Raw genomic sequence first — 72,089 nt, 5'->3', positions numbered from 1 at the left:
TGGTCAGTTCCGTTACTGTTGTGTTGAACTTGCCACTCACAAGAGTCACAATGTAATCTGCATACCCCTGCAAAGACACCACTGCTGTTCAAAGACACAATTAGGTCACAACTCGGTTCCACAGAAGAGGAGAGAGGACGCCACCATAAGGACAGCCCCTCGTAGTCCTTGCATTGATGCTCACTCATAATTTTTATAACTCTCTTTGGTTCAGTAATATATCTACCTTGATAGTCTTTGAGAACACCAAGCAGTGAGGTGGGATTTTGTGCTAATAGCTTCTGAAACCTTGCAAAACCCTGCACGCTGTCAATGTCAGTGCATATTTTTTACAGGGTAATCTCTTAGCCGTATAAACCTTATGGTTTTACAGTGCAAGAGCCTCATGGTAGGTCTCCCAAGTACCTGAATAAAGCCCTGACTCTTTAAATGAACCCACAATTTCAGAAACCCACAAACTGTCAGCAGATTTGTCAGCTGTACTGTAGTGTGAATCCGTTTCCTGGTATTACTGTTGGATTCTAGTTGTGCCCTTAGGTCTTCCTTGTATGACACCCAGTCTATTTTTCTCGGAGAGGGAAGGCTCGTCAGACACAAGCCAACCATGTATCCGATTAACTATACCCTTCGTCGTCATCGTTATAGCTGTCACCTCTCTAAACGTTTACGTGCGAAAAGCATTACCCATGTTTGCGATTACTAGAGTTCAGGACATTATATACTCCAGAAGCAACTTTCCTCTGTTATTTCTGTTGGTGTTTCCCCACGCCTTACAGTTTTTATTAAAGCATTATCGCTTTCTCTCCTACTCTCACAACTCTTTTGATTCTGTAGATCATTATTACATAATTTGACTTTTTGGTGTTTCACAGGTACTAGATGGACTAAAGGTTGGAAATGAGGCTCTGAAGAAGGTGAATGACATGTTGAATGTTGAAGATGTGGAAAAAATACTGGAAGAGACAAGAGAAGCTGTGGACAAACAAAAGGTAAATTATTCAATCGTGTTTTATTGATTAATTTGTAATCATATACCCTGCGTTATTGAATTGAATCAATTCAATAAAGATTTGAGGAATATCAAAAGTTAGGAAAATTTATACAATGTATTGAAAGCCAGAAAAGTCAAGACGAGTTCGAACCTGCTTTTTTGTCAAAAGATTACCTGTCCTTTTATCAAACTAAGTGTAGTACGATAAAGTCAAAGCTAATAATTTGTACCCAATAACAAAAATGTTCATTTCTTTATGTCTTTTATGAGGCCTTACTACATTCTTTTTAGAGCCACATTTTATTCCTTTATTTATGTTCTACAGTATTTCAATTTTATTTAAGATATTCTAATTTTCATTGTTCCGGTCAAGGTCCAGTTTCATAAAATCTGAATTAACTATAAAAAATAACTTCTTTTTCTGCTGTGAAACAGCCAATGGATTTCACCTAGGAATTCTATAATTTGTTTCTCCTCAACAATCCACTACCACTCAATTTGACAGTTATATAATTAGATTTAAATATTTCAAAATGGCAAATAAACAATTTGAAACTTAACCTAAAAACTGAACGCATATAATCTATATTAAGGTTGCTATATTAAATAATTACAAAATAGTTGAAACAAATTATATGTCTAATAGTTATAAGTTATTATTTTCGGTACCATAAATAATACCAATATTAATCCAAATGATTTGCACAAGGTATTCTCAGTGGCAAATATAAAAGTTACAAACTAAAGCATTACAAAAACTTGATGTTTTCTCTGACCTGATTTTACAAATTTCTCATGAAAGAACATAATTTACACTACAAACTAACATATAAAACATTCCCCTTTTATAATTGTGATTTCTTAGACATGATCTCTGAAGTCTGTGTCTAAAACATTGTAGTCCACATAATTGTGCTCCTGGTGAGGCAATGTGAACCTCTTCACCTATATTACACTATATATTGTATTTTGTAGTCTAGGGGTCTCTGATGTTGAAATGATGTAGAGTTCATTTTGAACTTCTTAGTCATTGACATATTTTTTGGATCTCTTCAGACGAATATGACTCCAGGTTAGAAGAGTAAATTCTGTGACAGGGTCAGATTTTAAACACTGCACTAAGAGGAAGGTGAACTGGAGCTAAACTCAACATTCACACTGTGCAAATATTGAGTGTCAAATACAGTGTACTATTTTGTAGATTTCAGACATTTCACTAAGAGGAAGGTGAACTGGAGCTAAACTCAACATTCACACTGAGCAAATATTGAATGTCAAATACAGTGTACTATTTGTTTTGAGGCCTCATGCAGACTTTTAGTTTGTATTATTTTGACATCATACTTAATGCACTGGAAGGCATGTGTTTTGTTATATTATATTCTACATTGTTGTTAAGATACCAAATTTGTGGTTAAGCAATGTTTCAGCAAAAAGTTGATACAAAAGTTTTTCAATTGTCGAAAGAAAAAGTAAATCTTTTTGCTACGTTATTTTTTATTTTGCATATTTATTAAATAAAATTTAATTTTAAAGCCTTTGGCTTGGGGGCTTGGTACTTATTGGTTAACCAATTAATTAAAACACAAATTGTCATACACTTAATAATAAATATTTTATTTCGAACATCATGTATGCACGGTTTCTAGTTCCAGATGAAATAACATTTACAACTATCATGCACCCTTTTGAACTGGCTCGTTATCATGACAGTGGCATAAAGTTAGTACAATAATGGTTTGTATTGACCAGGAAATCGATGAACTTCTCAGTGGTGTGCTCACAAGCGAAGATGAGGAAGCTGTGGAGAAAGAGTTTGACGAGATGATGGCGCTGGAGGAAGGTGCAGGAGACAATATGGAAGTGGAGAACGTCAACTTGCCTGATGTGCCAACTGACGAGTTACCAGGTAGACATCATGATTGAGTTCATCCATTCATTCATTTTATTTCTTTGTCTACAAACTATCGTAGCTATTTTTGGCTTTTGACCATTTATAGAGTCATGAGATGTACTACTATCCTGCAACTATAGTAGCAGCTATATAGTACGCTCTTTGTCATCTGTTGTGTAGAATTATTATTTTTTTCAATTAGTAATTAAACTTTTTATGACCAAACCTAAAAATTAGTTGCCATAAAATTATGTTCCACTTTTCTATCAAACTAAGAAAACTCCACCAAACCTTTTACTTTTATTGCTAATTGATAGGAAAATCAGCAGGCTAGGATCCACAGATTTGAAAGGAACGCATAGACACTTAAAAGTACATGTATTTTAATTAGCAGTAATCCTTGGGTTTCAGCTGTTATCAATTCAAACCAAATCTTTTTACTTTGATCGTTCTACATAATTTTTAAATATTTATCGTAGGCATACCAGTATGTTTAGAATAAAATGTTCTTTTTTGTTTTCAATCATAAAAACTGTATTGTAATATTTTTTTTTTTTTTTAATTTTACTTTACAAAATGCAAAAACAACTTTCAACCACTAAGTATAAATCAATTAGAATAGTCTTAAAGTAATTTCAAGATTATCTAATTAGTCCCCAAGATCATTTCGGCTGTGAAGTTTGAATGGAATAGTTGAGATTAATGAAAATCCGAGTTCATAAAGCGAATCTAAATATCTATTGTTGCTTACACATGGAATGATGGCACGAAGTTACCTCTCAATTGTTAAACAAAACAGAAGTATCTTATAATTTTTCCTAATTGTCAAAACACGTACAGTATTTATAAGTTGTATTCCATTCCCATTTTTAGATTTTGGTAGATCACAATGTTCCATTGCCTTTTAGAGATTTGTATCTATAAGCTGTTGATTTATCTAGTGGCAAACAAGTCTTTCTAGGCAGTATTATTTTCCAAATTTTGTAACATTTACTGTTGTTATCTAAATAAAACAACATTGAAATGGAAAATTCATTTTATATAGGGTACCTAAAAATACTTTGTAGACTCAAAGTTAGATTTTTGTTCATTATGTATTACCGTAATTTAAAAAACAGTACACAATTACACTTAAATATATATTTAAAACATTTGCAAAAACAAATTTCTACAATGCGATAGTCACATCTTTGTGAGTGCTGGGTGGACGGTTTGCGGCTAATGGATGAAGAAAATTTTCAAGATGGACTTTGTTCACCGATTCATCATTTCCATGTCAGACATGTGCACTTTTTACTGATTTGTATATCTAATAATTTTCAAGTGTGGACATTAAACTACTTTTCTTGCATTTGTGAATTATTTGCAGGTTTTGATTTATATTGCAGTAGTTGTGACCACATTGAATGAGATGTTCAACATAATTTGACCGTAGTGTAGCAGTATCTTTGGAAGGCGTATCTTAACCCTTAGCACGCCGTAGACGGAATAATCCACGATGTTGTTTGGTCTTATAACGCCAAAGACGAAATAATCCGCCGATCGATAAAAATATATTTTATTAGTGTTTTTGAAGTTTATAAGTTCAATAAATAAGCCACAATACAAAGTAATGTACTGGCTTGACCAAATAACCCAGTTGCAGCTGTCAGCTGGCCGCAGTAGGTAAACAGTAAATTGTATTGTTGCTGGCAGCTGTTCTCCCACTCCCGTCTGTACGCCGATGACGATACTATCCGCCATTACCGACTGTCAGTGGAGCACGCATTGTGCCTTTGAGAAGTTTTCTTGCGTTGTCATTCCTTATACAAACAGTTGTAAAAAGTTATTGTTACCATGTTTTAGGTGTTATAATAAAGTTTTTATTGTTTCTTTTCTGTTGTGTAATTATGGCTGCAAGTCATGTCCCGAGACCCCATGGCTTCATCCCGATTTTTGTTTTGAAGTTTACCCTACAACTGCCTAAATCGATTATTATCAGAACTTATAAAATTAATCAAGATCAGCATATTACACTTTATTTGTTTTCTTATCCTTGTACATAGTTTTCATATTTTTCATCACATGCATTTGATTACTCTGTAACCTAAATTTGATTTTGATTGAAATATTCCATTATTATGAAAAAATGTGATTATTTTAATGCAAATATTACATTATTGTAAATTTTTTTTTTTTTTTTTTTTTTTTTTTTTTGTTCTCTTAGGACAAGAAGCTTATAAATTGCACTTAGTCCTGTAAGGACCTTTGCGCTGCTTCCGGAGTGATAGGATATTCAGGATGGGTAAGGTTAGGGAGTAGGGGCCGCCTCCAATCGAGATCCATGAGGAAGAATTAGGGCACTACATTAACAAGAGCCTCTGAGGTAAGGGATCAAACCCCACCAACTCCAACAGCCATCTTCCACAGTAGACTAGACCTATTGAATTGCCCATGAACCCCAGAATCTCAATATTTGCGGTTAGTGATGAGCCGCTACTGGACATCCATAAGGTTGCCCAGATTGAAGTGGCACATCGGTTTTTGCTGTGCCCAGTGGTGGATTCAACTGGTAGGTATAAACCAGCCAGAAGTGATCCCTGCTGGGTATTTTTTTTTTTGTGTGTTACTATTAGTCATTAGGAATGAATAAAAATTAGCTTTAAGGAATTTTCATTTTTATTTTTTCACCTTAAATGAGCGTAATCTAAAAATTTACTAAATTTACATTGGCGTTCAAAGGGTTAAAATTCATTGTTTTAGTAAGTCTGATGACATTCAAATAAATGTTTGAGTTGTCCCTTGGAGGTTTGACTCACTATAAATGTATACCAACATCAAATTAGTAAATATATTAGCATACAATTACAACTGTGGCAAATAGTTGCTTTGGGTTGTTTTGGGACTCTCATACGAAACACTGGCATTATAAATAAGCTATGCACTCGCAGGAGGCCTGTATATACTACTACATTGTCCTCAAAGGATTAAAAATAAATGAATATTACTTTGACAATCTACTGTTGTATGTCAGTAATTTTATTTAATGAAGTATTTTTGAATTTAATGAATTATGTAACCATAATTATATTGGTTACATAATGCAATCATAACTTGTGTAATTAACATAACTTATATTATAATAAATATGAATTGTTAAATCATCAATGATTCTTGTTTTACAGAGCCAGAAAAGGAAGCAGAAAAACCGCAGAAAAAGAAAATTGCTGTTGCTGCTGAATAACTTACAGCCTGTACATAAATATTGCCTTAATGTTTCCATTGTATCAAGACTGTATTTAATACCGTACATATTACGTAAGTTATACTTATCACATGTGATGTATTTTAAGTGACATTAAATTATAATTGCTACAAGTAAAATAATTGTGTTATTTTTAATCTTACTCATGTGTTGTTATATTTCAAACTGTAAAATTGATATTGTTTTTTTAACTATGTAATGACATGCGTCAAAACTCCAACCAAAATCATTTTTGTTTGACATGCAAGCAAACATGAGCTTTCTCTTGTAATAGTTTTAAGTACAAAACGTAAAAATATAAATATGATAAAAGTACTGTTGGAGAATTAAAAACATTTGCCACCATTATACTATGTTATAAAAAGTACAATATTTTTTAGGACTGAAATGTACCCTCTTCTTTGGGTGTTAAAATCCCTAATATATTAACAACTTTATTTTTGTATCTAAAATAGTTTTTTGCAGTTTTTTACAAAGACAGTTTTGTAGAGTTTAGATATACACTTTTTGTGCATAAAAAGTAATTTTTAGTATCTTTTTTCAAGGGTTTATTTTTTATATATATATTGTCCACCAAGTCATTTTAATCATTCAAGTCCACGTCATCATCTTGTATCGAAGAGCACGTTTCTGGAGCACCATCGCTTGTTTCGTTCTCCAGCTTTGCCTCTCCCCAGATTATACCATGAACGTATTAAGGAGCCATTTATAAGTGTTTTGCAGTTTTTAAGCCTCTGTGGTTTTAATGAAATTTATTAATTTAAAGTATAAGTTTTTATGTGTTGTGATTTATTTTAAAAAAGTACAGTATTTACTAGTGAAGAATCCATAAGTTTATGTTTTTAACAAATCTTTTCAGTGATTGTTTACAATTAAGAGTGTACTTACATTCAGGCTCTGTAACATATGTTTTGTCTGAGCACATATATTGAACTTGCAGAGAGTAGATGTTTTGTATGGTGCTGCTGCTGTTATTAAGAGTTATTCCTTTTGAGAACTGTTTAATCACTATTAAATAAATTAAATAAGTAGAATTGAATAAATAAAAATAGAACTACTTTATTCAGCTATAACTGGTTATTCTGCCAACATCAAGCTAAAACTTGCCAAAACAGCTGATTGCCAATGTCATTCAGTTGGTGATTTAAACCATTGGGACAACTATCACTCTGACTCATCTGGCCATAGACCTGGTGACAACAATCAAACCCCATATGACATTGACCTTGAACATAATAAACAGGTTTCATGCTTAAACTACTTTCTGACAAGATTATCACCAGTTACATTTTTTACTAATTTGATATTTTTACTGATTAACTTTGCTTGTACATATTTATAAATTTGTAATTTTGTATATAATATCCTGTCTATATATTAATTTTATATTATTTATTTAATAAATTAATAAATAAAAACTATTTGACAGCTGTTTGGAACTTTACTTTTTTCTAGTCAAAACAGTGAATGCAATAGAAAATAAAGGAAATATTGGTTGTAAAATAAAGAATATTAATAATATAATGTTTTATAACCAAATAAATCACTAGAGCACCAATATTGCTAAAATTATTACTTAAATATCTGGTGTTTACCAAATTACCATACATAAATATGTGATGGTAGAAAAACTCCCCACAATTAATTTTATTAATTCTGACAAAACATCTTTAACAGTAAAACTCTGAAACAAGATGTCAAAATACCCCTGTGGCACATGTGGTATAGGGGCTAAGCACTCTTCAATAGCTTGTACGGGGCCTTGCAAGTATTGGTATCAGGCAAAAATGTGCTGGAATATCAGGTGGTGATTTTAAAAGGCTTCGTAAAAGCTGGCTACACCACCTGGAAATGTCAACAGTGCTGTTTGCTCCCAGTTACTAATCAGAATAATTTTGAGGACGAAGACTCCACACATGAACTAGTAAACAACCATAACTATGATAGTTCTAGCTTAAACATAACAGAAAAAAAAATGGAAGATGTCCACACGAAAATAAAAAAATTTTAAAGAGGGGGATGACCTTGAATCATCTCTTGTTTTAGCAGCAGAGGTTGGAATGTCCCTTTTGGCTGAAAATAATCAGCTAAAAAATAACTTGCAAAACATAAAGCTCATTAAATACTCAACTGACTCAGCGAATAGCTGAACATGAAAACGTTAAGGAAATTGAGTATGAAGCAAAAATTCAGGAAACTGGAACTCAGACAAGAAGCTTTAATTTCAAAGAAACTCCACTCTAATCGATACTCTAAATGAAGTTGAGCAGCAAACTGGCTAACGAAAGGCTCCAGAAAGATAAATTTATGCAACTGTTTGAGGAACATGATCAAGAAAAAGAAACAATAATTTCAAACTATGAAAAAGAAATTAAGCAGCTACGAGGAATAATAAGCAAATTAAAAAAAACTGAATTGCCAATGGATTCCAAGACATATACAGAGTCAACAACACAAACATGTGACTCCGGAATAACAGCTCAGAGTCCCTCTTCGTCTCACCTACTAGGATTAGCTGAGCTGAAAATTCGTCAAGACCTTATCGAGCAGTCTATGAAAGCATTGCAAGATAAACTCAATTTAGAAACCGAAAACACAGCCAGAATGTAAACCACCATCACCAACTGTGAAACTACCTCGCCACTTTCTCACACAACTCTAGCAAAAATAAATCATTCACTAGGAGGAACTATTTTAGCGTTTCACTTCAAATGGCCAAGAGCAAGTCTCAGCATGGTGACATGAAAAATATATACCCTGAAGCTCATAATGACTCCAGTCATCACTTCGATCTCGATAAAATAAAATCACCAATGATTAACTCCAGAGCAGACACCATTTGTCCGACAGGCTCCGTCGAGCTTCCAGCATCTGACAGCGTCCCGCCAAAGAAAGGATGCCGACTTCCAAACCACCGATAACAGCAAAGCTCCTTCAACCCCAGGAAGATCTTGAGGATTTCTTAAAATGCCTACATACATTCGAATAAGGTCGGAAATTCTGGAACAAGAGGAAGAATCTCAAATAAGGAAGTCTACATTCCCAATGGAAATGAAAATACCAGACTCCCGGTAGAACTCAATCAACCTGCAGGCTCACTCCATGCAACAAGGAACTCTTTTTTAGGAATGATTCAGAGGAAGAGGGTCAAAGAGAGGCCAGCACAAGGAAGCAGAATCTTCATAAACTCAGCTCTGAAAAAAATTATAATTTTCCACCAAAAATGTCGACCGCCTCGGAAATAAGATCGATCGCTTAGTCACTGTCTGAATCAGTTACTTCCTAACATAGTAGTCATAACCGAGCATGGCCTCGATCAGTCTAAAGATTATCACCACACATCTGGTAAACTACAACCTCGTCGCATTCTATTGTAGGGAACATCACCAAAAAGGGGGGGTCGCTATTTACATACACAAATCCTTTGGCAATAAAGTTGAGGAGATTGAAATGAAGAGGCATTGCTTGGAACTCGTTTGTGAGATGGCCAGTATAAAAATAGCTCTTAATGGAGGGAAACATCTTTACCTGCTTGGCATTATAGACCTCCTGGAAGTGTTCTGGAAGAAGCCTTGACTCGAATCTCAACTGCCTTGGAAATGTTCCCGAGCAAACAACACCCCTACATGCATGGGTTGGCGATCTGAAATGTTGACAGTCTCAACACGTCTAAAGAAAAGGAAAATCGAGCCCTTAATAACATTTCTTGCCTCCCTTCGACATGCATAGAGCCAACCTGCCACCCACAAGAGTCACCAGTACCTCTGAATCATCCATTGATGTCGTCAGCAGCAATTTAAATCCAAGAAACTTCAGTATCAAGGTTATTCATGAGCACATATCCGACCACAGTGGCCAGCTATGCACTCTCGACATACCTGCTAAAACTAAAACTGAACCAATCCTCACTCGCAGACAAGTAAGTGACCAAAACCTGTCACAATTAAAGGCCACTTCTAGCTGAGGAATCCTGGGTTAATGTCTACCAGACAGCTGATGTCAGTGAATCTTCTTTCAAACCTTGTCCGAACTCTCACATTGGCACTAGACGCATCATGTCCCTACAAAAAATCACGATCCAAACGCCCAAAGACTAAGGTCATTTCAGTATGATCCAGATGTGGATGTACTAAAGGCCAGTTTCCTCCAAGCCCAGAACAGATTTCTGCTTACTGGAAGAGAGTGTGACAAGCTGGAAGCTAATCGGAGGAAGAAATCCTACGATTTAAAACTTAAATCCTCTAGGAGAGCTGCAAGTGAAAAGGTGATCTCAGAATCTTCCAATAAAACCAAGGCTATCTGGAGCATTGTAAATTCTGAAAGAAGAGCATGTGCTGAACCGAGAGAAATCACCTGGAAGCTGAATGTTTCGAATAGAGTCGTTGAAGACCCCAAAATGGTTGCGGGACTGTTTCAATGAATATTTCACGTCAATAGCTGGAGAAACGCTTAAAGCAAACACTTCACAGAGAACTACCCTACCTATTCAGCTCCTCCAACCAGCTACGGATTATGGATTGGTCTCGTTTCATCCAACAACTACTGATGAGGTTCGATGCATTATAAGAAGTTTAAAGCCAACTCCATCAACTGGCGTGGATGACATATCCTCCAGGCTCCTGAAGTTTTGTGAAGGGGAACTCTGTCCACCATTAGCTGATATTATTAACAAATCCTTGGCTCAGGCAATCTTCCCTGGCAGCATGAAGATCGCTAAGGTTTATCCTCTTCATAAAAAAGGAAAAAACTGATGTGATGGGGAATTATAGACCAATATCATTGGTCCCCCACTTTTTCCAAGGTACTAGAAAAAGTGATTTTGGCTCGCCTCCTGAAGTATCTACACCAGAACAACCTTCTGCAAGGGGACAACACGGCTTTATACCTGGTTAGATCCACCATCACCGCAGTTGCAGATATAGTAGAGCACATCCTTGACAGCTTAGAAGCGGGGGGGAACACGGTCTGCGCAGCCTTCCTGGATCTCAGCAAGGCATTTGATTGCCTTGACCATCAGCTTATCATAGAAAACTTCGAACTTTTGGTATAGTTGAATCAGCACTCGCCTGGTTTGGATCCTACCTCTCTGACAGGCAGCAGCTAGTTGAGATCAAACATACTGTTAAGGGAACCACTAGTGTAGTGAGATCGGAGTTGTTGGGTGTATCTAGAGGAGTGCCCCAGGGGTCTGTGTTGGGCCCCTGTCCTATTTGCCACTTTTTTCAGCAGACCTCCCCAAATACATGGACACCTACAGCCACACCGTCATGTTTGCAGATGACTCGGTTTGCTCTTGACCAGCAACAGAGAACTGGAGCCTCTGGAGATCAGCAACTTTATCTCTATCAGTAAAGCCATGGAATACTGCGCCAACAATGACCTGGTTTTCAATGAAAACAAAAACTCAACAGGTATTCTTTGGCAAATTTAAAAATGACATCACCTGTCCTCCAGACATTCAGGTTACTGAGTCATCAACCAAACACCTCGGAATAATCCTGGATCAAGAACTATGTTGGGACGCCCACATCGACTACCTCTGCCAAAGGCTCAGCTCTTCCATCTTTGCCCTGAGAAGAATCAACAGTGTTGGAACAGTTGATGCAACACGGGCAGCATATCATGCACTTGTTGAATCCCAACTGAGGTACGGGATAATTTTCTGGGGAAATTGTTCAAAGGAAAACACCCAGCGAGTTTTTTTGTTCTTCAAAAGCGTGCTGTTAGAGTTCTTGGGGGGCCTTCAGAGGGAAGATAGTTGCAGGGATGTCTTCAGAAACTCTCAAAATCCTTCCATTGGCTGCCATTTACATCTGGCGAGGTTGTTGCCTTTTCGACTACCCTCAACTTACCAAGAAATTCAAATGTGCATCAACACAACACCCGAAAACCGTGAGAAATTTCAATCTCCCTGTACACCGAACCTCCAGATTTTCTAAGAAGCCGTCATATGCTGGATCCAGACTTTTTAACCTCCTTCCAGTGGACTTAAAATGCCGGGAACCCGAAGACACTCAAGAGAAGACTTCAGAAGTGGATGCTTGAGGACCCTGTGTATAGCATTGAGGAGTTTGTAGCCCGCTGTGATAGAAGGCCAACAAGCTGAAGACATCAAAACTCAAAAACTGTTTAAAGATGTGACTTGAGAATTTTAAAATAATGTATCTTGTGACACCATTTCTAAGCTCAAAGCTTATGTAATAAAGTTTCTCTCTCTCTCTCTCTCTCTCTCTCTCTCTCTCTATCTGAGGTGAGACTCGAAGGGGACATAGTAGCTTGTTCTTGTCGCTTCGGCCGTGCTGAACGCTCAAATGTCCTTCAAGACGAAAATTGCAGAGCTTAGTTTCATGCAAAGTGAGTCAACATGACAGCTCCAAGACAGTTTGTCATCAAGGATCGCATCCAAGTGCTTTGTTGAACTAAGGGTTTGAATACTAAGGTTTGTTGTCAAGTAGGATTTGAAGGGATATTTCCATGGTACAATAAACACTAGAAATATAACCATAAAATACACCAAGGTGGGTGACATGCAACAACACATTGTAGTTGTCCACATTGTGCAACTCACCATGGTGCATACACTCATAAAAGCGGACCAAGGAAGTGCTAACATCTGGTAGAAAATGCCACAACTACATGCACAATGCACGTTTGTCAAAGAAATGCTTCTGGTGCAATATTATGGCAGACAACAGAATAAAACAGGAATAATATAATTATGCGTAAAATTACAACAGTAGTACACTATTACGTTAAAATGTGTAAGGGTTTACAATAGTGTTCTAGCTTTGTTAGTTCGACTGTGAAGTGGTAGCTTGTGATTTTAGCTCCTGCACAGTGACATCGCTTGGATTAATTTTCTCCAGTCTGGATGGATTTCATGACTTTGGTCCACCAATTAGTTTATTAATGTATTAACATTTTAATGGCTGAAGAAGGGGGTAGATTTCAATCCTCAAAACACTTTTTTGTAATATATGATGATGGTGAATGTCCGAAATCTTACTATCCTTTCAAAGTGTTGTTGTTAACATATGATGATGAACACAACAAAGTGAAAATTGGTAAAAACCCCCGTTTTACTTAAAACCCAAACATGCCAGAACCCAGCATCATATCAGAAGCAGCACAAATGAATGCATTCTGGCGTGGTTTGAGCTTAACAACTTAGGCTTACACAGGATTTGATTGGAGTTATACTGGAGACGGCGAAGCATTTTATAATCTTTAATGATGTTATGGTGGACTGTAATGTTAAACAAATTTGCAAAAACCAACACGCAATAATTATCTGCTGAGGAAACTGGAGAATCTTAACACCAGTTTCTTGTTAAAACCCTACCACCAATTATTCCATTGCCATAGTAATGTTGAAATCATCTTGAGGGAACAGTTTAATGATGTGATAGTGAGTTTTTAATGCAGAAGATAGCTGTTCAGTTATAACTTTCAGAAATTTGGAAACCTCAAAGTTTACTCTCAGTATCAGCTGTATTCTTTATCTAAGAACCAGTGTGCTTCACTTTCTGAACTCGCTCAATTTGCCTCATCAGGCAGAAGTTACTGCCAATATGAAATATGCTCATGAGAACCTTCATATGCGGTAAAGGAGCAAGACAACTAGTACAGTATTTTCACCATTAACCAGGCAGCTTTAAAGGCATAGGACTCTTTTATTTAACACCAAACTTGTCTAGGATTTTTATCAGGTTATTGAGACTATATAACCAACTGTCACAGTTGGGTTCCTAGTCATGAGAGTTTTGGGTGACAAGGGTTAACGCCTTGTCAAACTTAGGCTTGGTGTCCAACATGACAGGATCTCCAGAGTTCTGTGGAACTCGTAGGTGTGAATCTTCTAGGGTTGTAGTTTATTTCCAACAATATAATAATAAAATAGGCTATTTGGTGAAAACCTCCAAAATTGTTTAACTTTGGTAAACAATATCTTCAAAGTTAATTGAATTTAATGGAAACAAGTTAGGAATGAAATAATAAAATTAATAAACACTCAAGATAAAAACTTTTATTTCACAAAAGAACACTATCTAACAGCAGCAGTGGCACGAGCAGCTTTCATCTGCCGGTAAGCTTGAATTGCATCAGTCTGCGCTGAGTCTAGCCTGCGCCGATCGGATGCTGATAGGTCCCTGCGCCGACCACTCAGTTCTCGGTTCGATCTGCCACTTGAGGCCAAGATCTGTGTCAGTAGGAGACCAGGTTTGCTTCCAGGCTAAAACAGCAGATTGGTTTTCTAAGTAGATTTTAAAACTTATTTACGATTACAAATACTTTATCTTTCATACGTTGCAAGGATATTTACTATTATTATACAGTCAAATAGTGTAACTTGACAGGGTTTACATTTTTAACTTTTAATATGGGACCAAAATTTGGTATTTTTTGGTTAGGGGCAATCTTGTAATAAGTGCAGTTTTTTAACCTATAGAGGTTTACTGTTTTTGGTTTTTCTAGGTGTGGACATTAAAAAGCTAATTTCCCTTATCCATACTTTTATTCACCTGTATAGTATAGTCACCTGTGCTAAACATTTGTTTGTTAAAAACTAAACATTTAAGAACTATGAAATTGCCAACAAATACAGTATGCCTCAGTAATAACTGCATTTTATGAACTGCATTAATTTTCCCCACTGTACCCTTTTCCCCTGCCTGCTTTATTCTTATAAAAACGGCTGACAATCAGACCTACCCTTCTCGCTGAGTCAGCAGCCACAGCCTTCCTCGGTAACGCCGTGAGCTGTGGTGGCCGGTGAACGACTTCATTGAACTCCACCTTGTCCTGGAGTTTGGAGAAATCATCTTCTCTCGTTACTTCCTTCTCGGGCAGCTCCTGCTCAGCCCTCCTCGCCTGAAGTTTCATTCGGCGTCTGGCAGTTTTACTCAACCCTTCTTGCTCGGCTACATCTGGTCATATTGAACACAATATAGTAGTATTAGAGTTTTTATTGAGTTCCAATTGAAATAAAGTGAAAATTTGTTTACAGTAGAAACAATGGTAAACTAAAATGCAAACATGTTTCCACTACATGGAACAAGATGATTGTTAACCATTTGAACAGTAAAGACGCAAGTCATGTTGCCACACTAAAAGCCACGTAACGACATCACTGTTTTTTTTTTTTTTTTTTTTTTTTTTTAATTTTGTGTTATTGATAATGGAAGGTTTAAAAGGTTACAAGGATTTCGGACATTTGCCATCGTTACACTTTTTTATAACCTGTAACGATGGCAAATGTCCGAAATCCTGTTAACATCACTGTTGCATTTTTATATTTATCTTAAAGCATTTATCTAAACTTCCTTTTTATATGACCGACACAGACATGACTCCACGAGTTTAGTAGCAAACTATTCTTGTTCAAATTACATCCACTAGGTGTCAGGAGTGTGTAATGTGTTTTGCTACTAGGCATGGTCAGTTAGCTTGAATGAAATGCTAGGATATGTCCTGCCTTGACTGTGACTGCTCAGCTGTTTTTTTGGATTTATCTTTTTTATATGATGTAGACTTATACAATGTAAATATCTATCTACTTTATTTTTCCTTTTACTTATTACCAAAATAGGGAGTTGATAAAATTGTTTGAAAAAGTGGTTAAATAAGACTTTTTAAGCAGAAAATAGTTTCTGATCTAAATTTAGATCAAATAAAAATACAATAAAAAGTTATTCAGGCCTAAAACATTTTTTTAACTAATTTTTTGGGGCTTGTTTAGATGTTTGGAAAATTACTACTCAAAAGGTTAATAGTTAATATTAATATAACAAACTATAAACAATTTAAACAAATATTTGAACATACCAAATAAACTTAAGTAAAGGCAAACTTTCTCATACAAGACAATTAACCTTACTTATTTGAAAAGTATCCTAACTCTGAAAACATAACAACTACTATACTAAATAAAAACAAACATGTTTCATGCAAATAAACCTACACCAGCAATAAATCATAATCATAGCTTGATCCATTACTATAGTTTGAACATATGAAACAAAAAATATTACATAACGCCAAACCACAAATGTAGGAACACAATGATTCCAATATTTTCTGTTTAGCAGCAAGAGAATCAACTAGGTTAAGCAGCACGTGGTGTGACATACTTCTACCTTCTTTAACCTTTTACATTCCAGTGTACTATTTTCAGAATTGTTCAACTAATTTATTGATCACTACCGTAAACCAACAACACAACTCATTCACTATCGTACAAATGATATTTCTCTTTACTCTGTTAAGGTTTCACTCACCTTTGCGGTTTTTCTTGTGTTTCCGTTTTTCTGTAGCCAGTATCTTTTTTTGGAACATTTTCTCTATCGGATCCAACTCAACTTTTTCAAACGTAACCTCCCCAGTCTTCTTATCTCTCTTCATCTTCATGTTGTGCTTCACTTCGAAATTCACCTTAAACAAATACAATTATACAATAAATTTTAAAAATCTACTTATACTGTATTTCTAGGCTATTTGAGAAATATTTTATTTCTCAATAAACTATTATGAACAGGATGGATTGTAAGGCTACCATGAGGACAATTGTAATAGGCTGATTTTGTAAACAACATCTACCTAAAATGTAATCTGAGCCAACATGATGTGAATAGTTGTTCCAGGCTAAAGCTGTGGATCACCCTCTATAAAAACTACACTTAGGCCTTACACTCCATACTATGTTTAGGTACTAATGAATCTAGAGATGTGTCTACTCTATATCTACTAGATGAGGAAGAGTACTGTGCAACCTCGTTAAGTCGGACCCCTTTGTCAGATCTCCGGGTGCCCAGATCAGATCAAGAAATTTTAAAATTAGTTTTTTGTCGTTTGCCCAGACTTCCAAGCTTGGCACAGATGTTTGTTTATCAGTAGACTGTTCTTAGAACTCAATAATTACATGTATTGCGACTTGTTGCAATTAGGATGTTGATAATAGGGAGGATATTGATGAATAAAACACAGAAAATATCACAGTTATAATAAAAGCAGAAGCAGCATCTCATTTCGGCGAATTAATGGCTTATTTCAAGCAACATGAAGAGACAACACCTGCCGAGCTTCTCATGTTGAAAAAGATGCATGACCGCACAGCATTCAAAGCTGACCCAACTCAAATTAACAAAATTCTTTCACAAAATTTTAATTGTATATATTGTATCGTACTTTATCATGATGTGTAGTTTAATTGTTTTTCCGGGTTAAACAAATAATGTATTGTTTGTACATGATGTTCTTAATTTTTTTTCAACATCCTCCGTTCAACCCTGAATTTTTGTAATGTCGGATCAGCCACGATCCCGGCTAGTCCGACTTAACGAGGTTGCACTGTAATTAACATTTCACACAATCTTGCCTCCAAAACAAATTATTAGCTGAAAAACAAACTAATAAAACTGAATTTGTTTTTTGAAACTGAGGACGTCATCCAAATTCTACTTTACTAAAACATTTTGTTCCCGTGTTTCCTTATTTGAAAATTTTTTTCCTGTTCACATTAATTAAACTTGGAAGTTAACACATTGACTGTGGCAGATGCATTACAGAGCAGAATCAGACTGAAAGAACCAATATCACTAAATATAAAGCTAGAGTGAATGTGTTAAATCTTTTCAACAAAACAATAGACTTTGCCAAATTAAATTCCCATTTATAGGACATACTTCATTGAACTCAGGTGCAGAAAACATTATACATCCACATGTACAATACCTCTACAGTAAACGGACTTCAATAATAGACAGCACTCATTCAATATTAATGTAACAAGTATATACAATAAAAGTTCAGTGGCTTGAGCTTTTTACTTTGTGTATTCTGATGTTAATTTTATTGGTTGGATATAACTTTTTAGCCACAATAAAAACCACTGTTAGACAGCAGAGGAGCATTTGCACAACGACACATTTCAGTGAAACATGTGTAAAGCTTTTTGTGCAGGTAATTGTTTAATTTTATAGTAGTGAAATCAATCTCAACAATAGTGTGTTACAGTCATCACTCAACTTGACTGACTTTGAGACATCTTGAAGGTTAAAAGATTGTGTGTGGCTCTCTATCAAATATATATCGCTATTGTATGTAATACTGACATGAGTGTTCAGAGAGAGAACACAGATATATCGCTATTGTTGTTTGTGATGTTGATGTAAATATTCAGATAGCAAACAAAAGCATATTACTATTGTAAATGATGTTGACATGAGTGCACATGTATAGAACAGCAGCTACATTATAATTTGATGTAAGACTAAAACGAAGAAAATCAACTAAAACTGTAAATGGTTTACATATTAACACTTTCGCTGCGGGTCGTAACTCTGGTTACCACAGAGTCTTTGTTCCGAAACGAGGTCAGTGTGCGGCCAGCACTCAAGCTATTTCAATGCTGTATTTCTAACTCCTCGGGAGGTACTTTTCCCGTGTTTTTATGCACTTTGTTTTTAAATTAGACTTTTTCATTATTTTAATGATTTTAAAAGTTTTTATAGTAGTAAGTGGTTGTGTAACATAATGGATCTTCCCCCGAGACCACGTGGTGTACAATAACCAAGTTCTAGGCATACAACAGAGTCAGTATTGAGTTCAGATGATGAGGATGACAACATGGACGATATGGAGTACCAGAGAGACACAGAAGTTGAGGATCCTGATAACGAGACCAATCCATCCCAATGGAGCGCTCACAACTGGATTGGAATGAAAGATATTCCCTTTACTAGACAGGAAGGATTTTTAGTTCCTTTGCCAGATGACAATTTCCAATTAGTTTTTTCACAATGCTTGTGGATAGTTTTTTAGAGGGAATTGTTAAGGCAACCAACAAGTACACACTTGAGTACACTTTTTCACATTTTTATAAACTTTCACATTCGTTTTGGTTTATATATTTAACGTATAAATATTGTTTCTTTGTATAAAACGAATAAAACATACCTTACTTAGCTACAATGTATTTATTTGGAATATTCCCACTGCCATAAAAGGACGTTCCCTAATGCGAGCAGTAACTAGAGTTACCAGCTGGCAAGGAAGACTGTCCCTAGGAGCTAACAGTAACCACAGTTATCACATTCCCAAAATGGTAGAGAGTGATAATTATTGTGAATAATGAGTAATTTTCAGATATATCATATTTCAACCAAAAGTAAGTAAAATTGTATTTTAAAAAACTTTCAGCATATATGGAACTCTATACGAGGTATGGCTATTAAATAACGGGCCTGACGCTGCAGTGGAACGAGTGCGCATGCGCCAACCAACAATGACCAACAGCTGTGTACTTTGAGACTTCCTCTTCAGAATGCAGTTAGTCTCGTTTCTGTAAACAAAATCGTTGTGTCATAACCTTCATTTATGTAAGTGTTGTTATTTTTTTTGCCGGAAAAATGGTTAGCGTAATAATAGAGCAACGAATTGTTATTAAATTTCACGTTAAACTTGGAAAAACCACTACCGAAACCTATAATTTACTAAAAGAAGTGTATGTCAGTGAATGTTTATCACGGACTCGTGTTTTTGAAAGGTTTAAGCGTTTTCAAGATGGTCGACAAGACGTGGAAGATGATTCGCGGCCAGATCATCCTTCAACATCAAAAACGGAAGACAATGTCGAAAAAGTTGCTAATTTGATTCGGTCTGACCGACTATTAAGCATTCGTGCAGTTGCTGAATCTGTAGGCATTGATAAAGAATGTGTACGGCAAATTTTACATGACAATTTGAACATGCGAAAAGTGTGTGCAAAAATGGTACCAAAAATTCTTGTGATTGATCAACAAGCATCTCGTAAAAATGTTTGTACTGACACTTTGAATGCCATTGAAAATGACCCAAATTTATTGGAAAGAATAATAACATGTGATGAATCGTGGTTTTTTACTTATGATCCGGAAACGAAGCGTCAATCCATGCATTGGAAGACCTCAACTTCACCAAGAGCCAAAAAAGCAAGAATGAGCAAGTCAAAATTTAAAGCAATGATGATTGTTTTTTTTCGACATTCGTGGGATTGTGTACCTTCACTGGGTTCCTGAAGGTCAAACAATTAATCAACATTACTATCTTGAGGTACTTAATAAACTACGTGAAAGAGTAAGAAAAAAACGACCCGAAATGTGGAAGGACAAATCATGGATTTTGCACCAAGACAATGCGCCAGCTCATTCCGCGTTATCTGTCAAGCGGTTCCTGACCAAGTACAGCATCCCAGTGTTAGAACATCCACCTTACTTGCCAGACCTAGCACCATGCGACTTTTATCTTTTCCCTAAGGTGAAATCTGCATTGAAAGGTACAAGATTTGAATCCATAGAAGCTGTTCAAGAAAAAGCGGCAAGACTCCTGAAAGAGTTGACAGAAGATGACTTTCAGCATTGTTTCCAACAATGGAAAATTCGCATGGAGCGTTGCAGGGGGGTGATATTGAAGGTGATAATAAGTAATTATGTTTAAAATGAAAATAAATTTTTTTACAATATCAGTCCCGTTATTTAATAGCCATACCTCGTATAGGGATTTTTAGCAGCGAACGTGTTAGTCATTTTCATAGAGTTGAAAAAGACAAAGTGAACATTAAGCGCTTTCTCCTAGAAAATTGATTTTAGTACACTTTTACAACATTATCAGCAACTCAAGTTACAAATATAAATATATTTAATATTAGCTACACTTTTTAGTCACATTTTTGTGACTGCCTAATCATTGTTTCATTTCCACAGCATGCACAAAAATGACATCTGCATCATAAGTTAAAATCTCTGGTATGAAAAAATGTAATAAATATCACAATTCTTTTGTACACGGATAGTCCAAAATCTAAATTGTAATATCCTTTACAAGTCAGCCTTACCTCCTTGATAAAACTGTTTGTTGCAAGTCTGACCCGGTTCAAAAAGACCTTATCTGGTTCTCCACGTTTCTGGACTAGTACAGGCAGTTCTCTGTCAGGCCTAGTCATCCCTGGAAAAGTATCATCATGCTTATGTTTAGCAATTACCAGCATAACTCCAAGGCAAAGTTCCATGCAATTCCTTCCTTTGAAGAGTCACTTCCAAACTTCACTTTCTTGGAACCATTTTACAAATACATAATATCCATTCGAGCATAGTTGGAAGATAGGTAGATTTTTATTTTATGTGTGGCTAATGTGTCAAAATATCAAACTGAAGATGCATTATTAGTTTGAAGGTTAATTTTGTGAAACATTGACTGCATGACCACCATAAGTAGTATTATTAACGAACTGGTAACACTTGAAAAAATGTATAAAATCCCATAATTTTGAAGCCCTACAAGATTGAAATTTAAATAATTGGTTTCTACAAGTGTGGACTTGGTTTGGTTGCAATCAACTAGAAATTATGTTTAAACGTATTCACTTGTAATGAATCTATGTTACTGATACTCTCAAAATGTTTTATGGTTGCTATCTTTAAATCTTACGAGATATTGAAACATTTAAGAACAAAAATGTAAATAAGCTGACAATTCTAAAACACTTTTCTGTTTTGCAGTAAAATAACTGTGATATAATCTCCTTTACTCTACCTTTTACCCCTTGAAACCCTAAGAGATAGTCTATCGAAAAATGTGAGAATGTAAAGTTGCATACCCCTTGATCTTCACCGTATTTGTAGGAGAAAGTTTACAGCTCTCTAACCACACACACACAGATCACAATTCCGAAGGAGGTGAATAAAAATTTTCAAATCAGTTTAGAATTTTTCCTTTAAATATGTTTAGCATAACTGTTAAAAATGCTACATCCCTAATGATCACCAATAATTATGTACAACAATCTTCTGGTTGCCAATCATAATCTACAGTATAGTTCATGTCATAAATTGTTAGACTATTACAATCTCAAAATATTTCCTTTCTACATCCTTCAATTTTTACTTCCTCTCGAAAACACAGTATTGACAAGCAAATAATATATATCAACATGAAATATAACCTCTTAATAGAGGTGTATTGCCAATTGTGACTGATTATCAGGAGTCACGTTCAGAAAAGGTATGAAATGATAGCACACAAAAAAAGCCAAAATCTGCAACTGACTCCTGTCAGTATCAGCCACATATTCCATCAGTGCAACATGACACTGTACATGTGATTCAAATACAGCAGTGTATGTTTTAAAATTTCTTTAAGACTTCTCAATTAATTTTTAGCATTTAAATATCTAGAAATCTCCACTAAACGTCTAAGTAGAATACCTACAATTATAAAATATGTGATTTATTTGTTCTGAAATTTTAAAAGATCTAATTCTGAAGGTCTTGATTTTAGAATATATTTTTATATGATAAACAAATAATCTTTTATCTCTAAAATACACCCTAGAATTTTGTTGAATGGATCCAGACACACTCTGTATATCATTGTATATCATTAACCCTTTTAACCCTGGCAAAAAATTTTTGGGCATACTGAAAAATACTGGGTCAAAATTCGCGTTTTTGTAGATATTTTTTTTCAAAAATCATAACGCCTTTATTTTATGACATAGGATCATAACTTTTTTTATTTTCTTACAAAATAAAAGTATTTTACGTAAAAAAAATACTTAAACGCAAAATTAAAATTAATAAAAATATTTAAAAAAACAAATAATGTCAAAAAAAATTTTTGATTTTTTTATTTTGAAGCATAAAAACTAGTTTTCATGAACACATTTCATTAGACAAAATTATATTCATAATCATCACAATGTATTTCTAAGTCAACATACAAAAATTCAGACACCTACCTTCAAAAACTTGGAAGAACGATGAATTGTTCAAAATTGTGGTAAAATCAACAATTTGTCCATTTTACAAGTCAATAGTGGTTTCTGTGTCTTTGATGCACTTTTATAGTAAATAACACAAATTGACTATTGCAATAAAAAAAGTATGTTTATAAATTATAAAATAACTAGAAAAATTAGAGTTCATATCTATTTACATATTTACATAATTTACGGTAAATATGTTGGGAATCTGTAGTAGACCAGTACATAAATAAAATAAATAAATAAATAAGGCCTTTATTCTTGAGCGGATTTCAGTTTACAATCTGTTTTACAAATCGACTCACGCCAAACTAATCATAACAGTACAATTCGTATTTTAAAACTGTGACACCCAAATATTGCGTGCTGGTAATTTACATAGAAAATTCATACTTAAACAACAGTACATCATTAAGGTACCTATACAGTTTTAACTTCCTTTTTGAAAGTTTTAACAGACAAAGTCTTTATAACTGGTGGTAAGGCATTGTACTCCTGGGGTCCAAAGTACGAGAAGGACCTTTTTGTAGCCTCCAACCGCACACGCGGCAGTTGCAGCTTGTCGTCCTGTCAAGTGTGCCGTTCTCTTAGAGTCGCTCGCGCCACTAGTTTCCGTCTCAGGTAAGAGGGTTCACCAGTTACCAAAACCTTATGCACCAATGCCACAGTTTGGAGCCTACAAATATCTTGAACAGAGTGTAAATTTGCTCTTTTGCGATAAGGTGAGATGTGGTCAAATTTTTTTAGATTATAAACAAACCTCAGCGCACTGTTCTGTATCCGTGCAAGGATGACATTTGCCTCTTGAGTTAAGCAGCTACCAAACACTGGAAGGGCGTAATATATTGATGGAAATACCAGAGAATTTACAATATGCAGCTTTGAAAGCATTGGAATTAACGCTCTGTATCTATTCAAAACTCTCAATTTACACATTGCACGTTGAGAAATCAATTCAACATGTTTAAGAAAGTTTAGCTGATTGTCAATTATAACTCCCAGGACTTTAACAAAAACACGATCCTCCAAACAAATACCCTCAACAGAAACAGAGAGAATACTCCTGTTCATGGTCTCTTTAATGGATGGTGAGCAAAAATGCACCACAGAACACTTATTTGCATTCAACTTTAGGCCATGTCCCTCCGACCACTCTTTAACCCTACGCAGATCAGCATTGAAACACTGCACCGCTTCATGGACACCTGGAGGGGGATATGTTAGAAGCACCTGAGAGTCATCCGCATAGGAGTAGAGTGAACACGAGGACAATGCAAGTTCAAGATCAGCAGTATATAAAATGAACATAACAGGCCCTAAACATGACCCTTGAGGAACCCCTGTATCCTTCGACAGCGAGGAAGAGCAGTTTTCTTTTACCTTCGTCACCTGACTCCGTCCGCTCAAATATGAGCCAAACCATTTTATAGCGATTTCATTAAACCTATAGAAATTTAATTTGGCAAGAAACAGTTCATAATTCACTGAGTCGAACGCTTCAGAGAAATCAAGCGTCGCCAAAATACTTCCAAAACCTTTATCTTTCGCTACATGCAGCTCATCCATAATGTTTATCAAGGCGGAGGTAGTGCTGAAAGACTTCCTAAAACCAGACTGATGTACAGGAAGAATATTTTCAGCCTCAATGAAAGCTGTCAACTGATTCACCACTACCTTCTCAAGGATTTTTGACATGGCCGGAAGGATCGATATCGGCCTAAATTGGGAAATCACACTTGGATTGTTTATTTTGGGTATGGGCGTGACAAGACTTTGCTTCCAGCATGATGGAAAACACCCAGAAGCAAGGGACAGGTTAACCAAATGCGTAATAGCTCCCAAGCAATATGGGCTCATGGCTTTCACTAGCCTGATAGATATTCCATCAGTCCCCACAGCCACTGACGTAATGTTATTCATTATGCATTTGATCTCACCCTCAGTAACTGGCACAAAATTGAAACCATGCGCTAGATCCTCACAAACATTGTTTCTGTAGAAATTCAGTTTCTCGAGGCTAATCCCGCTTCCACCACCCATGCCTGCAAAGTACCTGTTGAGGTCATCAGCTGAGAATCTTATATCGTCACTATTACGGTCATTTTCCAGCACTCCACCGGACCGTAAAACACCCCAGAATGATTTAGAGTCCTTACAATTCAGCTTGTCGTGAAAGTAATTTCGTTTTGCTCTTCTGATGGCGCAGTTCAATTTACATCTTTATTGTGGGTTTAGGATTGAGTCCCATGTTCAAGAGAACAGTAATAAACGCTTTCTTTCTGGTAAAGTGACGATTTTCCACATTCTTGCACTTGAATTTGGAGCTAATGTGTCATAATGTTTACTAATGTACCCCCTAGCATATCTGTTTGTTTCATTTACAAATGTGGTAAGAAGATTTACTGTAAAAAATAATGAGAAATAATCAATGGGTTTTGAATTATGAGGAGGGCAATGCTTTGGCCCAGGTGTCTCAAAGAATAGAATATTATTATGATCATAGCCTGGGTCATTTTTTACATCACAAACAGTCCAATCATCATTGGCATCATTATTTACAGGGTGTAAATTATCATCATTTACATTTTCTTGAATAGCAGGTAGGTCTAGGTTGTCTGAATTAGCGATTATATGTTCAATTGTATCACTAACATTGTCATGAGTCATATTTACTGGTTAATCATTATTTTTCTCCTCAAAGTAGTACTAATTTGGATAATACGTGTGAACCCCAGCTGTGCTGTTTCAGTGTTGTGTCCTTTATTTTAATTTAAAATGTAGTTTTTTTTACCCAATTAGTGGTTAAAACTATATAAAACAGTTCTTAAAACATTTTTGTTCATAATTTACATAAAAATGTTTAGATTTTTTTCGTAATCTTTTTTTTCCAGTACTTTTCCTACAACTAACCTTACCCGTTAACTTTAATTGTTTTCAGTGTTTGTTTACTATTAGTAGTTTTTCAAGTGAGAAGGTAATGGACAACTTAAAATTTGCCCCTTCAAACAACTCAAACTGTTTGGATTTTGATACCATAACTAATGATCACAATTATTGTTCTAATAAGCAAACAATGAACATTATTTCAGGAAAAACTATTTCTAATGACGATGTCAATAATCAAAACGAGTGGCAAATCGAAACAACTAGAAACAAAAGACATTTGTCAACAGCCAACGTTTCAGATGTTAAGAAACCTTGTAGACCTACAGAGTACGTTGCAAAAACTGCTAGACCTATTGAATTGCACAACAGATTTGAAATGCTGAGTAACGCCAACCTAGGCTCTGAAGAAGAAACGATGAATGACGACAAATGTAGGACGAAGGTGAGGCCTCCACCTATATTTGTCCCCAACATTGTCAACATAAGTAAAATGATGGTAAACATTGAACAAGTAATTAAAAAAGAGTCATATTCATTTAAATGCATAGCTAGAGATAAAGTAAAAATTAACACTGATACTATTGAAGCCTACCGCGCATTAGTCAAACATTTAACTAACATGAAAGTAAACTTCCATACATACCAAATAAAGGGTGACAGAGCTTATAGAGTAGTGCTTAAGAATATGCACTTCTCTACGGAACCCCAGGAAATTAAAACAGCTATAGAAGCTTATAACCACAAAGTTAGGAATGTGTCGAACCTTAGAAGTAGCAAATCTAAAGATCCACTGTCAATTTTTTTTGTAGACTTAGAGCCAGCATCAAACAACAAAGACATTTTTAAAATTGAATTCCTACTAAATGCCAAAATTGTACTTGAGCCCCCTTACAAACGTAATGATGTGGTGCAGTGCAAAAAGTGTCAAAGATATGGGCACACAAAGGCTTACTGCTGGTACCAAAACCGCTGTGTAAAATGCGGCTCAGATCATGATACTAGCAGCTGTAATAAATCTGTAAATGTTCCTCCCAAATGTGTATTATGTGGTGGTGAGCACCCAGCCAACTATAAAGGTTGCTCTATTTACAAAGATATTAAGAAAAAGGCTTTTCCACCTCTAAGACCAGCGTTAAAAAAAGACACTCCTCCTCCAGTGCAAGATCGAGAAGTAGATAGACCTATATCTGTTCGTACTCAAAATTCAACAGGTAATCAGTCTCAACCAGTATCACCAACCTTATCTTATGCTAGAGTGGCATCAGGTCAATCAAATATAGAAGCAAATCACAATCTGAATCAAATAATTGATGGATTTTTAAATAAGTTCGAAATGATGATGTCTCAACAAGCCCAGCAAATAGGTACATTAATTAACCTATTGACAACTGTCATATCAAAACTAAAATGAATAGATTTTATAGGATTGGACTCTGGAATGCCAATGGCTTGGCCCGACATGGCCAAGATATTCAACTTTTTATTTCAATACACAAAATAGATATTATTTTAATTTCTGAGACCCACTTTACAAACTTAAATTTTTTCAAAATCCCAAATTTTACTTTTTATTCTACAAACCACCCTGACAATACGGCGCATGGAGGTAGCGCTGTGCTAATCAGAAAACAAATAAAACATTATGAATTACCTAGATTTCAAGAAGATCATATTCAAGCTACAAGCATAGTGGTTGAGGACTGGATGGGACCACTTACATTTTCTGGTGTTTACTGCCCCCCGAGGCACAATATTACCAAACTTCAATTCAACGAATTTTTCGAAACTTTAGGGCCTCGTTTTGTAGCAGGTGGTGACTTTAATGCCAAACATGTCATGTGGGGTTCAAGGTTGATTAACCCTAGAGGTAGAAATTTGTTAAATTGCATGAATGACAATCACTTGAGTTACGTATCTACAGGGGAACCAACCTATTGGCCTTCAGATCCCAACAAAATTCCAGATCTTCTTGATTTCTTTGTTACGGGAGGTATTTCTCCTAACTATATGGAGGCTGTTTCATCTCTTGATTTGTCGTCCGATCACTCTCCGGTCATCCTATCAATAAGTTCATCATTTGTATTGAAAGAAAAGGCAGCGTCCTTATCGAATAAAGGCACAAACTGGGTGAAGTTTCGTGAAACGTTAAATGACAGTTTAAGTCTTAATATATCACTTAAAACAAGAGAGGAAATAGACAACGCTGTGGAAATTTTTAATTATACTGTTCAGAAATCTGCTTGGAGTGCAACGCCTGAACTTAATAATACAACGTGTGGCAATATCAATTACCCAATATATATTAAGCAGCACATTGCTCAAAAACGTCGCTTACGAAGAATATGGCAAAATTCTAGAAATGTAAGAGATAAAACAATGTTTAACAGAGCATCAAGACAGTTAAAGATTTTGCTTAAAAACTTAAAAAACATATGGTTTCAAGAATTCACTTCAAATCTCTCCCCAACTGAAGCAACAGACTATTCTTTATGGAAAGTAACAAAAAGCACAAAGAAACCGCAAGTGCCCATTCCTCCAATATCTAAACCAGATGGTTCTTGGGCGAAAAGTAACAGAGAGAAAACTGATTTGTTTGCTGCATATTTTAGTAATGTTTTCAAACCATACCCTGTAGATAACAACTTTGATAATAGACATGTTGTAAAGGAGTTTCTTGATTCACCTAACCAACTCTCACTACCTATTGGCTCCTTTAAACCATCTGAAATATATGATGAGATTAAAAATCTTAATCCCAAAAAGGCCCCTGGTTATGAGTTAATAACAGGTAAGATACTACAAGAGCTTCCTAGGAAAGCCATACTCTTTCTTACCTTCGTATTTAATGCTATTTTGAGGCTTGAATACTTCCCATCACAATGGAAGGTGGCTCAAGTTATTGTTGTTCCTAAGCCAGGAAAACCTCAAAACGAAGTAATGTCCTACAGGCCAATCAGTCTACTACCTATACCTTCTAAATTATTCGAAAAGTTATTTTTAAAACGACTTCAGGTTTTTATAACTGAATGCAATTTAATTCCCAATCATCAGTTTGGTTTCAGAGTGCACCACTCCACTATCGAACAAGTCCATAGAGTAGCTAATATAATAAGGCAAGATTTGGAATCAAGAAAATTTTGTTCTGCAGCATTTCTCGATGTGAGTCAAGCCTTTGACAAAGTGTGGCATGAAGGGCTTCTATTTAAAATAAAAAGTCATCTACCTCACACTGTTTACAACATTATAAAATCTTATTTAGAACGAAGGTATTTTCAAATCAAGTTTGATGATTGTCTTTCAGATCTGAATGAAATAAACTCTGGTGTACCTCAGGGAAGTGTACTAGGACCAGTGCTGTACTTAATTTTCACTGCAGACATTCCAACTAATCAAAATTCTTTGACAGCAACATTCGCCGATGACACTGCCGTACTGGCATCCCACTCCAACCATGTTGTAGCATCACAAATTCTACAAACTAACTTAAATTCTATCACAGTTTGGCTTAAAACTTGGAGAATTAAAGTGAATGAAACTAAATCTGTTCACGTCACATTTACGTTGAAACATGACACCTGTCCACCAGTGTTTTTTAAACAACATTCAAATTCCTCAAAGAAATGAAGCTAAGTATCTGGGTGTACATCTCGATAGGAAGCTGACTTGGAAACCACACATATGGAACAAAAGGCTCCAATTAAATTCAAAATTTTCAAAACTAAATTGGCTTTTTGGGAACAAATCCCATTTATCAATAGAAAGCAAACTGTTGTTGTACAAGACTGTTCTAAAGCCCATCTGGACGTACGGAATTCAACTGTGGGGAGTTGCTTCTACATCAAATATTGAAATTATACAGCGTTTCCAATCTAAAGTTCTCCGAAAGATATTACAGGCCCCATGGTATGTTCGTAATGAAGTCATTCACAGAGACACGAATATCCCTTTTGTTACTGAAGAAATTCCAAAGTTCTGCATCAAGTATCAAAACAAATTAAACTCTCATCCTAACTACTTGGCTATTAATCTGCTGGACAACAGTGACCATCAATTTCGGCTAAAAAGACATGATTTCTTAAACTTAGCTGATCGATTTTAAAGATGAACAATCTCTTAAATGTTTATGTTAATTAAGGTTAATGAACTTTGATTAACCATGTCCTTAAGATTTATCATCAAATTTACTTATTGTTTGTTGTATATAAACAGATTGTAAATAAATTAAAGTAAAAAAAAAAAAAAAAAAAAAAAAATATTTACTGGTTATGTTTACAGTTTACATAACCAACTCACATCATAAACAAAACTAAACTGCAATCTAGTTTCTTCACCAGCTGGACAGTCAGGTGAGTCATGTAGACAGCTGACAGATGACAAAGCAACTTTCAAAGCAGTCTGCTACCAAGACAAGTCTTACAAATTATATTTATTTCCTTGTTTATAATTTCATTACCTAACAGCTGATTTAAAATTGGTTAGACTTAGGCAAAATTAAAATACCAATAAATAAAAAAAAAGTGAAGGTCCTATATAAAGGATGTCGGTATTTTTAGCAGAGATGAAGGACGTCCTACATATAGGACCTCAGTACTTTTGGCAATAACTCAACGGTCCTATATATAGGACGTCAGGGTTAAAAGGTTTAATTAGTTAATTATATACAGAGTGTTTATTTTATCTCTATGGATACTTCTGTCCATGTCTACTGAAATGTATTTACTTATTTAATTGTACTTCTAATTTTGTTGGAAGAATAAGTTGAAAAAAAGAGTATTAAGGAGTAAAATGTAAACACTAATAATAATAGTCCAGGCCAAATTCTAGACTATAATAACAGTCCCACATTATATATTCATTGTTGGTCAATACATTTAGGCTACACTATAACAATCACACAACCTTTTGCACAATTACTTACCAGGTAGAACCTTTTCCTTAACAGCTAGTTTTGAAGTGTCCATTAAATTAGTATTTTTCTTTTTATTCTTCTTTTTTACTTTATTGAACATGCCTTCCTTGGTCATCTGCTTCAGTTTTATAAGTCTCTCAAGACTCTTTGGTATTTCTTGAACATCAATATCCTTTGGTGGAGCATTGATGCAATGTTTTAGCCTAAAAAATAGCTACATCAGAAGGCTGAATATTTGTTTAGACGGTACATCATTGTGTAGAAAAATATAGTTGTGGAAAAGGGTTAGGTTATTTTTTTCATTACTATCTTCAAAACTACAGCACATAAAGAAACTATAAGTACAAAACAACATTAAGTAAAAAAAACAAGGGATTTTTTACATAGCCTACCTCAAAATATACCAACATAAGCACCAGTGTTAATCTACACACACCAGATGACAAACAGCTTTAGTCCACGTATGTGGAATCATGTGAATTGTGACCAACAACAGCAGGAATAAAAACCACCACACATCAGAACAAGTCGAATTGGAGTGAGCTGAGGAGAAAATTATACTGGTGGAATGGCTTATTCATGCTGGTAAGCTAAGGGTGAGGAAATCATTACATCTCAGCAAGACACGAGCAAGTCTGCCAGCACTACCCTCGCACTTTGTGCAGCACATTATGTGAGTGTACTACAGATTCTTTGGTTCAACTTTGCTCTGTACTCTGTTTGGTCTAATCCTCTCCTTCAAGATACAAACAATTGTTCATAAAAAGTTTGGAAAACTATGTATGAATTTCTCTCTAGGTTTATAAATAACATAGTAGCCATTTTGTTACAACAGGTATTTTTATTAATACAAAGGTATTGTAAATGTATATTTAGGCAATACGGTGGTAATCAAAGTTCACACACAACTCTCTGCACAATTACTTACCAGTTGGAACCCTTTCCTTAACAGCTAGTTTTAAAGTGTGCATCAAATTAGTCTTTCTTTCTATTCCTCTTTTTTACTTTATTGAACATAAATTAATGTAATATATATACAGGGTGTACATAAAGTCCTGCACTGGTATAATATTTTCTAAACGATAACAGATAAATGAACAAGATTTGGTACATCAATACTACACCTAAAAATCTACTTTTTGAAGGAACTATCAGTTTTCTGTAATATCATGGGGACGTCCCGCAAGGAGTCAGAAGGAAATTTTTAAATAGGAGCATAGGTCAATATGCACATCATTTTAAAGGGCTTATCTAGCAGAGTTTAATGCCGCAAACCGCACTCAAAAAGATTGATCCAGTACAAAATGGCGGCTGTTCAAAGGTTTTACTTGGTTACATTTCATTAGTAGCCATAACCCCGGTAAAGCAAAACTGCAACCAAACGAATACTGCAGATAAATACTACATTGTGATTGTCAGTTGTACAGAAGTGAATTATGATGTAGGTTATCCTCAAGGGGTACAAATTTGGTCCTAATATATTGATAACGGGGAAAACCTGATAACAGTAACAATTAGAAAGCTCTTATCTTTGGGTCGCAGTTTGGACTTTCCAATTAGCCAGTCTATTCATAGTAGGCTAGTTTTCTTGTTTTAGTAGTGCTGTCCAACCTTTCTATCAGTGCACTTTAGTGCAAAAGAGTTTGTCGTATTGCTTGTAGTTCTTCAACTACACTATGTCGCTTGACGAACGTGAACGTATAACACTTCTTATGATGGTTGGTTGGGGAAACAACAGACGATCACACGAGGAAGCATGCCATTTATTTCATGACTACTTTCACGAGAGGCAGCCAATTTCTAGAAAAACTGTAGGGAGAACTGTTCAACGCTTTATGGAAACTAGAAGTGTTTCCGATCGTCATAGGACAGGAAGGCCCGCTACTACGACAACTGAAGGCAACTCTAGATGTATTGCAGTAATTTATTGAGAATCCGCAAGAGTCCCTACGCTCAGCAACACAAACTCATGACATCTCTGTTACGTCTGTTAAAAAGATTCTGAAAGGGTCTAATTTTAAGCCTTATAAAGTTGATTTGGTGCACGAACTCAACGAAGATGATTTTGATCGACGTATAGAATTTTGTGAAACTATGATGGCCAAAATAGATTGCAACGAAATTGATGCAAAAAATATTGTGTTTTCAGACGAGTGTTCATTTATGCTGAATGGAAGCGTAAACAGGCACAATTGCCGTTACTGGAGTAGCGAAAATCCTCACTGGATGCGGGAGGCACATACGCAGTATCTACTAAAGGTGAATGTCTGGCTTGGTGTGATAGGTACCCTACCCAGTTGGTAGGTCCTTTCTTTATTGAAGGAAATTTAAGTGCAATATCATACCAACGTTTGCTAGAAAATGAAATTACACCAGCACTTCGAAACATGTTTGGAGAACATTACCAGAATATCTGGTTTCAACAGGACGGAGCACCCCCACACTACGTCATTGACGTAAGAGCCTATTTAAACACCGTTACCAATATATTAGGACCAAATTTGTAACCCTTGAGGATAACCTACGTCATAATTCACTTCTGTACAACTGAAAATCACAATGTAGTATTTATCTGCAGTATTCGTTTGGTTGCAGTTTTGCTTTACCGGGGTTATGGCTACTAATGAAATGTAACCAAGTAAAACCTTTGAACAGCCGCCATTTTGTACTGGATCAATCTTTTTGAGTGCGGTTTGCGGCATTAAACTCTGCTAGATAAGCCCTTTAAAATGATGTGCATATTGACCTATGCTCCTATTTAAGATTTCCTTCTGACTCCTTGCGGGACGTCCCCATGATATTACAGAAAACTGATAGTTCCTTCAAAAAGTAGATTTTTAGGTGTAGTATTGATGTACCAAATCTTGTTCATTTATCTGTTATCGTTTAGAAAATATTATACCAGTGCAGGACTTTATGTACACCCTGTGTAGTATACACTATTTTGAATGAAAACGTGTCTGACAGCTTATAGCACAAATAACATGTTCATTGCCGTTGTACTTGTGGCCATTATTCAAGTACAATACAAATGATTTTACTTTGTTTGAATTCATTTTTAACTACATTTACTTCCTTTCAACACCTTTAATTACAATACAATAACAAGATAAACTTATAACAATATAAAAAATAAACAGCAGAACGATAGGTACTGTAACAAATAACAAATAATTAGATAACAAATCCCTATCACAACTTAATGATCTGGTTAAAAAAAGAACAAAACAAAAATATAATTAATTTTGATGGTGACAGAAGTATATTTGAATTTTGAATATAATACAGGTCAAGTGCTGACTACATTAAAAAAGAGAGGCCATAAGGATTGGATAACACTTCACGAACTTGTTTCTTGAATTAGGCAAGAGAGACACCGAAGCAGTCAATATCAGATAAAACTAGGCTCTCTCCCTCACCAACCTCAATAGACCGCTATTATAGCTATAGTTTGTACACAGACATCCCTGCCAAAAGATAGATTTGGATCTCATTGAATGACTGCGAAGGCAATACCGTACAGCAACATAGGGCATTCAATGAGACCGTTCACCAGTTTAGAGTAAGCTGAGGTCAGATCTCCTGTGCCTCAACAGTGGGGACTGTAACTCCTACAGCCTCTCTAAAACAGCGACAGGGGTCTCGAGATACCCAGAAGTCTACATCCCAGCATTCTTCTAAAACGTAAATGGATTTTTTTCTAGCATGTTGATATGGCCCATTTGGTAAGGGCGCCATATGGGTGAAGCATACTTAAGTACAGGTCAAACCAACGACCTTAAGAGAAAAACCAGTAACAGAGGAGATCTGAAGTTTCTGGTGTAACCAAGGATGAAGTTGGTTATTGTCAATACATTAAAAAAACTGACAATAATTGAAATTGTAAATAACTATTTAATTGAAATGTTTTGTATTTGATAGTTTAGATATTTCTAATTGATAATTTGGGAAGGAAACAGGATTTTTTGTGACATTTTCCATTTTTCAATGATATAATATAACTAGTAACACTACGTTTTGAGATCTGCAATCTGATCTCTTCCTCAGGTGACTATATAACTACAATCCAGGTTAAAGTAAACAAAACATACCAGAGTGTTGTGACACACATAAGTCAGGAACCACCACAGCCATGTTGTGTGTCTATTCCATGCACACTAACTCTAAAACATACACTTAATAAAAACTATACACTCACCAAAAGATTCTGTTCTAACATATACATTGCCATTGTACTTGCAGCCATTACTAAAATAGGCCTACCATACACATGATTTTACTTTGTGTGTTGATTATAAAAGATTGTAGTTATGTTTTAGGTTAGTTATTCACCTGAGGAAGAGATCATATTGCAGGTCTCGAAACATAGTGTTATTGGTTTTATTGAATCGCTGAACAATGGGAAATGTCCGGAAAAAAACCTGGGTACTTTGGGATTATACCGAGCACACCCAGACATGAATCGTTATTTGACATTTTGCTTCTACTGATTACTAGATTAGCGTAGAACAATATTTCGTCAATATAAAACAGGAATTGTCTTATCGCAAACCCCCCCCATCCTCAGACAGAGGTCAAAGTCGAGCGGTCTAGTAGATAACGTGATTGCAGAGTCTCGTCGCCCATTCAGCTGGTGCGTCGCTTTGTTGTACTTCCGTGTTTTACCCCTACATTTCTCCAAACACAAAAATTCAACAAAAACAAACATTACCAAACAAAAACTAAACTCTTTATTGAAAAAAATACTCAAAACTTGTTTTTATTCTTGATCACACTCCGCCACCCAAAATGCGAGTGCCTCCGGCCATCAGCGCGGGATTCGGCAGCACCAAAGGTCAACAAAAGAAAAACATCCCTCGAGATAGTACCTATCAGTAAAATATCAAATTCTAGAGGGGCTGATAAGAAATATAAATTGAATTGTAATGGAAAGGCAATTATGTACCGTGCAAAAAACTTAAATAATCATGTGATGCCGTGCGGCCTGCCGTAATCAGGATTCTCGAGAAAGATAAGATAACAGCGACAACAATACCTGGAAATGCTTGTAAGTTTGTAATTTTGTAATAAAAAAATTTTTTTTTCGTTCTATTATGTTTGTTTCTATAAATTTATATTTTTGTGTTCTTCATACTCGTGTGGTCAGTATATTCCCAAAGTACCAAAACCTGTTGCCTTCACAATCCTTCCATTGTCAAAAACAAACTTCAAACAAAGAATTGATAATTTAGTTCCTTAATTCGATTGTGGAGTTAGCGTTTAGTATACTCCAGCCTATTGAAGTTGAGTAATGAATACCACGGTTTATCCATAAGACAGCAAAGGCTACAACACAGGATGGTTGTTACCTGTTCTGACTATAGAACATTCAGGTAAGTTATTGGATACAGATAATGGCTGCAGTATAATAAGCGGCCATCACGACAATCAAATCCTCGATATTCATGATTATCTAAAACTACTGAAATCAAAATGTGAAACCAAATTATGTTAAAGGTATTTCATATTAAAGTATAGTTCGGTTGTTTTTATACCTTGAAATGTAATAAATTAATGATTCAGGCTAGCCTATGCATATTTAGAAAATATAACGAACAAAACAGTGTAATGTTTAATTACTTTTTACAATTTTAAGGATAAATGTATCTGATACCTTGTGACACAAATAACATGTGTACACGTCACCATTGTAATTGCAGCCATTACTCAAATACCATAAACATGATTTTACTTTGTTTAAATTATTTTGGACCATAATGTATAACCGAATTATGTTATAGGCTTTTAATATGTATTGTAGTTTAAGCTATATTTTTTTATATGTAAAAGAAATATAGATCATTAATATTATAGAAGATAATAATACTTTAGTTATATCTTTATAACGTTAAAAAACAAACCTCTATAAAATGAAAGCCAATCTGCAATATTTCTGCATGTACTGACGACATCAAAACTACATTAATTTATTAATTTAGGAAGTGATAGTTGGTTTGGTTGCAACTAAACTAATACATAATTGATAACACATTCAATAAACCAAACTTAAATTAGAGGATAAAAAAGTAAAGTGTGTTTTTTGAAATGTCGTATTTGATCTGAATTTTCTTGCAATGAAACGCTAAATTTTTATTCCAGTTTTAATTCTTGTTTTCAACTCCTTACTACAAACTAGACACTTTGGGTTTAAAGGAGCAAAATCATCATTTTGTAGCCATTTGAAATATTGGTACTTTGGGATTATACCGACCACCACACCAGTATGAAGAACACAAAAATAGAAATTTATAGAAACAAACATGATAGAACGAAAAAACAACTCTTCAATTACAAAATTACAAACTTACAAGCATTTCCAGGTATTGTGATCGGTATTGTTGTCGCTGTTATCTTATCTTTCTCGAGAATCCTGATTACGGCAGGCCGCGCGGCATCACGTGATTTGCACGGTACATAATTGCCTTTCCATTTCAATTCAATTTATATTTCTGATTAGCCCCTCTAGAATTTGATATTTTACTGATAGGTACTATCTCGAGGGATGTTTTTCTTTCGTCGACATCCTTCGGTGCTGCCCCGCGCTGATGGCCGGAGGCACTCGCATTTTGGGTGGCGGAATGTGATCAAGAATAAAAACAAGTTTTGAGTGTTTTTTTTAATAAAGAGTTTAGTTTGGTAAATGTTTGTTTTTGTTAAATTTTTGTGTTTGGAGAAATGTAGAGGTAAAACACGAAAGTACAACAAAGCGATGCACCAGCTGAACGGGCGGCGAGGCTCTGCAATCACGTTATCTACTAGACGCTCGACTTTGACCTCTGTCTGAGGATGGGGAGGGGTTTGCGATAAGACAATTCCTGTTTTATACTGACGAAATAGTCTTCTACGCTAATCTAGTAATCAAGAAGCAAAATGTTAAATAACGATTCATGTCTGGGTGTGGTCGGTATAATCCCAAAGTACCGAAATATTCTTCAATGTTTAAAAATACATTTTTACACAAAAAGTGCATCTTCATCACCATTGTTCTTGCTGATGTCATTACTCACTATGAAAATTATTCTATTTTGTTTTAAGTAACTTATTTTTAAACAATATTTTTGTTTTATTAAATAACTGCTTGCAATTATTAATTATGAATATCTATAGGTCAAATGTATTTATATTCAATATTTTCAACTAATAGTTAATTCAATTGTCATGGTGGTCACTTTTAACACTGCAGGCCAGATAATGCTAAAAACCATATCAAGAAAAACAATAACAAATATAAGAATAAAATTATACGACTACAGTATAATAAGCGGTCACCAACACAAGATATTCATAAATAATCATTGCCAGTTTTCTTTATTTAGACTATATAAAGCTGGTGATATCATTACCAGCTGTTGTTATTTCGTTTATGTAAGAGAACGCTAGTGGCAACGATAAGAACAATGGCGATGTATATGCTCAAAATGTTTTTATAAACACTGAGCAATGTTCTAAATGATTACAAGATAATGACCTCGATCTTTTAAATCCAAATTGTCCAGCTCTTTATTGACAAGATGAAAACTAGGATTAAAGGTGAAAATCAAATCAAATAGCGTTTCGCTACTAGAAAAGTAAAAACAAACACAACATCTAAAAACGATCTTGAGAAGACTTGTTTTTAACAGTCTAAATTTGGTATTATGAATACAATGAAAAATTGTGTACTATTTTAGTTTAAATCAAAGAAACTCGCTGTTTTATTTATTAATGTACTTTTCACATCATCAGTACCTGCAAAAATACTATTTCAGATTGGCTAAAGTAACTGCAAGTACTACATTGCTCAAACGCCGTTTAAATAAAGTTTAGCCGAGCTGTCCAAGTCGTTAGACTTTGGGTCTGAGTTAGAGATAGTGCAGGTTCAAATCCTGTCTGCGACCATTGCACTTTTATCAGTACAATCAACCTCTTACTGAATAAACTCTCCACTTTATTCTGTTTGATAAGATCCTCGCACAGGCCAGTGGCCCATGAAGACGGACAGAATAAGGCTTGAAAAGAGATCGGTCGACCTCTCCTTCAAAAAAAAAAGAAATTAAAGTATAGCTTCATTATAATACGATTTTAAAAGCCTAAAACTTGATTCAGTTCGTGTTTGGAAATAAATTCAATATTAAAATCATGTGTTTCATTATTGACTAATGGCAGCAAGATCAGTTACGTACATGTCTTCTTTGTTTCATAAGCAGTTATGTTTATCCTTGAAAATACATAAAGTAAGTAAATGTTATGTTTTGGCGTAATTATATATTAATATTTATACATTAATTTCTATCGTACCAGTAAGATTAAAGGCCGGGGCTGCAAATCACGAATTTGACGTTACCAACGTATTCTGCTCACCCTCCTGAACAAAAAATATATATAGTACTAGGGGGTGCAAATGACAAATAACATGATTTTAGGGGGTATATTGATAAGTGGTTAAGTTCCTACTGTTTTAATGTTCAGTTTGTGTGCTGTGTCTGGATAATCTGTTTACTTGAATATTATCTGCGGCCGGGACTGATAGCATATCTGTTATCTGAGTTCTCCGGGGCATGGGTCAGTTCTACACAAGATATCGTGTTCAGTAGGTCGGATTGAGTGAGTGCGTTTACAATGATGAATCAACCATCCACTAGTTCAACCAACCCTAGTGAATTGTGTGTGTCGGAGTGTTTCGTATGGCACGTAAAGAGTTTACGTTTTAACCGAAACGAAATTATCTCTTTTTTAATTGAACATGGAATTTTTTTAAATGAGTGTATGTGTTCGTTGTGCGGTCGAGTGGTGTTCTTAAACCGGGAGACTTTGTCGTTTCGTTGTGATAGACCACTTTTTTGTTGCTGCTGCTCAGCTATATCCGCCAACACACTAATGGTAAGTGTTCTCTGTTAATATCCATCTATATATTTGAGTTTTTCATGATTTATTTAGTTTTTTAACTTTACATAATTGCCTTTGCATTACATTTCAATTTATATTTTTGATCAGCCCCTCTAGAATTTCATATTTTACTGATAGGTACTATCTCGAGGGATGTTTTTCTTTTATTGACATCAGCGCGGGGCAGCATCAGAGGCACTCGTAATTAATTTTTTTCTCGAAATTAAGAAAAACATTATTAATTTTGATCAAAATTCTGCTCATTTCTGTATTATTTTTCATTTACGTAACTTGCAAAGATGGCGGTGCAACCAATGACGTCATCACGAGGTTCAATCATTGGCCACAAAAGGTCACGTGACGCTAGACGTGGATGTAGAACATGGAGATATTACTGAAAAGATTTTATTTTTTATTTTCTAGAACTTTGTTATTTCTCATTTCCACCCCATCAAACCTTATACTTTTTTGTTCTATAGGACGATTCCAATAAGTTAATAACGCAAAACTCGTATTTTACCGCCCCGGCCGTTAATATGATAATTACCATTTCTATGATTGAAAATTAGCAAAACCATGTTGTTCTTTGAAATATCTATTTAAGTTATTTGTTCTGACAATTTGCTTTCAGTCTTTTGGCTGGTCATTGATGATTCGAATCATTCGATAACCATAATCCGATTGTGTTGGAGGCCGCTTATTAAAACCATTTAGAGTACTAAAACCATATCACCCAATTGTACCCTGTAAAACTATATCTTGCACTGGAGGACAAGCACAATACATTAATAAAGTTGAAAAACCGATTGGCAGCACCAGCCTAACCTCACTGATACCATATATTAAACTAATACTCAATGTAATATAAATAAATACACAATTTCAAATTTTTAAATAGCCTATATGGCTCAACAAAAATTGCCTACTTACGCTTCCTCCCTTAATTCTTTCTGGGCTATTGGATCCTTGACTCCTTTGTGTTTTTTACCAGGAATTCGTCTTCCCATTTGATAAATAAAACTTAAGACAAAAGAAAGATAAAAAGGTCAAGAAGATATAAAGAATTCTAAAAAGTTAAGTACATATCAAACCACAATGTTTCAGAAATTGTTTTAGGTTATGTTTTTGGTCAGTTTTTTTTTACTATGCATCAACAGATGGTAGGACTATGTGAACATGAAGCTTGTCTATTGTAATATTCAAAGTAGCACGACCAATTTATACATGACTTCACTGAACATGACCTCCAGAACCCAAAACCACCAAACCCCTAAGCGAAATTTGGTGTTTGTGTGTGAGTGTGTGTTTTGCACAAATATGTGTGTGTGCACATGCACCCACGCGTATAAACGACGCGGTTTATGGAAACGATAACTGCCCCAAAACAGTTGAAACGTGGTACGAAAATTAATCTTATACATATCTTTGCCGCGGTCATTGGCCAGCAAGGTACACTATTTAATCGCAATACAGCGTTTGTTTGAAATAAAAAAAAAATCATATCTCCGTTATTTATTTACCTATAAAAAAAATTCCGATATGCGTATAGCATTTCTTAAAATTTGTCCAATAAATAAAATTTTGTTATGTATCTCAAACTGTTATCGAGATTTTAATACATGTAAATCCCATTACTCGATCGCCGAGGACTGGTGAAATGTTGAAATGAAATAGAAATAGAAATGTTCAAACTTGTTTCAAAAATAACTCCACGTGGCCACACTGCATGAGCAAGGACCACATCCGCAAAACAACAGATGGAAGATTTAATTCTTCAGATAGTGCTTTAATTAGGCCCTTCAGATTAGTACAGACACACCTAACCACCAAGCAGACGAACGAATAGCCGTTACGGGACAGGACTTCCAGTATAGTTATAGCCTCATTTTACAAGAGATCGTACAGGGCATTACTTGTCTTGGAAGATAACAGTACTGACAAAATAGGTCAGTTGAGAGCGAACTTAAAAGCAAACGCTTAAGTCTTCTATACTCAGGAAACTAGGCATCTGAGAGTTACATAAACAGTAATAATTCAAGATAGGGTATTTATAAAAATGTGTGTCGATGATAAAACATTTTCTAGAGTTGACAGACTTTGAATTACTGATATATCATTCATCTCATGCTTACAGGTTGCTTTAAGATTTTTGAGAATCTTCGAAGTGAGGAAATCTCGGAATATATTTTAAGACTGTCTCTCATTAGTTAAAGTATTTTATATCTGGATATAATTCGATTTTTTTTTAAATCAATGGATGAATAAGATCAAATTTAATGCTGGTTAGGAGTTCGTGATTTGTTTACGTTTTGTATGTCATATATTTTCAAGGCCGCTTAGTTACTTGGCGTACGTTACCACCAGCGTTCCTTAGTTTCGAGCTCAAGTCGAGTTAGGTATAATTTCAAGCATACTAGTGGTATTTATTTAAGTTATTTAAGTTTATTTAAACTGCTGGGCGCGTGACGTAGCAGCGTTCCTTAGTTTCACGCTCAGGCCGTGCTAGGCACTATCGTTGTAGGGAACGCTTAGGTGTGAGGACAATCATCTTAAACCACCTGATGACTAAGTCCCTTTATTTTTTTTTTATCTTATGTTAGCGATGATTAACGTATGTTAATCCGTTGATAATTGGTGTTGAATTTACCTCGGAATTTGTGTTTCCTAATCTAACGCGGGTCTGAGCTGAACTAGGACTGTATCTCTCTCTTCTTAAACCTGGGTTTAACCCATTTTACTGTTCTGTCTGGTTTCTAAAGGTTTTACAGTGTTATAAAACTTCTTCTACCGAACTTAACCGTTATAGTGGAGGAATACTAAGTCCGTATTAAAGCACGGCTCTTCAGAATCAGAAATCAGAAATCTTTATTGTCGTTGACATCTTACAAAATGCATGACAGTCGTCAATTTGAAACTTAAAATGTAAATAAACTTAAGGAAATAGTGCAGCTATTTCACCATAAAAATCTGTAATATTATACAGTGGTTTATTCAATAGCATTTTCTTCAGTGATATCTTAAAACTATGACTTGTAATGATGGAGCTCTATAACATTTTGAGCCGGAAGTAGACACATTTAAAATACATATTGCTGCAGTGGTCATTATATATGGATTTAAAAACAATACAAAATTGCCACTGATTCTTATTTTGGCTTTATCACGTGAAGAAGTATGCTTACTTCAAATCAATTATATTATTTCACACGCTATAGTAGAGTGTTCCTTGTTTTTTTTAACAGAGTGCCAGGTTTCTTGGGCCTGATTGCTGCCTCTCAGCCATCCGGCCTTTTTTTGCACCCTCTTCCAGGTTTAAGCTGTGTCAAATCCCAGGTCTTTACAAAACCACGAGATCTTCTGAACAATGCTTACCGGTTCTAACCCCTCTTCCGTATGCCTAAGAATATCAAGGAATCTTGAGCATTTGTTTTGTAATGCAGGACATTCAAATATGACGTGTTCGGCTGTTTTGTCAGCCTCACCACATTTCCTGCACAGTGTTTCCGGAACCTGAATACCTATTGTGTTCAGGTGGCTTCGGAATATCCAATGACCTGTAATAAAGCAGTAATCTTATGGATCTCCGTTCTGCTTATTCTAAAGGCATCTGCTGCAATTTTCCTTGATGGTCCATTGTAGACGAATGCAGACGTACCTTTACTGGTATGTACCTTTACTTGCTAGACGAATGCAGACGTATTGTGACCTGTATTCTGTAGTTCAGTTTTAATGATTAGTGTTATGTATAGTTTTTTTATTGAGTGCATGTTTTTTTAGAGTTAGTGAAGTTGACAAACAACATGGTGGTTGTGATTCCTGACGTAGGCGTGCCACAAAGCCTTTGGTATGATTTGTTTATTTTAACCTAGTTTGTAATTATGTATTAGGTTAGTTATTACCTGAAGAAGAGATCAGATTGCAGATCTCGAAACTTAGTGTTACTGATTTATTGTTTCACTGAACGATGGCAAAAGTCCGGGAAATCCTGTTTCCTTCACAATCCTTCAAAATAACCTTCAAACAAAGAATGGTTCATTGGGCATTCGCTTTGTTTGTACGCTTCCCTCAGTTTTTCTCCAAAGTTGTCGGTGTTTATTAAACACCCACTTGGCAACTGATCTAAATGCTAAGTTACATGAAAACTCTTCATTACCTGTGATTCCTCTATATCCAGACACCCATGTTAGAATAACTCTATTGGGTTTCGACAACAATTTCATAACCTTATGGCTTTCCCATTAACTGTCTTTGAAATACAGTCATGGTTTGCCAAGGCCTGCAGAGCAGACCTGCTGTCCGGGTTAATGTAGATGGTTTTGTCTTTGTAGCCTCTTTACACATTGATTCTCGCGCATTCTGCAAGGGCTGGAACTTCAGCCTGAAAGACAATTGTAGTTTGCCAAGGCTAAAGCTTAAGCTAGCTCTAGGTCTGGCTTCCCAGACTTCTGCCCCAGTACCATTCAGAGTCTTCGACCCGCCCGCGTACCAGGCCTTCATGTAGACGGGCTCATCGTTTGATCGTTACCATCTTTAAATAATATTGACTTGAAATAGTTTTTCCCAGTCCGTTACCTTTGACATTCTGTCAGATGTAATCTCTAGAATGTCCAGTTTGGGGATGTCAGAGATCTTGGAGGGAGTGTTTGCTAGCATGGTGATGATTCCAGTTCCCATTCCACTGCAGTCTGTGCAGCCATCCTAGCCTATCCTATGACAAATATGTTAAGGGGTAGGAGGTTTAGCACTGCTTCCATGGCAGCGATCGGTGTGCCTCTCATGGCGCCCATTGTCCCCAAATACGCCTACCGCTATTGGACCTTTGACAGGTTTTTTGCGGCCTGTTGGACCTTTGGCCCCCATACGAATGACCCATACACGTCTTACCCATACCATCATCAATGTAGTCTAAGATCGGCTGATTATGTATTCCAGATTACTGTTCCAGGTGAGTTTATCATCCAATTTGACTCCTAGATAGTTAAACTCCCTGCTTACCAGTACCTAGCTCCCACATAGAACTGACTGTGTAATTTTCAGTTTCCTCCTGCTTGTAAATGGCAAGTCCCTTCCTCATCACACCATCGCTCTACAGTGAACAGTGCACTCTACATCATTTCCAAGCAAGTGACCATATGCTTGCCCCTGATGAGTATGTCCCCTTCTACTACTAAGCATGTTCTTTGTCTATCTGACAACAGTTTTCTCCCAATATTTATTTTTTGTATCCCTGTAGGTTTCATTTATTTTGTTCGGCATCATGTCAAGGGAGATATAGCTATGATCTGAAGCAGATACTTCATCTAGCACACTCCAATTTAAAACTTAAGTCGCTATATAGTTGCTAGCCAGAGTTATAACTAAGACCTCGTCTTTGTACCAATTCAGCCTTGATTCATAATAACTAAGTTATATTTACTATAAAATCCGAGAGGCATTCACTCATATTGTTGGTGTTACTGCTCCCCCAAGCAGTATGGTGGGCATCATAACTGACAACCAGGTGCCTTCTCGTAAAGGTTCCGAACACCACAATCCGTCTCATCTCAACAGCTGGCGATTGCTCTGGAGAATCGTATGGAAGGTAAACCGCTGCAAACAGGATTCTAATGTTGCCATCATCTATATGCAAGTGAATCTCTGTCATGGCTGAATCTCTGCAACACAATTGTGCCATTGTTAGTGATTTGATTTTGATACTGACATATATACATGCCCTAGGGTTGTTACTGCCAGAATCATATATCAAATTACCTTTAGCGGTGCTCATTCCCATCACACAGCTGCCAACGGTCCATGGTTCTTGGATTAGGAGCACGCCTATGTCGTCAGCCAAGATCTTCTTGCAGAGCGTTGCCGTAGCTGCTCTGCTGTGGTGAAGGTTTATCTGGAGCACCGCTGCCATCCTCTATTGATCGTTACCTCTCTGCAGCTTGAAGGTAATCCTGTCGCTAACCAGAAATGGGCGCATCGCCAAATTCTTCAGCTTCTTCAGGGAGTTTTCGTTAACAGTTTTTTTCTACAGCTAGTTTTTCCCCCAACAACAGTCCATTGGTCTGTTTCAAGGCAATTCTGGTTTTTAGGGCTTCGAACAGCTCTTTCTTGCTGTCCACCTCGATGTCATTAAGGATGAAGGTTGGCACCTTTAAAGTCTTGACCAGGCTTTTAGCTTGGCCCATTTTCAGCTGAATATTCTCAAAAGGACTCAGCTCCTGGGCTGCTTCTCCAGCCACTCGTTGGTTTCTGTTTTGAAACAGCCGACCAATATCAAGGCGCGTATGCCCAGCACTTTTTTCAGGTTCTTGGCTTACTCCATTGATAGCTTTACTTCCCGGTGTTTGAGTCGGACGATAGCCAGCTTCTCCACGGAGATCTTTTCGGTATATTATTCGGGTGTCTTCTTAGTGACACCTCCATCATGACCCTTCCTCCTTTAACCCCTCCCTTTGCTTGTTCTTCAAGTGTCAGCTGCGATCGCGGCCTCTTCACACCTGCATAGCTTAGAGTCTGTTGTTTTAGGCTGGTTCGGAAGGAGTTTTCCCTTGCTCTGGGACTACGACAATATCCAAGTTTCCTTTTGAAGAACTGTCTTCGTTGTGTGGTTTTACCAGAGCTCGGTTTTTCTTTTCCCACCTCTTCTGCCATTCTTTAAGGAATTAGAGGATTATCATGTCACCTCTAGCGAGAGCCTCTTCAATCCTCCGCTTTCGTAGATCGCCTCTCGAGAGCCGCTTCTTTTTTTGCTCTTCCGGCCGAACTTCGCCTTCTGACAAGATAATCCTGTCTTCCTCCATTGGGGACATTTCAGACGCTCTTAGTTACTCAATCGGTAGTTTTTCTGGTTGAGTTTCACTTACCTTTTGAGTTTCGGTTTTGTTTTTGTTTTTTGTTAATTCATTCTTCATTCTGTTCCTACGAGAACCGGGTGTTTGCAGTCCAGTGACAAGAATAGGAAGATAAGAGTAATTACGACTAGGTGTAATTACCCCCAGAATTACCCCCCACTCCAAGAAGGTTCCGTTGAAGACACTGAATATACTATCACTGCCACGAGATTCTCAGCACGGGTCACATAGCACCTTAGTCTAGGGTTGTGGTTAGAGCGAGAGGGACATCAGTATAGGGAGGGATAGGGGAGTACTCTCGATTTCAGGGCCAAAGCAAGAGGGGGAAAGGTTAGAAGTTACAGCATAAGACGAGTAGGTTACACCACCCTCGATACCCATCTGTGAAAGTGGCTGATGCCGATGAGGACGCCAGTCCCCCACGGATGTGTTCCTTGTTGGTACTATAAAACAATATATCTCTATTTGGTCTGAGAAACTCATTGACATTGTCCATTTATGAATTGAATTTACAAAAACAAATCTACTCTTTTCATTACGTTCGTTAATTTCTTGTGTTCTTAACATTCCTAAAACATTACACTTACTTTAGTCAAATATTGTCTACCTCTGCCCTTTTAATCTTCTTACTGTCTAAATTATTCTCTATAACCTAGCAGGATTTTCATTATTGCCCCGATCAAGAAAATGTACATGTGTTAGTCTGAAAAGTCAACTTCTGAAAAAATTCTAAATCCATTTATAATAATCTACTTCCGATCTATGGTACTTCGGAGCTATAGAAACTTTTACCTGTCCTGATCAAGAAAGCCACATGTTGGTAAGAAAAGTCTATTTCGCTAAACAAAAGACTAGTATTTGTAATCCAGCGATTATAATCTACTTAATCTAACGTATTTCTGGTGCCGTTGGCCGGTTGAGAGCATGAACATAAAGGCTCCCATACACAGTCAATATTATTGTCCAATATTTCGGATCGAGCAATAATATTGACCGTGAGTGAGCTACACTGTAAGTCAAAAACTGTTTGCGCAATATATTGAGTGAAGTCAAAAAGTCTGTAAATATATTGTAGGCTACAATCTTGAAAATATTGTATCGTGTGTGGGCAGTTTGTGCTAATATCCTGCCCGTTCTCCGCGCGTGCATGCTGTGTTTTGTTTTCTTTTGTTTCCCTCTAGTTGTATTGTTTGGCAGTGATGGCGAATACTGACGAAAGGAAGTTTTTATTGGAAGTTATAGAGATGTACGGTTTGTTACCGGCATTGTGGGACAATAAGTGCAAGGACTACAGCAACAGGACAAAGAAGAACGAGCGGCACGATGAAACTACTGCAGAAGTACAACGAAAGATTTCCAGAAACTCACAGGAAGGCATTGGTTAAGAAAATTAATTCTCTGCGAACAAATTTCCGAAAAGAGTTAAGATGAATAAAACACTCTAAAAGAAGTGGTGCTGGTTTAGACGAAGTAGTTGAGCCGACGTTGTGGTACTTTGACGAAATGAAATTATTGACTGATTTAGAAGAGCCTACGGAGTCTGTAAATACCGTGATAGATGAGGACGAGATACAAGGGATCTAATTAAATACAACGCCTGTGTTTATTACTATCATATGCATAATTATGTGTACAATTATTTGTCTTTTTATTAATGTCTACTATTAATGTTTCATATGAAGTTATATTGCCAAGAAACCTCATCCTCGTTATTGAAATTCGTTTGAACATATTTTCAGAACGAACACGCACCTTCGAAACCTGGTGGACCCCCCAAAAGGACTATGTTAAACGCAAACGAAGAGTTATTGGCGAAACCCCGTAAACGACTCGAAACACCTGCCGATGATTATGACAAGATAGCTATGGCTTGGGCCATAGAACTTGCCGTGGAACTTAAGAAAATAGACAGTAAGCAGCAACTGTTTGCCAAAAAGACAATAAATGATATTTTGTTTGAGGGACAGATGGGTACCTTCAGTGATTCAGTGCAAATTAATGTACCTATGAGCCGTGCTTCTACTCCGTTCTCTGGTTCACTGGCTAGTCCCGCATATTATGATCAACAACATACTATGAGTAACATGGGGAGTTCACAAAATTATCAACCTGTACAACGGGTCCTTCAACATTCAACATTGCAACATTTCTCAGATTCTCAATCATCAGCGTCAACAAGTGAGTCAACCTACCTTGCTAATTTCACACCCTTGTAACTTGGAAAATTGTCAGCAAAATAATATTATTACTGTTAGCAGATAACTTTTTCTAAGAATATTGTCTATGTCTAGTTCATTTTGTCAAGTACGACATTGATACGAATCTAAATAAAGTTTGTGATCAAACAAAAAATGTATTGATCTTACCTTTATATAATCCTGTAAGTTATGTATAATAGTATCACAGCTTTACTCAACAATTCTTCCGATCGCTCGTGGGAAAATAGCGCTTGTGAATTTTAGGTCTTCAAAAGAATTTCCTGTAGCAAGATAGCGCCAAGTTATTGATAAACGTTGGCTTGAGGGAATAGCATCTCTCATAGTAGTGTTCTTCTTTTTTATATGAGGCTGTACCAATCGCAATAGCTCATCAAATGATTTTGCGTTTAATCTTACAAAGTTCTTAAAATCATTTGGTTCACATATACGAAGCTCATTCAACAGTCGTTCATGGGTAAATTCATTCCTTCTTTTTAACCACTCCTTCATCCATATCCGCTTTTTCCTCTTCTTTTTCTTCAATAGCAATGCGATCACAACACATGCTGCAGCATCGACATCACACATAATTTAAACTAACTAGCAACTCACAACACGCAAAAACCTTTGACACTCAAAAACAATTCTACTCAATGAACTAATCCCTCTGGTTGCACAAAATATAATGAACTGTGTGTGGCCGCTCCTTCAATCACATTGCGCAATATATTGCACAATAATATTGACCGTGTATGGGAGCCTTAAGATAATTTTGGGTCGGATGTTAGCTTTATAGAACATCGGAAGTTAGCATGTCAACAATATAGTTCTTCTAGGGATATAAACTCCGTTTCAGATTTAATCTTTCTAGGAAATTGAAAAGTTGAAAACAAAATATAATTATTCCAAGTGTTGCAACTCCATTTCAATCCACATGAGCGGTTAATTTGCATGAAAAACCTTTTATACTTCTGTTGTGAGCATGGAACAAATGGGTGTCAAATTTAATAATTAATTGTAAGATATTGGGAAGTTGAAAAACAAAAATATAATTCTTCTGTGATTGCAACCCTATTTCAACCACTATGGGTAATTGATCTTCATGGAAATGCTTATCTCTTTAAGTTAAGAGGCACGTTCGTATCACATTACATCTTTCTAGGACATCGGGAAGTTGAAAAAACAAAAATATTATTTTTGTTCTTGTAGGGCATTTTGACCCTATTTCAACCCACATTGGTGGTTGATCTCTTTGATAAATCTTGTATTTTCATTTTGATACCATAAAACACTATAGTGTGTACATTTTCAGCTCTCAAAGACAGTAAGAAAAACTAATATAGTTTTTCTTGAGTTTGCAACCCCATTTCAGGCCCTATGCTTGGTTGATCTCTATGAAAATCATTACTTTATCTGTTGAGAGCATAAGGCACGTGTAATTCAACTTTCATCGTTCTAGGACGTCGGCAAACTGAAAAACAAAAGTTCTTCTAGCAGTTGCAACTCCATTTAAACCCCATTTGGGTGGTTGATCATTATGAAGATTCTTTGAATTTTTATCTATTTCAAAGATGAGGCACGTGTGTGTGTATTTTCTTCTGTCTGTGATATAGAAAAGTTGAATAACAAAATATAGTTCTTCTTGGGGCTTTTCAGCCCCTCTAAATGTTTGATCTGTATGAAGATGTTTTAGTTTTTATGTATGTCATGTGACTCGGGCTAAATTAAAATTTACTGATATATCGGTAGTTGGATAATAAGTGAGTAGAGTTAGTAAGTTAGATCTTTCCTTATATTATAGTAATTTTAAGTCGATGTCTTTTGTCTATTGTCTATTCTTTGAGCGAGAGAGAGTACTACAACGCGAGATCGCGTGTTAATCAAATTTTGGAACTGACTTCTAACATGGCCTTTACACTCTGTATTTTCATTCTTTACTATATAATCTGAAAATGTAATAAACGATTAAAATGTATTACCTTCAGAAGGTTCTAGCCTTTTGAGTAATACAATTGTTATTGGCAACACTGGCTTCCGATGTTCAATTTCCGTTTCCACATCGTCTGTTATAAACGTTGTCGTTCCATCTTATAGCTAGTATTGTAAAGTGGCCATTTCGGAGATTATAGATGCGTAACATATAAATCTGTATATTAGTTTTAGTACTATAATATTTTTTAGCAAATGTGAAATAAATATAACAATATAATGTATGTTTTTAGTGAGACATAGTGCAATACATTTACTTAGCCTATAATGTTGAGTGCTTCAATTACCATACAGTGCTGTTAAAACTTTAGGCTGTATCTTTTTGCTGGACTTATTATTTATTACCTAAAATCTTATTCAAGGTATTGTTTCACGATTTTATTTTTAAAAGCCTCTTTTATAGTTTACTCATCCATATATGTGGTCTACACCATAAACCAATATTATTTTACATTTTCATTTTAAGCTCAAAATGTGATACGGCCTAGTAGGGTTACATTGTAACTCTATAATTAAATCATAATATGTGTAAAATATTGCACTGAAAAAACACAAAGAACTTTAAAAATATTCTTTTATATTAATAAATAAACATCATCAGCATCTAGCTAGTTCTAGTTCTGTTTCAATATAATAAAGTACCTTAACACCTAATAAAATAAGGGGTAGGGTAGGATAAGTAGACCCGGCTTTTTATATCGAAGAATGCAATCATCGATACCTAATATTCACATCTCAAATCCTAGATTATCAATCGATATAAAAGTATCTATAGTCCTCAATAACAATCATATGTTTTAAATTTAAATATGAATTTAATATTTACAGTGATCAAATAAATTATTATAACCAAAATTAGGAAAACTGAAGACGACCATATTTGCTCCTCTCACAGTTACAGTTGTTTCTTTCCCACAAATTCCACATAACGAGTTTTTCTGTATGAGTCCAACATGTTGAAGTCACAAAAAACATATCTTATCATCTTTCAAAGCTTCTTATAGCTTCTTCTCTCGTGTAGTTTTATAAAATTGACTGCCATTTTTAATAATCAAATGTTACTTATATAAAATTAAAATATTACATTACGAGTATTATTTGAAAGTGTTTACAGCTGTTGATATAGATTATTTAAGTTAATTGTTCAAAATAATTAATCAGTATTGATTGGTTATATCGATGGTTATGATTGAGTAATATCGTTTGCCAATTTCGATATAAAAAACTGGGTCCACTTATCATACCCTACCCAAAATAAGTTTTATTATGGCAGAATTACATATTTTACAGCAGTAATTGCTCAATAAAGATTATCTCTCCTTTGAAAGATAATTCTTTTGTTTGGTCTTTTTACAAGTGCACATTCATGCTGTGCCTTATGGTGGTTGCAAATGTATACATATTAAGTCAGTTTAACACATTAATGGTGAATGTAGAGCAAAAAAACTGCTAGACATGTATATTGTCATTAGATACCATACCGATGTAGTATATATCTAGGATTAATTGTACTACGTACACTATAGGCATTCGGTTATTCCGTTTGAAAATTTTTACTAGGCCTAGATATAATGTTTGATTTCTAGCAAATAAAAACACTTATCAGCCTCATATTATGAGAATCATATAACATGTTTGTAGGCACATGGGTCTTAAAATACAGGGTTTTCAGATAGTAGTTGGCATTCAGCTACATCTTTCACGCAAGTGATTGTCTGAGATATACACTCTCAGTGAAAAAGGTCCTTTATGTTTATTTATCATACTGCATTATTTGAGTACGTTGTAATGTAATGATCTTTCTTACTACACTTCTGTATTGTATCATTACATGATAAAAAAGTTGGTAAAAATATTTGTTCCGTGTCTGTTGATAGAAAGCTAAAATTATCGATCTGAAAACAGAAAAGACCACCTGGACTTAGTGAGAAACTGTTCAGATGTAGTCAAAGAAATAACTGTTGAGGATAAGAGATGGATTGAGTTAAAGTTTATTCTTCAAATATGTTCCGTGATAAACACGGCATTCAAATTATAAGGGCAAATAAATGACTTAGTATTCCACCCCATAAAATAGCCTTTTTCACAATAAAACACTCTTATTCAGGAGCAAAAATATTCAATTTATTCCCTGCATAGATGAAGACTAATAGACTGAAGATCTTGAAGAGGAAACTGAAGATCTTATTATTGGATGAATCTACACATCCTCGAAGAATACTCAACAATGAAAGGAGTCACTGAATTAACAATTTTTTAACCACCCAACAACTGAACATGATTTCTCTTATATTTTCAGTGTATTTTGAAATTAAAACTGTTTTGTAATGGCTTTTCTAACTTATTTGTTCTTTCTCCATTGACGCCTTTTCTGTACGTAATGTATGGACTATGAATAAAGTTTGCTGCATTCAGGACCGCCCAGAGACTTTTTGTGGGCCGAGTCAGAGTTTTGGCTTGTGGCCCTAAAAAAGACACAAAATATATTAAAATATGACTCATGTCACAAATTCTAAACTATCATCTTTATAAGGTATCAGTTACCTAATCTAGTGTAGATGCATCAATTTTATTAGATAAAACTTATTTCTTCAATGTTATGAAATTAAATAATCATCTCCTAGCCTTAATAGCAGCATGATACTTAATTACTTTATCAAACAACAATTTATCTGTAAGCTTATGCTTATACTTGACAGCATCAAATGATTAAGCCTATCTTCAGTAAGTATGGTTGAACTTAAGTGATTTTTTCATTAGCAGTAGCCTACTAAATGTTCTCTTACAATATGCTACAGTAACAATAGCTTTAATTTTAAGTCAAAGGGAGATAGCAAGTATTAAGAATCATTTTCCTAATCCTTTATGATTAAATAAATCGAGAAGATTTAACCTGTCTAATTATTAACATTCCCCTCACTCGAAGAAGGATAAAACTTTTATGATAGAGGACTGAAACTATAGTAACAAAATTTATATTAAAAAAATATCAACAGACCAAAATATTAAGGTAAATTTTAATCCAAAGTGTTTATTATAATCTTACAACGTACATTTATTGTTGCTTGTGTTAAGTTTAAAAGTTGTAATTATTTATTTAAGACAGCACACACACGACAACACTGGTTGTAATATTCACAGCATCTTACATGTCTGTATTCATCTATTTATTTTAACTCCACTATAATTGGTTAATAGAAACTAAATAAAAACTTACTCTGTTAAAATGAAACCGCCTCAGCATTCAACGTTATTACAAATTTATCGTTCATAGAACAAGTCTGATTCTTCAAATTCTCTTCACCATATGAGTGAGCAAACAAAACTTAAATTAAAGTTAAGTGCAGCTGTGAGAAATCAAACTATGTATTGAGACGACACTGACCCACTATAGAGTCGCAAAGCATAGCAGGGAACTATCACATTGTTTATACCATTGAATTGGACATATTAGAGAGAAAAAGGAAATACAATGCAGAAAATAGGCAAACCTATACTGTGGAAGTTCCGTAAAGAGTGTCTGCAGTATTCCGCAATCATAGATTGTAACTTATCGTTATTGGAGTCAATTATCGGCAAATTTGATCTCTAGTACAATAAAATTAAATATTTCCTTAAATGCAAAAAGTTTAAACTCTCTAAACCTAATTTGTTTAATTTTCACAGGGTTTACATATTCCCTCCAGTCTTCCCCCCTTTGTTGTTGGTTGCCCCCTTACAGACCTTTCTGACGGTGCCGATGTTCTGGTGTGAAAATGTATTCACCTTCATTAGTTTCATCATGGAACTTCTTTCATTTCCTTAGTTACTTTTAGCTTAGGATCAGGAAGTGGCACTTCAACCTTTCTTGATTCTAAGTTAAACCCACGCATTCTTCATTAGTTTATTATCAAATATTAGTGCATTAATTTGTTCAGCTAAAGATTGGGACTTAAGAGATCTTATTTCTTAAATTATTCAACTTCAAAATGTTGTACATAATTGTTATTAAAACAATGAGTTTATGGTGATTTGTCCATTTAATCAATCCATTAATATCAGCATGAACTTCACCTGGTAATGCAAGGTATGCAAGGAATTCATTTATTACCAACATTACACCACAGTAACCTTTTGCTAACGACTGATTCATTCAACTCTAACATTCCACGTTGTTGAAACAAAATGCTCTTATTTTTGCATTGTTTTGAAAAATTTTCCACCTCCCAGGGCCCACTGAAAATATGTTGTACAAAGTGATCTTCATCTCACTACCAGTTTCTATTGCATGTGTGCTACACAAATTTAAGGTGTAAGCACAGCATCGTGAAAAATATGACGGGGCTTCTTCTAAAATTTTTGTTTATACATGTTTAAACTTATCAAACATGTTAGAGGCATTCATTGTCTGTCCTTTAAACATAAGTTCAAATCCAATCAGAATTCATACAGCAAACTTTTTAGAAAGAGCTGAAAGGATCTTTTTTTTCTTTTAAGAATTAGTCCCTTTTGAGACCTTTAATGAATCCTAGTCTTCTTCCTGATTCTCTAGTTCTTTTGATATTTTCTAGGTGATGACCGAAATCAACATTGTACCTTCCTACGATTTCTTGCAGTTCTACATTGATCCCTATTGTATCTTTCCGTGAAATCTAAAGATCCTTCTATGTGATGTGAATGTTCAAGTTATTTGACTTGGGACTCATAATTTTTAACCTTTTCCATCTGACAGTAATTTCTCCATGACATAACTGTGATTCAAGCATATCTATTCTGAGAATGGCTTCTTCTTATGCTAATCTCTTTACGGAAAAGTTGAACATGATTTTCTAGAAAACCCAGTCATACAAACCAATATTCTAGAAACGTTACATGATGATATCTTTAAGATATGGGACATTGTAATGGGTATGTACAAAATCACTGTACACTTTCTGCAACCTTAGGTTTACAAGGGTGATATCTGACTCAATTGTGAGTTTTCTGGATATAGGTATTTTTATTGAAAATCAAAAATTAAAAACAACATCAAGAACACTAACACACTTCAATACTTACATTATAACACTTACCATTCAAACCGTATTGAAGAGCCATTCCAAAGAGTTCAGTAAAAAGAGCTTAAAATTTATACAATAAAAAATATATTTCTTAGTGATATGTTGATGAATTACCAGAATTTTCAAAAAGGGCCTATGCTCGCTAGAATTCAAAACAATAAATTGAGCATTAAATCACTATCAATTGATACAAATTTTGCAACAATGATCCAAACATTTTAACAAAATACCACTCAGGACTTAATAAAATTAACAATATTTTAGAATAGTATACTAATTATTGGAAAGCTCTGTTTCAACTAAAAAACTTTTCAAACACATTCCAAAATAAGATTTAGAGAACCTTTATAGTTTTGAAATATATGTTAGTACGCTCAAAATTAACTGCACACAAAACAAGTACAGTCGTATCACATCCTTTCAAAAATTCAGAGGTGTAGTATGCAGCATGTGCTCCATTTCAAAAACATTTACAAGTAGAGCTACAAAAAATCCAACATAATATTTGAAGACATCCTGTGCATACAAGAATACTAGTTATCAAATTAAATGCAAGATATGTCCTAAAGAATACATTGGCTCCACAATACATTCTCTAATAACAAGAATGATATGGTAGCTGTAGTATGCATTTAAGTATAAAAAGACAGAGCAACCTGAATTTAAAATGATTTTTTAACAAAGTTTATTTTAGAAAACTAATTCATTCGTGCTAACAATTAATTCTAAGAAATTTAGCTCATTGATTCTTTTTCTATGTTTTTCTGTGTTCAAGTTTTTGTTTTTATTGCCCCGTTTATTATATTTTATTTCTTGGAGATGGTTTACACCAAAATATAAAACTTTTCCATTATTATCTTCTGGTTTCTTAATATGTATACGGTATACAAAGTGTGTAAAATTCTCTTCACACCAAAAATTGTGTTTCGCCAGTTTTCGTATTAGAAATTCTAACAATGTTGGTATCTACACTGTGTTTTCAGATGTAAAAAATTGATAACTTTGTTTCCAATATTCATATTATCTATAAAGTCAACTTTAAACATGGAACATTTTTTACTTCTCCAGGTACCCAATTTCAAATCTTGAGACGATGTTACGACAGATCCAAATTCTCATTGAAAAAGATTTCAATGAGAATATCATCAGAATATCCTATATATGATATGGAGATATGATATGGTGTGTGGTAGATTGATTTTATATATCAGTATCTGGTATTGTACATTTACACACTGGAGAGTGAGGTGACAGTGTGCAGCAAGAGTAGTGTGTCATAAGCACGTAATTGCTAAAAAAAGTCATTAATCTTAAGCTTAAGAGTTGATCTTAATTGACTTGAGAAGATTACCAATCTTTATGTTATAATTTAATTATATTTTGTTACAGGTCCAAATCACACTGCAACTATCTTTTGGAATCTACTAATTTGTAATCTATCAATTGAATGAAATATTAGAATACAATGCAGTCTCATTTTACTAAAGTAGAAGAATTAGCAAGCAATTTTATTTATGATACATTAAAACAAGAAGGAATGTTGAAGTATCAACTGATAAATTTAAAGAAGGGTGCAGCACTGGATTTATATGGTGATATAAAAATAAAACCAAAGAAAAATAGATTTTATAAAAGTTATGAAAACAGCTCTCATTTCCATGACAGTTTAAAAAGAAGAGAAAACTATGAAGGAATCAAAAAAACTTACTTAAAGAAAACAAATTTTAAAGACATCAATACAAATATTTGTAAGAGCACTAATGATGTGATAAAGAAGATTTCAGTGTGCCTCAGCAATAAACCAATCACACCACTGGTACAACCAGGCAAAATTCATAATACCTCTAATAGTTTAAAAAGAGGAGACAAATGTGAAGGGGTTCAAAACCCCGATTTAAAGAAATCAAAATTAGATGACATCAATACAAATATTTGTAAGAGCAATAATGATTCGATAATGAAGACTTCAGTGTACCTTAGCAATGAACCAATCACACTACTGGTACAACCAGGCAAAATTCATAATACCTCTAATAGTTTAAAAAAAGGAGACAAATGTGAAGGGGTTCAAAAACCCGATTTAAAGAAATCAAAATTAGATGACATCAATACAAATATTTGTAAGAGCAATAATGATTCGATAAAGAAGACTTCATTGTGCCTCAGCAATAAACCAATCACACCACTGGTACAACCAGGCAAAATTCATAATACCTCTAATAGTTTAAAAAGAGGAGACAAATGTGAAGGGGTTCAAAAACCCGATTTAAAGAAATCAAAATTAGATGACATCAATACAAATATTTGTAAGAGCAATAATGATTTGATAAAGAAGACTTCTTTGTGCCTCAGCAATAAACCAATCACACCACTGGTACAACCAGGCAAAATTCATAATACCTCTAATAGTTTAAAAAGAGGAGACAAATGTGAAGGGGTTCAAAAACCCGATTTAAAGAAATCAAAATTAGATGACATCAATACAAATATTTGTAAGAGCAATAATGATTCGATAATGAAGACTTCAGTGTACCTTAGCAATGAACCAATCACACCACTGGTACAACCAGGCAAAATTCATAATACCTCTAATAGTTTAAAAAGAGGAGACAAATGTGAAGGGGTTCAAAAAACCGATTTAAAGAAATCAAAATTAGATGACATCAATACAAATATTTGTAAGAGCAATAATGATTCGATAAAGAAGACTTCATTGTGCCTCAGCAATAAACCAATCACACCACTGGTACAACCAGGCAAAATTCATAATACCTCTAATAGTTTAAAAAGAGGAGACAAATGTGAAGGGGTTCAAAAACCCGATTTAAAGAAATCAAAATTAGATGACATCAATACAAATATTTGTAAGAGCAATAATGATTCGATAATGAAGACTTCAGTGTACCTTAGCAATGAACCAATCACACCACTGGTACAACCAGGCAAAATTCATAATACCTCTAATAGTTTAAAAAGAGGAGACAAATGTGAAGGGGTTCAAAAACCCGATTTAAAGAAATCAAAATTAGATGACATCAATACAAATATTTGTAAGAGCAATAATGATTCGATAATGAAGACTTCAGTGTGCCTCAGCAATGAACTAATCACACCACTGGTACAACCAGGCAAAACTCTTCATACCTCTAATAGTTTTAAAAAGAGGAGACAAATGTGAAGGGATTCAAAAACCCGATTTAAAGAAATCAAAATTAGATGACATCAATACAAATATTTGTAAGAGCAATAATGATTCGATAATGAAGACTTCAGTGTACCTTAGCAATGAACTAATCACACCACTAGTACAACCAGGCAAAACTCTTCAATACTTCTAATAGTTTAAAAAGAGGAGACAAATGTGAAGGGATTCTAAAACCCGATTTAAAGAAATCAAAATTAGATGACATCAGTACAAATATTTGTAAGAGCAATAATGATTTGATAATGAAGACTTCAGTGTACCTTAGCAATGAACCAATCACACCACTGGTACAACCAGATGAAACTCTTGACACCAGTAGTAATCCACTTAGCATCAAAATTGAGGACGTGTTTTCTCTAACCAAATTTATAAACAATGGTGAAATTAGCGATGAAATAGCAATAATTTCAAGACAATATCTTAATGAATTTGAAGAGGAATTGAAAGATTATAGTAACTACATACATAAATGTAGGTATGGAGGTAAGAAGTATACTGTATCCTCTTACTGATTTTAAATATCCAGTAAAAGTAATAATAATTTCTGATTATGACTACTCTTACAAGGTTTGCACAGAGTGTTCCTGAATAGAAAGATTTCAAACATTTTAATAATTTTCAAATTTGTATTATAATTCCAAAGGTACTTTTTTAAAGCAATCCATCATTGTGTAAGCAAACATGACGTGACCACTTTAAAAACACAAATATGACAGCTAATGCCTTTCAATTAACAATTAATATTTGTTGGCTGAACCACTACAGGAGAATGTTACAGAAAAATTATTTGCTAAAGACCAATTTTCAAAATTTCCCATCTCAGAATTATATAGTACCCCTTAAAAAATCTTCATTCAACATTTTTATTATATTAGAATGAAAACATTTCTTACATAACAAGTTACACGTGTTTGTGGCAGTAAGTGTATTACTTTGGACATAGTGTTGAAAAAATACTATTTTGTATTTTAATGGCTGTCACTCCCAGGGGATGCATTTCCAGACACATATAACAAAAGTCTTATTCTGACTCTCAGAATACTACCTGAAATGTTCTTATGATAACTTATCATTATTCTGTATATGTACTTGATGTTGGAATATTGGGTTTAATGTTTGCATGTGCTTGTTGGTGGAGTGAGAACAATGATGTCATAATAAGAATGAGAACAGTTAAAAATCAAACCAACTCTAATATGATCAAGGTAACTGAATTTTTTAACTTTGATACATGGCTGCTTTCTAAACAGCTTTACTCATAACCTTTTTTGGGGGGGGGGGGGGGTGGGGGGGGGGGGGGGTGGGGGGGGGGGGGGGTGGGGGGGGGGGGGGGTGGGGGGGGGGGGGGGTGGGGGGGGGGGGGGGTGGGGGTTTAAACAGTTTGGTACTTAAAGGGTACTAAAAAAGGATGGTGAACATCACATTCGTACTTTTATAGAATTCTAAAGAATTCCTGTTTCATCTTATAAAACCAAGTATACCATTTTATTGTTTAATAAATTATTATATTTTGCTTCCTAAAACATCAGTTTAACAACAAACAATGAATTTTTAAAAGGGGGGAAATAAGTTGTGTGTTGTCTCGGCTCTCAACGTTTTTATTTATTTCTTATCTGAGAATAATCGTAACTAGAGGCTAATTAGTCGCTGCACCGTGATGCGCTGGAAATCGGGGAAAATGTCCTTGTTGAAAGATACTTCATTTGAGTGATTCATTTCCTTTATTTATTGCTTTGTTAATATCTCTGTCTTTGATTTTATAAGGAGCCTATTTGGAATATTTAAAATTTATACTATGGAATGAATTGGCAGTGGATGTCTATCATAACATTAAAACTGGATCAATAGCGTTAGATTCTTAATCTGTTCAATATAGTTATCAGAATATTTTTTATGAACCATTGAATGTAAGGAAGAGCAAAAAATCTGAGCCCAGTCTTTGTAGAAATGTTGTTTGACAACGTAGAAGTACACAGTTATAAATAAATAAGTTTGAAATGACCCTAAACAATAAACAGGGCAATCCATTCAACTATCTGTCCAGTTGTGTACTTAACGTCTCGTCACTCAAGTCTTCCAATTTACTGTCTTCGTTACAATCTGTATATTTCCATATAGAAAACATTGCTTCCCAAAGACGAAGAAATTTATCACGTTGAGTTATCACAAACCGATTGTCAAGTTTTCCTCTTTTTTAATACAAGTATGTTGAGATGAACTATTTCACAGTTTGCATACATCTTTAATCAACTGGTGTACTCTGACGTTTTGTTAAAACTGCAACTAAATTAGCACCACATTTCAAGCTATGAAATTGTCTTCGAAACTATCATAATAGTGATTTTGTTCAGGGTGTGACACTTATTATCCGCACTGTGGGAGAACTATCTTACATTACAAAATCATTTAATTCATGGAAAAAGATACGTATACTTATAAATGTATAACTAATGAAATCCAAATAAATTTTTATAATTCTTAAATATAATTCATTGTATATAGAAACACAACATTATTTTAGGCAGAGCTGGACAATATATTCTAATTATGAATAAAGTATTCAGCGACCTGAAGACACGTACCAACAACGATGTTCTCTAACTGGAGATTTGATTGGAAGTTGAACTAAAACAATCTCCCAAATCTAACCACCGAGTGTAAGTATGAAACCATTTTCTCTAATGGGATGTTGTTCATGATACGAAAATGCGAGGACATTCTTAAAACTTTTCTTGCTGAAGATTCTTATTCGGGTTACTTTACTCGGTTCTTAGACTCGGGGAAGATTCTAAAACTTAATTTCTTCTTTTTCGTTGTTAAAATTTGAAAACAAAAGGGTAACATGCAATTACTTCACCCAGTTTAAATATAATATCAATATATGAAAATAAGAATTCACTTAATTTGAGGGAGGGCGTTTAAACATGTTAAACAATGCATTAACATAAACCTCAGGAGTGAATACAGGGTGCATTATGAAAGTAATGCACATCTTTCTAAAAATAATACTTACTCATCTGATTTGTTAAAAAAAGTTAAAATTCTTCAAAATAGTCTCCTCATGCGTCATTACCCCTGGTGGAGATGATACTGCCATGCTTTGAAGGCATTCCTGGAACTCCTCGACTTGGGAGATACCTCCTAACACAACAAGAAACCGTCTCGTTAACGTGCAAAGCTTGAATGCCCTCTCCACTGACACCCAGTTGCTTTCCCTTTAGCTTCTATTAGTTCGGGCGGGAACAAAAAAATACCCATTTCGGAATGCCGAGTAACGGCTACTGTAAGGAGGCCTGGCAAGCCCCCAACAGGCAGTCCTTGGTTCTTTGTCAAAGTTAGTGAGTGGGTAACGACCGAATACCGTTGTCGGCTGTGGGCCACTGTATCGTGGTGGTATGTTGAATATGTGGTATGACCCGGCGTTTTTCAGTGTCTCTTGATCCAACCCTCCAGATTAAAAAGCCTGTTGTTTGACAGTTTGTCCTTGTCGTATGGACATCAAAATAGATCAATCCTTCTAGACGTCAAGAAGACGAACAACGCACAGCATTATTTTGTTGCGAGATTCCACTCATGACTTCGCTTTTTTGGGTTTTGGCGTGAAGATTGTGTGTTGAACACTTCCACATTGGAGATCCGGAAATGCATTTCCTCCTCATAAGGGACTCTTTAAGAATTTGGTTAAGTTTCACTGCACAATCTTCCCAATCGCATACAAAACTTGATCGCGTACCGTTGTTCCAGCGAGCGTGTCACTTCCGTGGCCGTGATGAAAACAATCGAGAATACAGAATTCTGTGCAACTGACCACGTCCTAAACCTCTTTATCTTACTAAACATTACTTACTAACTAATACTCTCCCAACCAACATTAGCCGACCGGTCCGAGAGCACTGGGATAAATATTCGCACGGCACAATATAAATATGAAACTTTAATTTTAATCTCAGATAATATGATTTCCTTTGCTTGACAACGTTAAAAAAACTTGGATACAAGCAGAAAGTAGAAGTAACTCGTATAAAAGTGGCTAAGGGCCTTAAATAGTCTATTTATATGGTATGCGGTTAGTTTATGCTGATCGGACATGTATATAGGTGCGTATCTAACGGTTCGTTAAAAGTGTGATGAGCTTAGAAAAATAGTACTCTAACTTTAACCCTTTTATTTTCATCCTATTTTGACCTCCACCAAAATTGGCACTGGTGACCATCGATTTCTTGGGGTGAATTCCTCTAACGATCTCAAAGCAAGTTTGTAGCGATGCAATTCAAATTAGTTTTAGGCTTTCTGCACTGGCAGACAAATTTTCTAAAAGTGCTCTTAAAAATCAAAACTGCTGATAACTGTTCTTATCTTTAGATTGTTGTGTATTAGGAAGGAGCGAGAGGGGAGATGTCGCAAAATCTATAAGCAATACATTTATTTATGTATTAGTAAACTTTATTGTCAGGGATAATGTACTATACAGTAAACTTTCAAAAAATTATTTTGTATTGTAATAAAGAAATTAAAAGTAAAATTCTGTGACAAGTTCTAGGGTTTATTAATTCTGTTGTTGAATTAACATTTACAAGGGCGATGTGCCTAGGGACATTCAGGTAATGGTTCACTCCAGCAAGGTGCCCTCTCGATTTAGAAGTTTAGCTGACGCATTATTCTCCACAACGACTCACTGTATAGTGTCATGAAACAGAAGTTAAATTAACATTAGTTTCAGTGAGAACATTAAAATATTTATGAGTGATAATTTAATCTAATTAGGCATTTTTACAACTTTATCCCATCAATTGGCAATTTACAATCTCTTGAAGAGAGCTCTGTTGTGAGTTTCAGAAACTAAAAGAGTAACTCAAATATTACAGACCATATTGATATTCAAAATAGATCAATACCGTTTTATTAAATTATTGCAATTATGCAATTAAACTTAATTTGGTTAGGAGTTTTAATCTTAGTCACATAGCATACGTTAATGTCCACTCATTGTCATTATTTAACCTACTACAGAACTGAAAGAGAGTTTTATGTTAGGTATAAATTTAGAATATAATTCTCCTGAAAATCTTTATATCTTTATCAAATATATATGAACACATCGAGAACTTATATAAGTTTCTGTGTTTCTTAGTCATTCACTCTAACCCGGTTCTTTCTGTACACTTGCGGTACAGAAAGAATGAAAAACAGCATAAAACACAAGATTTTCTGTTTATAGTCCAATATTACAATTGCAATTTGTTCATTATGATCATCTTTACTAAACAAAAAACGATAAAAATAAAAAATTATGACATATGAACTGTTTCTAGTGTTTTCTGCTGTGACAAAAAGTCACTAAAATAGGATATATACTGCTTGGGGTAACAAGAGATATTAAGAAGATAAATAGTAATTTCTTTGTAATAAAAGTAACTCATCCAGAGTAAGTCATGGTCCTGGTCCTGATCCTGGCCATCACATCCTGTTCCTGGTGGCGCTTATCTACGTCCTGCAAGTAGAGCGACGCGGTGTTTGAAAATGCTGTCATATAACACTTTTAATTATTAAATCATTCAAACCAACACCGAACATATCAGCCTTTTGTTGTTTCAATGGATACAAAATATTTCTTGTATACCTAGTTTATTGTCGAGTGTGTTTAATCTATTTTCGAAAATAATAGACGGCGGTTCTTCTGCACTTGCTTGTTTACATTCACCATAAACTATTAACCGCAAACTTAAGTCTTGTTATTTGATTACGCTCACACTTAAATCCTCAAGAGACAGGAATAAAACATTCGTTGGCCTACTTAATCTATTAGTTTCCGCTTATTCTTTGAAGTTTCACAGACCTGAATTTTTTTCGTATTTTAAGTACGAATGTCTTCGTACTGCAAAAGTGATCTTGATATTTTCAACCCATGGATTTGTTTCCATACAAGAAAGTGAATACTGAGACATCTTGTTACAGTTCTTGATCAGACCTCCTGCAGAGTCACAAAGTAGATAATTGTGAATAAAATAAAGCAGGAAGCATTCAACTTCATGTGGCCCTTATTTGCTGTACATTCGTCACACACATAAACACTGACTCCCCAGTTAAGATAACGTGAATGTCAAACTAATAGATCGAAAACTGACGTTTGTGACAGACGTCATTGGTTAATATGATGGAAAATTAATTGCTTTCATTGGGTTGTTGAAGGACGCCGATAGAACTTCCCAAAAAGGCACTGGCAATCGGGGTCGGGAGAAGTAGCTAAGGAGGGAAACCTCCATATATCCAGGACCAAAAGAAATTCCACCACAAATATAACGAGTTTTACAGGCATCTAACAGGGGTTCAAGGGAAATTTTGAAATAACTTGATGAGAGAGTTCGCTACCGGAACATCGAGGGAAAGAAACACGTCAGTACTTCAGTAAAACGTTGTACTTGCGTAAAATTGACATTGGCTTATTTTTATATCTACATAAAATTTCCTTAGACTTTTAAAGCCAAAATTATTTTCTTTACACTGTTACATTAACCTAAATATATTTTATTAAAATGTTATAGTAAGGGATATAGAACGGTCTCTCTTTATCAAGATGATGACTTTTGTCCTCCTTAAACCCCTCAATTCTTTTGTATAATTTAAACTAAATATACTTTTAGTTGAGACCAACAACTGGGAAACGAAAAAATTAATTTCACAGATTTCCACGTTCAACACTGCTAGCAACCTCCGCCAATTTATAAGTAAAATTAAGACAATTTTCAGTTAAGTTTTGGCTCTAACAAGTTAGCAGACCATCATAAACGGGCTACTTAATTTATAGTCTCACAGAATTTTGAGGATTAAACTTTAAAATATATATTTAAAAAAATTGACATTTACTTTTTCAAATCCCAAAAACAATTACACCCTGTGCACTGTACGAGGCAGTTAGTTTTGCACAAATAGAACATATTATTTGTTTTTAGCTAGTTTATATTTATAACTAATCTCGTTAAATTATTTGCAATTGTATAATTTACTCTCTTCTCCTATTGGTGTGGAGAAACCACCAACGTACCGGCATTCTCTCTTGCACTTTCTTCTCTTCTGGGCGTCGTGTAATGGATATAGGACGGTCTCTTTATCAAGATGATGACTTTTGTCCCCCTTAACCCTCCTTAACCCCCTCAATCCTTTTGTATTTCTAAATGTGATTGTTTTCAAGAACTGTTTATTTATGTGTGAGTGAAACTTCATATTTATCTTTCCTCTACGCTGCCAAGTAACTCTTTAGTTTTGTGAATACTGAATGTACTCGATTACCCCATCCTGTATACTCTATTACTCTCAAGTGTCCATATATTGTGAAAATCCTGTGATAACCCTTTAGTTATCAGATCAAGACAGATGCAATGAGTTTGACAGTTCTATAATTTTATTTCGTTCTGTTTAAATGTATAACAACCTGTTTGCATTACTGTCTCTATTTGCTCTCTCTTAACCTGATATTTTTCTTTGATTTACTTTTAGGTTACTTCATCAAAAAGTGTTAAGCCTGATTCATGATACTTATGGAAAAATCACAACATTGTTTACATCCTATACCTACACAATCATGTGACAGCATCAGTATTATGAACGAAATGTAGATTACAAAAGTATATTGCAATATACGTTTCGTCGTTCTTAATGACACTTCATCTAATTTGGAATCTAGTTTAACTACAGCTCTATGAATCGAAAACTATGTGTAATTTGAGTATATAAATAAAATTTACTTTTTTATTACATTCCGAGAGATGTATCTACTTTTAAAACTGTATTTACCATTTTATTTAAATAAAGTCTCTACATGATCCTACATTATTAAATAACGGAAAAAGCTGTAAAAGTTAGACCGGCAGTTTTTTATTTGGTAAATTAATTACTGGTTTCGATTAGAGACGCGTTGTTTTGGCTTTCAGCAAGAAAATATTTCTGATATGATACAACATACGTTTGATCGTTAAATATGTAGATTAAAGCGCGAAACGTGTAAAAACGGAAAACGATTTCCGTATTCGATAAAAGTAGGATGTTTTTCAAGACAGGGTCTTTAACGTAAAAGTTAGGAACTGTCAGAACTTGCTTCTTTCCAAAATATGTCTTAATAATGTTATTGACAGAGACTTTTATGTCGAAGGTGTCACTGGACTTGTTGCAATATGATAAATTAGAACCAGTTCTGATGGTTAGAACCAGTTTGTTGAGTTCTGATGGTCTAGAACCAGAAAAGTAAAATACATCTATAGCCAGAGTTAAGACTGTAACATTATGTAACTAGGTGTAAAGACATGCTTAGAAATTCAATTTATATTTGTGTATTGATTATTTTACGGGTTAGGTAAATTAATATCTTGTCTCATTACAGAGACTAGCAAAGGAGAATATAAGAGAATATTCCCAATATTTCCAAAAACTATTCTTAGCCACGATTTTCATCGCGTTTACTCATTTAGTATGCAACAATTATACCAGGTGTTTGTAAATAAACATGAAGGTTTAGAAAGTTTTGAGTTTTTTTGCATATAACTTAAAATAATAACATACATAGAATCAATAACAACTCAACAATTTTGTTTGTTTTGCGTGTGCATGCGGACACAATGTTTTCCTCCGCCATCCTCGTTAGGAAGTGCTAGTAGAAGAAATGGTAACTCGTGAACGAAAGACTTTTTATATACTGAAGTTCGTAAAGACGAAATCAGTAGTAACTGTGCAATGTGTTCTATATAAAGGTTGATTGCGATCCTTCAGTTGTGACAGGCTAACCAAAGCCTTCAGACTATAGGTTTACGTGAAAATTTTGTAAACAACATGAAATTGCATGAAAATGAATATTTTCTCGATCACTTCCAATCAACATTTCACCTCAATGGACAGGTGGACACTCAAAATGTGCGTATCTGGGGCTAAGAAAACCTCCTCGCGTGATGGTTCACTTACAGCCAGAATCCAATAAATTGAATTTTTTTGTGAGCGGAAAGTTTATGAGCCGTTCTTCTTTAGAGAAGGAAATGTAACTGGCATTTCTTATAATGATGCTCTATAACTAAATCCTCAATTGATATAGAATGAAACCGAGAAGTTCATTCTGCGGCAAGATGGTGTACCACTTCACTGGCATATCTCTGTACGCGATTGGTTGAATTTCACTGTACGTACAACTATTTAAGTTGCTCTTTAATTTCACATAATACGGGAATAATTTCAGTTTTATATCATAAATACTTGAAAATTTTAAAATCCCGATATTCATTTCTAAATATCCTGTATTCGCAAAAACAGCAATACTTGGTTTAACCAAACTAGGATCAACAATAAGAAATCGAGGCGATGAGAGGTGGAAGTGTTATCTTACCCACTTGATGTTATCTGTAAAAAATGTTACGTCCGTATTTTGTTCATGTGTTTACAAAATAACCTGTTTCTCTTTCTTATTGTGACAAAAATTTGTGCTTTATATAATATAAATTACTTGAATAAAATTGAAGATATAATCATTTATAAATAAATAAATTTATATTAATTAATAAAAAAAGTAAGGAATTGTTTCGGCCTCGCTGTGGAAAGAAATATTCAATAGACAAATATTAAACTGAAACTGCCGATAATACATATCCGTCTGTACAGTGTGAGAGTTCTGTGAAGTTGTATCTGGTTCAGGCCAAGCTAAAACAAATTTAAACCCCTTACCTGGATTTTCAGATTTTAATCTAACGGTTGGATAAATTGAAGTTAAGTGTATATACAGTGTTTTACCCAACCATACACATTTTCTTGAGCTCCTCTCTATTAATTCCAGACGTACCACGAAGGTGAAAGCGACTTGTGTTGTGTTTGTTATAGTTCTGTACAGTGACGTCATTTGGGAACATCTTTACCAATAATGGTGTTTTTGTATCAATCAGGTATATACATGATTTAATACGTATAAAATATTCTGTCGTTAAATTTGGATTGTTGGATCGCTAAGACATATTTGTCTTTGTGGTAGTAGTTTTTGTCTTAAGAGTTTTACCAGAAGAAGATAATAGATTTCAACCTTAGAAACATAACGTTCTTTTTGTAACATATAACGATAATAAATACACGAAGTCCCATATTATTCATTGACAACAACAAACTTTAAGTGAAGAATGAGGTAAGTTAGAACCTGATAGAGAAACGATAGGAGGTGAGGTGCAGAGAGGGCAAATTCTAATAGATCTCATCTCATCTATAATGAGTTTGACTGACTAAAGAGAACTTGAGAAAACGTTTATACAATCATAAATTTATAAACAAACATTTATAAATCTGTGTATTGTAATATTTATATCTCCCGGGAATCGAATCCAAAAGAGAACAGCGGTGTTTAGAGTGAACTTTTAATAACAACATTTTTTTTTGAGTAAAATTTAGTGTGTACAGCGAGTAATAGGTTGCGCTACAGAAATAAAAATGTTGATATTTGCTCATATAAAGCACATAAAATTGCTTCCTCAAGTAGTTTTTCGTAAACCTTTTCAAGTACCAAAAAGTGTATTTTATGACATATTATGATTAACTGACTTTTTTTATCAGATTCTTTCACATTTATTCTTAAAGTAATGACTTGTGAACATGATGACTGTCGAATTTTCTAACGGTTTCATATTAAATTTGTAGAGGAAATAATACTTCTATATTATATATGTGCATTTTATGATTTCATTTAAAACGATTTAAAAACTCTTTTCCACATCCTCATTGGTTATATCGCTTAACTGTTTATCAAGTCGATTGTCCTAATGTCCGATATATATATATATATATCTTTTTTATATATATATATTTGTTTATATATATATATATATATATATATATATATATATCAGTATCCAGACATTGTACTGATGTAACCATGCCAAACAACTGTGTTCAATTGTTTATTTGAATATTCTACAATATTCTAAAATTGCAAATTGTGGGTTAAAATGGCAAAATGAAAATCTCATCCCAATCCCAGGGATAATCTGTACCCACATCGAATTCTGTGTTGAATAAATAGAAATGAAACTATCGTGCATTCAGATGGGCAGACACAAATAGAGAAGTAAAAAATACCGTTCCTTAAATGATAGACTTCGCTAAGGCTCAGAAAGTAAATTAAAATTATCTTATAATAGAATTATCTTTAACTCTCATACATTTATGTCCAGTATATGCATAGTATATACATAGCAAACATAAATGAATAAAAAATCTCTACGTTTGTAAAAGTATTTGTGTGTTTAAAACGAATTACCAATGTATCGTAAGATTTTAATACAGTTCAGCTTAAAAATATTTGTAAGATATTTATTAAATGACAGAAATTATAGTCATACTTATACCATTAGGCGTTTACAAATTGATCTTCAAACTGTTACAGTATTTCATATTTCATTATTATTCAAGATGAAAACAAGACATTCAATTAACATTTTGTCTGAATGAGGTATATTTCAAATCAAAAGAAGAGATAATGAAACAGTTTGTATTGCTATAGGTAGCTGTAAATAAGATCGAGACAGGAAGTAACAAATGCGGTATCAGATAAGGGGTGGAAACCAGCCAGGGGTGGCCAGTCCGATATTATCTGTGAGAGGTTTCCACCCTAAGTGGTCTCTCTAGGTTTATGTTAGTAAATCTGCCGGAATATCTTGATCCCAGTATCTGCCTCGTTTTATTTTATGTCACAAATTGATAATGTGCCTTAGACTATGTAAATCCTGATTTCACGCGCAATGCATTTTACTTTACATTATTAATTTAATACATCGAAATACAAATATCGAGATAGGTTGAAGAAAAATAATAAATGTAACGTGTTTCCGTCTTTACAGTGGATTCTGATCACTCCACCGTACACATTTACCCAAAGATGGCCCAGTTTTTATAATGGCATCTTGAAGATGCCAGATCTACTTAAAACTTTTGCGCTAAATAACAATAAAGCTCGACCTGGGTTGTTGATGCCCGAAGGGTGCATCCAGATGGGGTGAAATGAAATTGCAGCGACCAGTGAATTATAGGAGCAGGAAGAGTTGCGGTATGTACCCATGAGGGATTTATTTAGCAAAAATAATTTAGTGAAAGTAAATTAATCAGTGCTTCCAAATGAAAGAATGCATGTATCTCAAGACAGCAACTGATGGATGAGAGATTTATATATTCGAGGTGCGGCAGTAAAGTAATGAGACTAACGTGAAAAAAATTGCTTATATTTATAGTCAAGTTTAGTGTTGTCTCCTTCGAAGTAGTTCCCTCCGGATTGCACACACTTTTTCCTGCGTTTCTGCCATTGATGGTGACATTTCTGGAACTCATCTTCTGTAATATCCTCCAAGACCCTTTTCACAACTATTTGCACATATTGTGTTGTTTAAAAATGGTATCCCTTGACCGTCGTTTTGAGTCTTAGAAATTGAAAAGAGTCGCACGGAGTGAATAAGGTGGCTTTGGTAGTACTCAAATTGGGTTTAAAGTTACAAATTGCTTTACTGACAGAGCATTATGGGGTGGGACATTATCGTGATGCAGAATCCAATTATCAGCAATGTTGGAATGGACACGGAAGAACTCTTTTATAAAGTCTTTCTAAAATGTATTTGTAGTAATATTGGTTAACTGTTTGTCCAGAAGGCACCCACTCTTTATGAACAACTCCCTTGCAATCAAAGAAGCACACAAGCATGCATTTCAATTTAGACTTTGACATGCGAGATTTTGTTTGATCTAGGTGATCCCTTTGAGCATCATTGCACTCTTTGGCGTTTAGTCTATGGATCATACTTAAAAAAAAAAACCAACTTTCATCACTAGTGATAACACAGCTCAAAAATTCTGGATTGATTCCCGTTTGCTCTAACAGATGGGCTATAATATTTTCCCATGTTTCTCGCTGTTGTGGTATGAGACTTTTGGGGACCATTTTGCACAACTCTTTCTCATACCAACATCTTCAGCTATTTTACGATAAATAAAAACTGTTTATCGATTGATGTTCAGTCCTTCTTCATTCATTTTCACGGATAATCTTCGATCAGATCGGACTAGTTCATCCACCCTGATCAAGTTGACATGTACCCTTAAGGTTGTTGGTGATACACTGCGGTCTTCTTCTTCAACATTCGTTCTGCCTTCACTAAACAATTTATGCCAAAGAAAAGCTTGAGCTCTTGACA

General features: G+C 34.9%; 2 protein-coding genes across 2 annotated transcripts in view; one reads left to right on the top strand and one right to left on the bottom strand.

Annotated features, from left to right (window-relative positions):
* Nucleotides 1-6,248, top strand: part of LOC124367558 (charged multivesicular body protein 6-A-like) — a 13,779-nt gene extending 7,531 nt beyond the window's left edge. Inside the window, exons 4-6 of the mRNA XM_046824491.1 lie at nucleotides 873-989; nucleotides 2,744-2,900; nucleotides 6,050-6,248. Of these exons, the coding sequence (XP_046680447.1) occupies nucleotides 873-989; nucleotides 2,744-2,900; nucleotides 6,050-6,108 (333 nt within the window). The 3' untranslated portion in view covers nucleotides 6,109-6,248. The remainder of the gene's footprint in view (nucleotides 1-872; nucleotides 990-2,743; nucleotides 2,901-6,049) is intronic.
* A 7,894-nt stretch (nucleotides 6,249-14,142) lies between these two features.
* LOC124367557 (coiled-coil domain-containing protein 137-like) lies at nucleotides 14,143-40,764 on the bottom strand. The gene is made up of 6 exons (XM_046824490.1): nucleotides 40,554-40,764; nucleotides 30,729-30,922; nucleotides 20,999-21,108; nucleotides 16,407-16,560; nucleotides 14,842-15,056; nucleotides 14,143-14,362 (listed from the first exon to the last, which is right to left on the bottom strand). The coding sequence occupies exons 1-6, from the start codon at nucleotides 40,628-40,630 to the stop codon at nucleotides 14,174-14,176; spliced, it is 939 nt and encodes a 312-aa protein (XP_046680446.1). The 5' UTR covers nucleotides 40,631-40,764; the 3' UTR covers nucleotides 14,143-14,173.
* Nucleotides 40,765-72,089: the final 31,325 nt, after the last annotated feature.

The sequence above is a fragment of the Homalodisca vitripennis genome, chromosome 8 (assembly GCF_021130785.1).
Source record: "Homalodisca vitripennis isolate AUS2020 chromosome 8, UT_GWSS_2.1, whole genome shotgun sequence".
Taxonomy (NCBI): domain Eukaryota; kingdom Metazoa; phylum Arthropoda; class Insecta; order Hemiptera; family Cicadellidae; genus Homalodisca; species Homalodisca vitripennis.
This window is presented reverse-complemented; position numbering and strand designations above follow the sequence as displayed.

What these genes read in the sequence shown, in the direction of transcription:
- LOC124367557 (XM_046824490.1), bottom strand. Translation starts at nt 40,630, where the DNA reads ATGGGAAGACGAATTCCTGGTAAAAAACACAAAGGAGTCAAGGATCCA. An exon ending in AAAGAATTAAGGGAGGAAGC is followed by an intron (nt 30,923 to 40,553) that starts GTAAGTAGGCAA and finishes GCTATTTTTTAG; the next exon opens with GCTAAAACATTGCATCAATG. An exon ending in CAAACAGTTTTATCAAGGAG is followed by an intron (nt 16,561 to 20,998) that starts GTAAGGCTGACT and finishes TATTTGTTTAAG; the next exon opens with GTGAATTTCGAAGTGAAGCA.